Source organism: Pyxicephalus adspersus, chromosome 3 (assembly GCF_032062135.1).
Source record: "Pyxicephalus adspersus chromosome 3, UCB_Pads_2.0, whole genome shotgun sequence".
Taxonomy (NCBI): Eukaryota; Metazoa; Chordata; class Amphibia; order Anura; family Pyxicephalidae; genus Pyxicephalus; species Pyxicephalus adspersus.
Window position 1 is genome coordinate 154,038,116 of NC_092860.1, and position 58,126 is coordinate 154,096,241.

A 58,126-nucleotide genomic window follows, 5' to 3' on the forward strand; every position below is an offset into this window, starting at 1 on the left:
TTTGGAGGCTGTAGAAGCTCTACACAGTGCTGAAAACAACCCGAATTTTTCCTCCAATTGACTTTAATGGTGTTCGACTTTGACAGTCGACCACCCGAATTTTTTGCTCTATTCGAGCGAATAGCTGGCGAATCGAATAGTGAGCTATTCAACCAACACTACACACAGCAGATGCAGAGGCAGGCAAGGAGAAAGAGCAGCAAAGTGGTTGCACGCACCTCTCCAGTGTGGTCTTTTTTCACGTTGAAAAACGATGACGGGTGCCTAGCAACCTGCAGCCTATGCCACAGGCACATCCACAGAGGACAGGCCCGATCACATTTGGGTACAACATCCCTGCTTTCCCACAAACCAAAGTGGTAGCAGTACTTGCGTTCTCTTGAAGGAGTGCAACCACATCATCCTCTTTTCTTCCACCTACACTACTTCTCCACCTCCAACTGTCATTGCTACTACGTCCAAGGAGGTTGGTGCCAGCCAAACCTCTAGCGGCAATGAAGTATCAGCTTATACCCGCAGGTTTTGTGGAGTCAGATGACATTTGTCACCACTATATGGGTATTCCAGTGACCCCTTCAGTTCCCCTAGCTCACAGTCCCTTCATCCCACTTTACCGGAGTTCTGTGCAAGGCATCAGGCTATGGGCCCAACTAACAAAAGAGTAATTGAGCTCAATTCACGTCTAGCCAAACTATTGGCCTTGCAGATACTGCCGTACAGCATGTGTGGACTTTGCTCCCTTCCGTGACCTGATGGCCTGTGCCGAGCGGAGGTGGAAAGAGGCATTACTTCTCCAGCATGGATGTACCCAGTTTACATGCACATGTAATGGGTACTCTCTCTTGGCCATTGGCATTCTTGGTGTCTAGCCAAATCCACGTCACCATGGACAGCTGGACAACTAGGCCTGGAGTGGGACGCTACCTCTCCTTCACCGCTCACTGGGTGGCCTTGTAAAGCTCAGTGGGCAGTATTCTGCAAGAGGCATTGCAGCCCCCAGTACCCCCACCAAGGGCTGTATTGGGAAAGAATGGGCCACCCCAGTCCACTTTCTCCTCCTCTTTCTTCATTCCTTCTACCACCAACCCCTCTTTTTTCGACACTCCTCCTGAAAGGCCAGCAGCAGAGGACACTGTGGTTAAGCAGGAATCCCACTACTGCACCCACAAGCACACTCCTTGCCCGGCAGTGCTGAAACTGGTGTCCTTGGGGGAGAAAAGTCACACAGCCAGAGAACTCTTGTCCACTTTGCACAGAGAGGTTAAGGTTTGGCTGACACCCTCCAGGCTCACAACAGGCAACAAAGTGTGCGACAAAGGGCCAACCTTGTGGCCATGCTGGGCATGGGCCATATAACACATGTGCCCTGCTTTGAGCATGTACTGAACCTGGTGGTGCAGAAGTTCTTCTGCACATACTCAGGACTGCAGGACTGAGACAGGCTCGCTCCATCTGCAGCCATGTAAGCCGATCCCCTACGGCCACTGCGGTGCTTAGCAAAATCCGGAGCCAACGGAGGCTGCCACCGTACAGACTCATTTGTGACACCATGACTGGATGGAACTTGGTCAGCGTGGTGCATGGAGACAGCTGTACCCTTGGTACAGCCATACAACTGAGCTATTTTATCAGTGACCAGTGGCTGCAGATTGAGATGCTGTGCAAGGTACTGGCCCCCTTTGAGCAGGCCACAAATGTTGTGAGTCAAAGCTGTCAGGCTGGAACGATGTCATACCCATCATCTTTCTGCTTGATAATACCCTGTGTGGCCTCATGGAAAGTGGTGATGGGAAAGGAGCAGAAGAAATGGAGGAGGAGGATGAGGGTGACATTATACTCCATAGGGCACAGCCAGCATCAGGAGGATCATGAAGGGACACTGGCCAGCATCAGGAGTTTCAAGAGGAGGAGGAGGAGGAGGAGGAGGAAGAGGATTATGATGATGATGGAGACCATGTTGGGGCTGCTGGACAGGATCGTCCATCCTGCATTTGTGCTGTCATGCCCCAGGCATTGTGTGGGAGATTGAACAACAGAAACTGCTGCAGCTTAAAGAGGAGGAGGTGGGTGATGAGGAGGAAGATGTTTTGGCGCCTACTGAGGGACAGAATGAGCCCAGGGAACCCTTCTTTCATATGTGTGTCCACATGCTCCGATGCCTACGAAGAGATCCCCGCATTTGCAGCATCAAAAACCAGGTTTCCACCCAACCCTGAGCAAGAGAAAGAAAAGGCTATGTGAGGAGTTCCATGCACTACAGACAACAAAGGGGGCTCAGGCGGACACTGCCTCCACTGTGTGCTCCTGTAGCAATGGCAGCAGCAGAAGTGGCAGCAGGCTTCAAAAAGGCCAAGGCCACACTTCTAGGCCAAGGCAGGGAGGTTTTTCTGGATGCGTGGCGAAACCTGATGCGGCCACCTCAAGCAAGTGAAGTGCAGGGGCATAACCATAGAGAACGGATGAAGCGCATGGTGCATGATTATGTTGGGTCTTTTCTGGCTGGGGGTGGTGGTGGTGTTGACGACAACAGATATAAGGAGGATGCCTGTCCTATCAGTAGTGACGCCATTAACTTTTGGGCCAACAGGCTTGAAATCTGCCCGCAGTTGGCACAGTATGCCATCAAGCTTCTTTCGTGATCAGCATCCAGTGTTCTGTCTGAAAGAACCTTCGGTGCCGATGGCGGAGTGGTCACGGACCACCGATCACGACAGCCACCAGAAAATGTCAATTGCCTCACCTTTTTGAAAATGAACGAAAGGTGGGTACTAACAACTATCATATCCCCACTGCAGATATCCCTGACTGACTGACACAAGTACTCACCGGCCAACCAAGATGCCTCTGTAAACCCATACTGCTCCTGTGCTGAGTCTGTGGCTGCCTATCACCAACACCCTGTCAGCTGAGCCTGCCTCGGTTGAATTTTTCCGCTAGTTATCGCAACATCCAGGGGTGGCGTTCATCACCAATGTCATGCTTGCTATTGTGCCAGGTAGCAATAAACTTTACATTTCTGCTGCTTCCGGGAAACTGGCAAACTGCAGATGAAAACCCCCAGTACTGCCACACTGATAGGTACAATTGCCTTTGCCTAATTTTTCAGCTAAGTATTGTAAGATTGAGGGTTGGCATTCATGTCATCCACTTCATGATGCAAACTAGCAATATCGTCTACCTCCCACCAGCTTCCGGCACTACAGACCACAGCAACAGTGCTGGCGCACAAAACATCAGTACGACAAGCAATCAAAACTACAAGCAATCAGGGGGTTGGAGCTAATTGCTTTAGCAGTTCTACACTGTCCCAAAAAAAACAAATTCCACCCCCCATAGACTTTAATAATGTTCGAATTCTGCCTTTGTTCACCCGAAAATTATCAGGCTATTCGATCAAATAGCTGCTGAATCGAACAATCAGCTGTTCCACCCACACTAGCTGCCGTCTGTCAGTACTCCATTCACAAAAATTGGACACTTCGAGATGGCATTGATGATGCACTACACCCAGCTCTCCATGACACTTCCAATGTGGTCTCCCTGGCGATAGCTGACCACCCGCTGCTACTGCTCTCGCTGACCCACGCTCGGTCTCTGGTCCTCTGGTCACCGCGCTACTTCTCCACAACCTTATGGGTGGCATTCCTAACACATTTTATCCAGGTCATAATGCCAGCTATCAATTATTAAAAATAAACAGGATTTATATAGCATAAACAAATTTGCAGCTATATAAATTAAATAGGGGTGCATACATTAAAACGCAATTCATTCTTCTGCCGTTTTGACTGCAGAGACTGTTGCTAGTGGGTTGAGTTCACCCTTTCTTAATATCCTAATGTTAATGCTGCTTTCTGTACCCTGTCCATCACGTAAAAATCCTATTTGCTTGCTGTCAATTTGCCTGCCATTTTCTGGAAAACCACAAGGTCTTTTGGATCTTTTGTATTTTTCCCTTGTTGCCACTGTTCTTCTTCACATACTAAGAAACTTTGGTGGTTCTAACATGTATAGAGGCTTTGCTATTATTGTTTAAAGTTGGCCCATTGACTTTAATGGAATTTGTGAAATCGGTACACCGAAATTTCGTGCACCCATTGGAAGTTCAAGGAAATGAAGACTGTCAGAGGCCTACTCTCTCATCCCTAATGGCCACATACATATCAGGTGTCCTGAAATGGATTGCCTAAGAAGTGTGCTCAGTTAACCTGGCCGCTGCACAGCTGCCATATCCTGATGGCACCATTGGCTGCACAATGACAGGAGCTCAGCAAGGTGAAGCATCTTGCTAGATTAGCTAAACAGAGTAGAGTTTTTTTAAGCTACAGGATTTGCTTTGAACAAATAGTAGTGTAAACCCACAATCAGAGGACAGCGAGTAGTTCCATAATGGTAGAGCAGCAAAGGCCATCCTTGTGTTTTTATCTCAGCTCAGCATACCAATCTCCTGATGATTATAAAGGTAAGAATGTGCCAACTTCATTACGTTTCTGCACAGGATCTTTTCATTGTTTTATTTAATCTCCAAATATGTTTAGTGTTCTGTTTTCATTCGGGGTTTATTACCCCTAAACTGTCATAACTTTTTGGATTACCCTCATTATAACATCACATGAGATAATAATATTCAGCTAAGGATAGTTCGGGTGAATACATATTAAATGTAAGTATAGACAAAGTTTTCACTACAAAGAGAGGAATTGTGTGTCGGAGCATCATTAGATAAACTCCACCAGTATAGTAGAAAATAAGACATTTCCAGGACAAATGGGACATGGTGCCCAAAAATCCCCATCTGTGCTGGAGCTGTCCAATGTTTTACCAATATCAAAGTGTATGTCGTACTGTCAGCCAATCACATAATGGAATTTGTAATTTTACTTTTACTTTCAGTTGCATGAAGGAGATATTAGAAGGATCTAAGATCCATCATGAATGCTGTAGCCAGACTCATCCATCCTACCCTCCGCTCCTCTTCCGTTGCATGTCTTTGTAGTTCTCTCCATTGGCTTCCATTTCACCTGAGAATCAAATTTAAGCTCCTGTGCTTTGCCTTCAAAGCCCTAACACAGTTATTGTCCCACTTACATTTCTGACTTGGGAACAAAATACTCCCCCTGCCGCTCTCCCTGCTCTTCCAATGACCTACTAATGACTTCCTCACTCATAACCTCATCACACGCACGGATACAAGCCTTCTCTAGAGCTGCCCCGACTCTCTGGAATGGTTATTTAAAAGAGGCTCATTTAAAAAAGCGCTCAAAACCCATTTTTTCAAACTTGCCTACCCGTCTTTTTCTGTCTTTTGAAACCACCAGTACTTCCCACCACTACATATCTCCCATCCTATTGTGTGTGAAATTCCCCCACCTACTAGATTGTAAGCTCTTCGTGGCAGGGTCCTCTCCTCCTGTATCACTTTCTGTATTAGTCTGTCATTTGCAATCCCTATTTAATGTACAGCGCTGTGTAATATGTTGGCGCTATATAAATCCTGTTTATTAATAATAATAATAATAATAATAAAAAGGATGCAGGCATTTCAACTATTCTGCTGTTTCTGTCACCCATCATCTCAATGTCATTTAAATTACAAGAAGGTAAGAGATTTTCCAAAAATTCTTAATGTTTATAGATCTGCAATCGTTAGAAAAGTTCTATTCCTATACCTGTACCCGATTAATGCATGTATTCATATATTTTATATTCACAATACAAATCATTTTTGTAAGGTTACAGTTATTTGTGCAGACCCAACTGATCATTCTATCACTGTTATACAACTGTCCCCGGGGTGGTTGGTGGTGCAATTACTGCTTGGCATCGGGAACAGGTGGATGACACAACACCATCTGTATTGGAGATGTTCACAGAAATCTGCTCAGAGTAGATTCTGATTTCTACTTTTCTGAACTTGAGCTGGAAAAAAATATAAAGGGGCATAGAGAATTTTCCAGCGTGCCAGTCTGCTACTGCAATTTAGAGAACTTGCTTTATAAAAAATCCAAAGGGATATAGGTATTCAGTGTCTTAATTCTGTAGATGGAACCAGGAATGGTGTGCTTGGTGGCAATAATGATGGTGCTGCTGTTTGTGCCCTGTTCCAGCCCCCAGATGCCCAACAGTAATTGCACCACCAACCACCTTAGTGCCACCAGTATAACTACCAACTGTACAATTAGTTAACTAATCATAAAATGGGTTCAGACCAGCCCCATACTGTCCCAGATTCCTGATATTATTTAATAACATAATAATAAACCATTCTTAGTAATTTTCCCCAAAAAATATTAATTTACAGTTTTTTTAACCTGTTTTTAAATATGAATTCCACTTTTAGTTTCAAGCATCTTTATTAGATAAATGCATCTTTATACTGATGAATGTTGTACTATCTAATAAGGGAACAGTCTTAGGGTTTACAACATCCTCTGCTAACTTGGATTTCAGTGCCCCCCATGCCTGGTGCCAACCACCTCCAATGGTTCAGATTGCCCATGTATAACGGTTGACTTCAGATGGAGGTGGATATGTTTCGGTGTAATCTGTCAGGTTTCAGCACAATTGGGATACAACGTAATTACAACACTGTCAAAGATTTGTGCGTTGTGTGGCCAAATTGCAGTAGGAGAAACTTAAAGTTAGGTCCATAAATATTTGAACAGAGACAACTTTTTTCTAATTTGGTTTCTGTACGTTACCACTCTTAATTTTAAATGAAACAACTCAGATGTAGTTGAACTGCAGACTTTCAGCTTTAATTCAGTGGGCTGAACAAAAAGATTGCATACAAATGTGAGGAACTAAGGCTTTTTTTTAACACAATCACTTCACTTGAGGAGTGGCAAAATCTACAGTTTGGTAAAAACACACAGAGACATTTTATGTCAGACAAAAAGACACAACAATTGTTTTGTGTATAATGTGTGTCACCCCAGCACTCCATCATTGGCCATGGAACACTATATATTTGTTTCATTTCATTTGTAAACTAAACTGGATGAGTGAAAGAAGAGATAAAAGAAAAAAGAAGAATTTCATTTACCTGATGACATTTCTTCCCGATAAGCAGATGGTGATCTGTATTTCTGTTTCCCAGAGGAATCCAGCATCATATAAAGCTGGAGAGAGGAGTATGGGAGAGTAACAAAACCTCGCTTGTTTACTATGCAAAGTGAAACGTTTTTCTCCATTATGGATGGAGTAGGAAAAGGTTAAACCTTTTTATGTTCCATTGGTGACGTATTTTTTATTTTCGGATGCACCAGGTTTGTTTAAGGTCACTGTCTGGAGAAGTATTGAAGCAATTTTAGAAGAATGATAAATCAAATCTTTGCAACCAAGGTGCCTGCACAAATCAGAGAATCACTTTAAGTGTTATTTCTATTCTCTGATCTCTCATCATCATCTCATCATTCTCTCATCCATTTGTACTACTACCCCCCACACCCAATACCGCTCCACATGTCCGTCACGTGATACCCCCCACATCCTGCTGCCAATACCCCCCACATCCTGTGCAGCCCACACTGGGGTTGCTTCTGAGAAAATATCCAGAGCAGAGCTGAGTGGAAGTGAGAAATGTAATATTGTGAAATGATGACAAATATTGCGTATTCCTATCCTTTCCTGGCCATCCAGGCTCCTTGAAGAAGCAAAGCATTTCTATGTATAATGAATACAATAACCAACATGTACCGCTCTACAGATCTGCAGACATATCATTGGAAGGATTGGTAATAATGTTATTTTCTTTACAACACAATAGATTGGGACTAAAACCTGCTGATCAAAGTACCGAGATGCCAATGAGCTAAATTCTGGTGTAAGTTATCCCAGTTTATCCCAGAAACTCTCCTATACTTACAATTCACTTTATGGAAGAACCCAGAATCCTCCCTGTCCCCCAACACAACAATTTTGGTGGCATTACTCTCTTCAGGGGCTTTGTAATTTGCTCAAAAGCCACATTTTCCCAAAAGTATAATCTTTCATAAAAAATATGATTTTCATCACCAAATTTACTTTCCAAACATCATCTGATCACCTCAACTGCAGAGAGGTTGGGTGGTAATTGAGTTACACTTTTCTAAATCATTATAAGGCTGATCCCAGCACCCTGACAACCATTTGGAACCAGTTTGGAAAGCAGATTTTCTATTACAATTATTATTAATACACTTTATTTATAAAGCACCAACATAGCACTCTACATGTAATGAGGGCTGCAAATGACAAATACAAACAATGACACCAGAGGAGGGGAGAGATAATACTTGAATAAGTACAAAGCCTGTACAGCCCAACCTGGACAACTCTCCCACTCACTTTACCTCTTTAACAAAACACTGACACATTCACTGGACTTAAAATGGAGGGCAAGCTGCCGTTTAATTAACAACTCTTTTAATACCAATAACATAACATTTCTGTAATCCTTTTGTTAACATATTTACCTACAATTAACCCCCCTGACAGTAATCCCGAGTGTGGCTCATTGTGAATTTCATGTACCAAAAGCGATAACCCCGAGCCACACTAAGGGTAACAAAAAAAAATCCTACCTGCTCCCCTCGATCCAATGGCGTCCACTAGCAAACCCTGGGCGCCTTCTGCAATACATCCTCGGCTTGATCAATGTGAAGCTTCGGTATGCTCGAGAGGCGTGGCCTGGTGGGAAAATTTAAAAGCAGATTACTTTGTAATCTGCTTTTAAAACGTTGATCACAGTGATAAAGTTATAAAAAATAAATCCAAATAATAAATAATAAATCCAAAAGTTTATCTACTATTGTACCCTTGTTTGGACAAATAAAAAAAAATTTATTTTTTAATAAAATTATTCAAATCTTTATTTTTTATAATTTATTATTTATAATTATTTATTATATTTTAATTTATGATTTGTGTTTCAAATTTATCATACCCGGTAACAGTTCCTAAAAATTAGAGGCCTAAAATATTAAACAACAAATTTCCATGCAAAACAATGCTTTTTGACATAAAAATACTGACATAATCAGACTGCCAGAAGGTTAAGTAGCATACTTCACATTTTCCCCAAAATATTCAACAGTACAACCATCCTGTCATGCTAGGGGAGACAGGGCAACTAGGGGGCGCTACGGCCTGCATGGAGGTGATGTGAGCCTTGGAAAGGGCCAAGGCGCAGAGTCTAAGCGGTAACCAAGTCATCTCCAAAGCCTCTGATAATGCTGATGGTGAGGATAATGCTTTGCTGGTTACTGCCAGGTTGCGGTCCTTGGGCACACCAAGGTGGGCAAAAAAAAACACGTTACCAAATCACAAAGCAGAAGGATAGTCGAGGAAGGCGGGGGTTGAGCCAGACAGCAAGCAAGAGAGGTCAGGTCACATGCCAGGGATCAATTACTAGGGATCCAGGAGACAGATACCAGTGATACAGGGGACAGTGGAAGCAATAGTAGGCACAGGTGACACAGGAATATCCACAGACAGACAGGAACACTGGAACAGCACAGGTATAGTAAGTTGGCTGGGAACCAACAGAATGGACAACGAGGGGTTAACACAGGAGCTTGTTAGAGGAAGCACTGAATTAAGCACCAGGTGTACAGGAACTAGCTCAACAGAACTAGGGCTCGGCACAATAGAGAAACGTTGCACGGATACTGAGTGCAGTTTGTGAGCTGATTAAATACCCAGGGATGGTTAAGAGGCTATTTTCTGATTGGCCAGTGGATAGGATGGAATTGATGAAGCCTGTAAACATTTGCAAGCCCAGAGTCAGAACTGCCAGCATGCGCAGGAGAGAGGCGTTTGTGCTTTAGGTAGGAGGAAGAGGTAAGTGTGACACATCCCTTGTTCTCCAAACATAACCTGTTCACAAGCCAACCACAAGGCTGCTGATCCCAGAAGCCACAAAACCAGATTTTCTACGCCAAGCCGGCACCTCAATGACCCCTAGCCACCCACCACCACCTCAGGGGTCTAGATTTTATAACTACCAAAAGTCACCACCAAAAATTAGTTCCCCCACTTCAAAAAATCACCACCAGGACCCTTGCTTTCCTAGGAACCCAACACGCCCGCTCGCCCCCAACAACACTTTTTCCTCCCTACCTTCCCTTAACTGGAAGGCTGGATGGGAACCTTTCAACCCAAAAATTGTTACTGAATCTTCGTGCCTAAACCTTATAACACCTGAGTTCAACCAATCCTGCACTGACCCTACCTTGACCCCTCCTTCTGCTTAACCCTTCCCCCTCCGGTCTCCTTGTTAGAAACAAATAACTTTATATGATATTATGCTCATGTACGTAACTAAATATTAAGGGCAGAATATATGTCATTTCTATCTTACTTACTTACTGACAGAGTTAATGCTATTTTGGAGTTTGAGACTGCCCAGAAGGCTGGAACAAATATTGTCGCTTTATCATGTGGTCTTTGTTATCTATTTCTGTATGTGTGACCATATGTGAATGTATGGAATGGTATATATTGCATTGTAACTATATTGTGAGATGTCACATCCATCAGGCTTCAACACACACACACGCACGGTTACACTCATGTATTCTTATTGAACTGCTGCTGTAACTTTTTATGAATAAATACACAAGCTTTTTATGGTACAGAAGAAGACAAACCTGTTATTAATGCACCAAAACAATAATTTATATTAATATTACTTTTTTTTACACTCCTCGGAGAACACTCTGTTTGTTTTCATGTGTGGGCAAATAAAAGTGGGTGGAATCCATAGAATGCAAGTTCAAATTTTTAGAGAAGTTTTTACTTTAAACTTTTTGACTACAGGTCAATGGGTTAATTTTCTACAAATTTTCTAAAGCTAATAGTTTTCTAGCAGGACATATGTGGACTACAAAGCTTCTGTATGCAAAATTTTACAATTATTATTTCTCCAACATGTTTTTTTGGGTGTTTAGCTCAGGATTTAGAAGCAAAATGTACAGTTTAGGAAAAAATATACAAAATAAAACCCCAGCACTAGAGGTCAGTATAGCGAATACCTCCACAGCCACCATGTATTTCCCTCTGGTACTCAGATAGGCCGGGATCATGGCAATCCACACACTGCAGAACACCAGCATGCTGAAGGTGATGTACTTGGCCTCATTAAAACTGTCCGGTAATGTCCTCACCATGAAAGCCAGAACAAAACTCACAGCTGCCAGGAACCCCATATAACCCAATGTGATATAAAAGGGCAATGTTGAACCCTCATTGCATTGTATGATGATCTTCCCAGGATAGGATTGCTTGTCATACTCCTGAAATGGTGGAGAGATGGACAACCAAAGAATTCCATTTATAACCTGAATGGATGAGCAGAACAACATGACTGTATTGGGAAGTTTGACTCCCACCCATTTCCTACAGGAGCTTCCAGGTTGGATGGCTTTAAAAGCAATGGAGACCATGATGGTTTTAGCTAGGATAGAGGACACAGAGATAGTGAAGACAATTCCAAAGGAGATTTGTTGCAGCATACAAGTGATATCCACAGGACGGCCAAGGAACAGGAACACAGAAAGGAAACTCAGAGTGAGCGAGCAGAGCAGAATGAAGCTGAGGTTCCGGTTATTGGCTTTGACCATGGGAGTGCTCCGAAACCAGAAAAATATTCCAAGAATAAAGATAGATATGGCAGCAAATAGGACGGAAGACACCGAAAAAATTATAATGAGAACATCCTTCTCATATGACAAATACTCAGTAACCTTGGAAACACAAAGATTTTTAGCATCATTTGGCCATTCATTTTCAGGACACATTTGGCAGATTTCACTGTCTGTAGAATGAAGAAACAAAATTTTAAGAATTATATTTGAAAATGAAAGTGCTTGATTAATCATTTTGTGTAATCAGAGGTGATGTACATACTGGGGTGAGTGAATGTACTGTAATGTACTTGAAGGGTATTAATCAGACATTGGCATATATACTGAGTGTATGTAATATGCTCCCACTTTGTACAACTCTGAGTTACTGTCATCAGGAAGTGTGGGTGCTACATAGGGTTGTCTGCATGTGATCAGATCCAACCTGGCAAAGTTTCTCAATTTTCACCTTTAAAGCTGACCTAAAACTCAAAAATGCAATCTAGACTTGTGTATATCATACTAATAAATATACATATAAAGTTATTTTCAAGAGGTGAAGTTTCACACCTTATTTGAACACATTTTTCTTCTGTCCCGGCCTCCAGTTTGCCACAACAGTTCTTTGGGGCCTATAGTGTTGCTGTGAGAATTTGCCATTGGTGGGCAGGGCTTTGAATTGCAGTAGATTGGTGGGCTTGAGTGTTATTTGAGAGTTTGTGTGCCATTCTTCTGGTGTATGTAATTTCCCTGATACAGATCATGAGCATGGCCCATCTTTACAATGCATGTCTGCACATATGACATCTCCATACAATGCAATCATAGCTTTAATCAGACTGGCAGTAAGTTACCACTATCCCACACCCCTGAACCCCTACATGTAGAATCTCACCTGAATCAGCCTAAAATTGAAAATTATAGGCAGCAGTAAGCAGTGGCAAGGTCACTGGACCCACGAACAAGATGGCCCTTCAAAACATATAATGAATGTTTTACTTTTCATTGATTGAAACTGACATAGCCAGTGCCAAGGGAGGGAGGGACATTCTAATGCAAGTAAGTGAGAATAGATATTGATTTTTAAGTCTGATGTTAGCGTTTAGGTCTGCTTTTAAAAAAGAAAAAAAATCTTGGCAACTATATGTAAGAAAAAAATGAACATACTGCAGCTCACCAGTCCTTAAACGGGGTGGCTGCATTAGTTCTCCTATTTTATACACCTGTTCAGCAAAGTACAGCACAAATTAGTTGATTTTGCCGGAAATGTTGTGTCCTTCTCACTTCCTTCGAGTTTAGGTTAATTTTGTCAACCACTAATCCTATTAGTCCCTATGCAGTGAATATGTGACGGGAAACCGAGCCTGGGTGGCAATCATTAATCCTTCCATAGATATAATGGAGGAGTTGGGCAGGAAGTGTGGTATTAGAATGATCACCACGTGAGAATGAAGAAGAAAAAAGCTGTAATATATGACATTTATAGTTTTCGGTCTAGGTATGCTTTAATCTTCACTTAATGTCTAACCTCTCAGTCCTCCTGAGTTTATGTGCATAAGAAAATAAAACTTACCAAGCTGGTTTGATATTTCCCCCTCTGAACACAGAACACAATCATAACAACATATATGATATCCTTCCCTTAGAGATTTTCTGAATCCTGGAAGACATTCTGATGAACATCGACCTTTTGGGGTCTATGGAAATAATATTAAAAACAATAAGAACACATAAAAACTATTGAAGATAGTTAAAATATAATTTAAGGCAAAACTTTTTTTATGATCTGGATGGAGTGCTGAGAGCATTGTAACCTCTGCCGGGTCACCAGAACTAGTCCAATATTAAGGGAAATACTTTTACTGGGGCATATTTAGCACAACCAGTGTGATATTTTAGGTACTCAAAGGCCCTCTTTATAGGTGTAGATACAAAAATAAAAGTGTGTGTACAAACTATTCAAAAAGACAAATGTAAATCAGTGACACCATTCCTTACAATATGGCTCCAAGGCCCAAGGTACCAACTCCATGTCAGTAAAAGGCAAGAGGAAAACACTTACTAATGCCTTACTCAGGATGGTGAGCGGTAGGCACATGAATCTGGAAAACAAATTCAACAAAATCAATGATAGCCATGCACCTACACGCCACACAACCCAACTGGAAATAGCATTTATGCATGTACATGATATATTTTCTGCTATATTCATACTATAAAGAGAAAGTTAGGATAAAATAACAACACTAAGGGGTGGATAATTATGCTGGAGAGGCTAGGAGTGGGCACATCCACTTAGGGGTTCCAGCAAGTGTTAGTCAGATGCATGTCCCCACTGCTTGCCATCTTGAACAAGGCTGTTTTTCATTATATCTTTCACTTATTTGGAGTTGGCTTTCTATAAATGTAGCACTGCAATACACACCATGATGGATGGCTAGGACACTATTTGCATAGAGTTTGCAAGTTCTCTTGTCTTTGCATGGGTTTCCTCTGAGTACTATGGTTTCCTCCCACATCCCAAAAAACATTCAGTTAGGTTAATTGGCTAGCCCTCAAAGTTGAACCTAGACTGTAATAACCTCCCTGGTGGTATTCCAGACCAGAAAGGGAGTGGATTTTCCATACCAAAAGCAGTAACCCTGAGCTACACTCAGGGTGGAATTTCCAGGGGGGTTAAAAGTCCTACCTTGTTTCCTCATTCCAGGTGTGTCCTCCAGCGTTGCCCGGTGTCTTCCTTCCCTTCCGATGCCTAGAGGGCATCTGTGCAAGCTGGCAATGCCTGACCTGTATCTGTGTCCCCAGCGTGTAAACATTGGGGAAGCGAGAGCAGGGGAAGCAGATGCCGGCCGGGCATCTGCTCGCGAGTGTGTGGCTGGAGGACGGAACTGTCATGCAGGTAAGCAGGACCGGGCAGGAAATTTAAAATAATGAGGATTTTTAAATGCATCGCCTTTGCATTTACAAATCCTCATCCTAATCTTACTGCCAGGAGGGATTAAAAGACATATGAATGAGGTAGGGAAATTAGATGAGCCCCTTTGAGTGTCAGCTAGTGATATGACTATGGACTTTGTACAGTGCTGCGTAATATGATGGCGCTATAGAAACACTTTTTGTCTTTTTGGTCAGAAGTTTGAAGCATCCCCAGTTTACCATAGCCATGCATATCATTATTTCAGCATCCCTGGTATATTCATTGAGGCTGTGCACAGCTGAGGGGAACTGTATGTGTTGCAACCAATGAACAGATCAGTTCCTGGCTACAATCCTGTCATGGGGCTACTAGTCCTTTTTTAGTTTTTTAGCCTCCAGGTACTGTTGGAGCGTTCAGCTTGGCTGACCTTCTAATAGTATGACTATCCACTGGATTACCTGTTGTTGACTCTGCCTATTTCCTTACTCCTGACTTCCCCTGATATCTTGTTTGGCAGAATGATACCTATGTAAGACAATTGGCTCTGTTTTCTACACTTGCCTCTGGACTCTCCTGTACTCCATTTCCATCTGTGGATCACCTGGTTATTGACACAGAACTGTCTGACTTCCCATTGCATCCCCAGTCAGTCCTTTTCTGGATTCCATCCTTTGCACACAGAAGTCCTTAACATTCTTTATTTGGTATATTAGAAAACCTTGCAATTATCCACCTTGACATGTCCTAGACACTTTGGTGGAATGGGATTGTCCAATATTTCTACATTACTCTATCTTGCCTTCCTCTCTATTCCAACCTTAAACACTTTTCTTTGTCAAAATGGGTTTCCCAACCCTAACTAGCCAATACCCAACTATACAAGCTTAAATTACTGGATTCTGTTAACTAAAATTTAATTATTCATCCCAAATTACATTTTTTGAACTTTTTATCCCCTCCCTAAATCTTTTCAAATGGTCAGCCAATGACATTTCTAAGGTTATGGATCTTGGAAGAAAAGCTATGGACTATTTTTTTGTTTGGAGCAAAGTATACTCCCCAACATGGGACAAAGTGGGATTTATAAGGTACTGATCAATTTAAATTCAAGCAAAAGTTTATTTATTAAATCATTTTAAAACCACAAAAAGGAAAAAGTTACAGATGCATAAAATCACATATATAACCAAATGTGTAATTAAACATGTTTTGCTACTACCATCAAAAAGAGTTTTGTTGGTCTCAACCACTAATTGGTTGTTATTGGTATATAGGCTTACATAGGCTTAGTACTACCACCCCAAAAGAGGAGGGGGGATTATAAATTCCCCAGCCTAGATACAAGTTCATGAGTATAGTACCATTAGAAATATGTAAATAACATAATAATATGTAACTGGTAGATAAGCAACTTACTACATAAATATAACTTAATGCAAACAAATCAAATTTTCCTAAATAGATCACAAATACTGCAACAAAAGAAAAAATGTATATTATTACGTAGCTCACATTAATCTAGGCTTACACCAAGGCAAGACACCCAATATAAAACGAATTTTTGGGAATACCTCAAAAGATGTTTACACATAAATCATCCAAATATTCTGTTCATTAAACTGTACAACAATAAACTGAAAACAAAGAGTAAATACTAAAATATTAATTCAATATTGTTGTTTTAAACTCCCTAAAAATCACTTCAACACTTCCATCCAGGAGAAAGCCAAGTGTCATCTATCTTTTAGATCATTGGACACTTCACAAATTCATCCACCTGACAGATGGACAATCCCCCTCATATTACTATCAACAGTGACTCGACCCAAAACTCACACCAACCCCCGTTCAAATGTTGTTCAAAATTGTCTAATCTAGCTTCTTTTAGGAACCTCACTCCAAGCAAGTCAAACCAATCCTATCAAAAAAGGTCCAATGAACCAATATCTGACTAAAATGACAGCAAACAACGCCAAATTAGATTTCATCAATTTTTTCGCACTATAAATTAACTGAAACTAAATTAGAAGTATTAAGATTAAGCCTTGATTTTTCTCTAATTTAGTAACTTGATAAATTCACCTTTATAAAGGACCTTCATCTATTTGTAAGGAAAATATTCTTCTAAACACTATATGATAAACCAAAACATGTACATCAAAATATCGAACTAGAAGAGTTTGAGGGCTATATCATAAGCAACGTCAGAGTCCTTTGTGACCTCATGCAATTGTTAAATAGGAATGAGAATTCAACAGACAAGACATCTCAGGGGGATGTACCTAGATGTGATATGGATTCTAGTCAGAAAATTGAAGGGAAATTACCTTTGCCATCAGTAATGTTTTCACATTCCTACACTCCTCTTAATTTGTAAATTCCAAAGGTAAAAAAGGTAAATCTACAAAATTTCCCAATCTATATACTAATCCATTGGGCTTATCTTTTGTAAATAATGTAACAAAAGATATTGGGAATCTTAACCTATAGCCGTCAAAGTATGGTCATTTACCTAAACATCTACAATCTGCTCTTACCTCTCTACAACAAAACACTTCCATTGTAATGGAACCAGCTGACAAGGGAGGAAATATAGTAGTAAAATGTATCTCATTATAAAAAGATGTGTGTAACAATTCTAGAGAATCGTGAATGGTATTGCTGTGTTACAAAAACCTTTATTGATCAATGTCAGTTGGCTAATAATTAAATTATTAGTGGGATCTTACACAGTGGTACTATTGACATTGAAACCTACTAATTTTTAAAAACCCCATTTTCAAGAATCCTTACCTTTTATGCGCTTCCAAGGATACAGAAGAATACTTTAGACTCACCAGGTAGACCCATCATCTCTGGCATAGATATTCTCACCAGTACTGCAAGCCATCTTGTAGATCTTATATTAAGACCACAAGTCTGTAGCCTTCCCTCCTTTTTGAGAGACACATTAGATTTACTGAAAACTATTGAAAGGCTATCAATACCAACTGATGCCTTGTTTGTGTGAAGGTATTGTACTCAAGCAACCCCTAAATTAGTAAAACATTTCTATTGGAAAAAGATATGGCTACATGGAAAATTTCATGGATTTAGTTTAGATTCATTGTTTTTCATTCTTTCAAAAAATTATTTTACTTTTGACGAATCAATCTTTCTACAGACCCATGGCGTAGCTAAGGGCGCTATGTGTGCCCCTACCTACCCCAACCTTTATTTGGGTGGCTGGAAAAGGGAAATCTTTAATGATGATTCTCTATCGTCAAATATGTTCCTTGTGCTGCTTTGGAAAAGATTCATTGACAACATATTTGTTATTTGGACGGATACCGTTGACAGTTTGAGAGAGTTTATCTCTCCATACTTCAGGAAAACTCTTTCAACCCGCGATTTACTATGCAATGTGATCTTGAGAGGATTTATAATTTCATGGATGTAGAAATCGTTAAACAATCGAACAACACTTTGGCATTGACACTATACCGCAAATCTACTGCAGGAAACAACATCTTGTATGCCACAAGTATGCCCCCTACTGCCCTTTAAACAGAATCCCGTATTCACAATATCTGCAGATTCTCAGAAATTGTTTCAATGATACAGAATATACTATACAGGCTAAAAAAATGCAAAATCCTATAAAGAGCCTACCAAAAAGCCAATGTCAAACAAAGACAAGAACTGCTGTTTCCCTTAACCAAAGCCCCAGTCTGAACAAAACATTGTCAGATTTATAACGGAATACAATAAAGAACATGGAGAAATTAGAGAAATCTGTCAAAAGAATGGGACTTTTTTAGACAAGTGATACACAAATCCATAAATTAGTTACTGACAGACCTCTCTATGGGAAAAATTGTTAAAAGCCAGTTTCCATTTTTCTACACCTACCTCAAAAATATTAAATAAATAAAATATTAAATAAAATTACTGTTCCCTGTAATGTGTGTCCACAATGCAAATACATTCTACCTTTGAATTACATTGCATACAGGTTCCATAACATTTTATTTCAAACCTAAGTGATTTAACAAATAATAAAAACATTATTAAATTTATATTTTAGTATTTACTCATTATTTAAATTGTTGTTGTACAAATTTAATGAAACAGAATATTTGGATGATTTATCAGTAAATACAGAAATATTTCTGTTTATTTTGATAGATTACAAGTGTTATCAGAATGAAACATCTGTATATTTTTTTACAGAAATACAGAAAATTGTATGGCTTTTTAAAAAGATAGCAAGTGGTTTCAGAATGAAATATCTGGATTTTTTTTACAGAAATACAGACATTTTTTTGGCTTTTTTGACAGCTAGCAAATAGTATCAAAATGAAATATCTGATTTTTTACAGACATACAGAAATGTTTCAGTTTTTTTATTGCAATTGGTATCAAAATTAAATATCTGTATTTTTTTTTACAGAAATACAGATTTTTTTCTGTTTATTTTGATAGATTGCAATTGGTTGTAGAATTAAAAATCTGTATTTTTTACAGAAATAAATTTTTCTTTTATTTTGATAGATTGCAAGTGGTATCAGAATTAAATATCTGTATTTTTTTTTTACAGAAATACAGAAAATTTTATGGCTTTTTAAAAAGATAGCCAGTGGTTTCAGAATGAAATATCAGTATTTTTTACAGAAATACAGACTTTTTTTGGCTCTTTGATAGCTAGCAAGTGGTATCAGAATTACATATCTGTATTTTCTTTACAGAAATACAGACATTTTTAAGTTTATTTTGATAGATTGCAAGTGGTGTCGGAATGAAATATCTGTATTTTTAAAAGAAATACAGAAATGTACCTGTTTATTTTGATAGATTGCAAGTAGTATCAGAATTTAATATTTGTATTTTTTTACAGAATGACAGAATGTTTTAGGGCTTTTGTGATAGCAAGTGGTATCAGAATCAAACACCTTTTTTTTTACAAAAAAAAACCCAGAAAGTATTAGGTCTTTTTTGATGGAAAACAAGTGGTATCAGAATTAAACATCTGTATTTTTTTTACAGAAATACAGAATTTTTCTGTTTATTTTGATAGATTGCAATTGGTATAAAAATTAAATATCTTTATTCTTTTACAGAAATACAGAAACATTTCTGTTTATTTTGAAAGATTGCAAGTGGAATCAAAATTAAATATCTGTATTTTTTTACAGAAATACAGACTTTTTTTCAGTTTATTTTGATAGATTGCTAATGATATCCGAATTAAATATCTGTATTTTTTAAAAGAAATACAGAAATGTTTCTGTTTATTTTGATATATTGCAAGTGGTATCAGAATTAAATATCTTTATTTTTTTTACAGAAATACAGAAACATTTCTGTTTTTTTTGAAAGATTGCAAGTGGTATCAAAAGTAAATATCTGTATTTTGTTTTACAGAAATACAGACATTTTAATGGCTCTTTGATAGCTAGCAAGTGGAATCAGAATTAAATATTTTTATATTATTTATTATGTATTTTTTTACAGAAATACAGATTTTTTCTGTTTATTTTGATATATTGCAATTGGTATCAAATGAAATATCTGTATTTTTATTTTACAGAAATACAGAAATGTTTGTTTATTTTGATAGATTGCAAGTAGTATCAGAATTTAATACCTGTATATTTTTACAGAAATACAGAATTTTTTATGGCTTTTGTGACAGCAAGTGGTATCAGAATCAAACACCATTTTCTTTACAGAAAAACAGAAACTATTAGGTCTTTTTTGATGGAAAGCAAGTGGTATCAGAATTAAACATCTGTATTTTTTTTACAGAAATACAGAATTTTTTATGTTTATTTTTAAAGATTGCAATTGGTTTTAGAATAAAATATCTGTATTTTTTTTACAGAAATACTGACATTTTTCTGTTTATTTTGACAGATTGCAAGAGGTATCAGAATTAAATATCTGTATTTTTTTTACAGAAATACAGACATTTTTCTGTTTATTTTGACAGATTGCAAGAGGTATCAGAATTAAATATCTGTATTTTTTTGCAGAAATACAGACATTTTTATGTTTATTTTGACAGATTGCAAGTGGTATCAGAATGAAATATCTGATTTTTTACAGAAATACAGAACTTTTTATGGCTTTTTTGATAAATAGCAAGTAGTATTAGAATTAAATAGCTGTATCTTTTTTTAAAGAAATACAGATTTTTCTATGGCTTTTTTGATAGCAAGTGGTATCAGAATGAAATATCTGTAGTTCTTTTTCAGAAATACAGAATTTTTTGATAGATTGCAAGTGGTATCAGAATGAAATATCTGTATTTTTTTACAACAATACAGAATTTTTTTCTGTTTATTGTGATAGATTGCAAATGGTATCAAAATGAGAATCTGTATTTTTTTTACTGAAATACGGACATTTTTTGATTAATTTGGTAGATTGCAAGTAGTATCAAAATTATATATCTATATTTTTTTACAGAAATAACATTTTTTTCTGTTTATTTTGATGGATTACAACTGGTTTTATAATTAAATATCTGTATTACAGAAATACAGACATTTTTCTATTTATTTTGATAGATTGCAATTGGTATCAGAATTAAATATCTGTATTTTTTTACAGAAATACAGAAACGTTTCGATTTATTTTGATAGATTGCAAGTGGTTTCAAAAGTAAATATTTTGTATTTTGTTTTACAGAAATATGGGCATTTTTTTCTGTTTATTTTTATAGATTGCAAGTAGTATCAGATTTAAATATCTGTATTTTTTTTACAGAAATTCAGAAACTTTTCTGTTTATTTTGATAGATTGCAAGTGGTATCAAAATTAAATATCTGTATTTTGTTTTACAGAAATACAGACATTTTATGGCTCTTTGATAGCTAGCAAGTGTTATCAGAATTAAACATCTGTATTTTTTTTTACAGAAATATAGAATTTTTTTTGTTTATTTTGATTGCAAGTGGTGTCAGAATTAAATAGCTGTATTTTGTTTGACAGAAATAGTGGAATTTTTCTGTTTATTTTGATAGATTGCAAGTGGTATCCAAATTAAATATCTGTAATTTTTTACAGAAATACTGAAATTTTATGGCTTTTATGGCAGAAAATGTTCTGTTTATTTTGATATATTGCAAGAGTTAGCATATCACTTAGTATGTATCCTAAAACCTATACAAATTTTTGTATTTCTCTCCAAAAAATATAGATATTTCATTCTGATCCCACTTTGCTATATATCTCCAAAGCCATAAAATTTCTAAATTTCTCTCCCAAAAAATCAAGATATTTATTTCTGATGGCACTTGGTATCCATACAAAAAAACCATAAAAAATTCTATATTTCTCTACAGAAAATATAGATCTTTAGCTCTGATACCACTTTGCTATATGTATATTAGAGATGAGCAACTTTCTCGAAAATTCGATTCGGCCGGTTCACTATATATTTGCGAATTTATTTGCGGTGAATCACTTTAGAAAAATGGCTATTTCCAGGCTGCAGAGACCCTTGATAGTGGTGTAGAACACTGTGCCTTGCAGTAACACGCATAGGGAGTCTGCTGTGGTAGAGAAATATTACAGTCAGTATGAAATGCAGATGACAGGCGTCCCTATTAGAATCACTGCACACTTCACTTATTTGGGCAGTCATGGGGCCAAAACTGACCAAATAACCTCCAGTATGAACTTACAGGTGCTTGTTAGCGTCAAGAAGAAGCGCACTCCTATTACACCCTCATCAGCTGATTCCACATAGATGTCTACAAAACCTGTTCTAATAACAGCTTATACAAATAGGGCCCCCCCCAACAGAGCGGAGAGGGCGACTGAGGTGGCGGCAGCAGCAGCATCAGGCGGGGGATACAGAGTGGCACAATGATAGAGTGTGGAGGTGGCAGCAGCATGAGGAAGCCACAGAGTGGCACAATGACAGAGTGTGGAGTTGGCGACAGCATCAGGAGGCTACAGAGTGCCACAATGACAGAGTCTGGAGGTGGCAGCAACAGCAACATCGGGAGGAGGCCACAGAGGTGGCTGCAGCAGCAACAGCAGGAGGAGACCACAGAGTGGCACAATGACAGAGTCTGGACTTGGCGACAGCATCGGGAGGCCACAGAGTTGCACAATTACATAGTGTGGAGGTGGCGACAGCATGAGGAGACCACAGAATTCGTTGATGGCCTTTCTCTGCTCGTATAGTCACTCCAACATATGGAGGGTGGAATTCCAACAGGTGGAAACGTCGCATATCAGCCTATTTTGGGGGATGCCGTTCTGCTGCTGTAGCTCAAGAAGGGTTTGCTTAGCGGTGTACGAGTGGCTAAAGTGCATACAAAGTTTCCTGACCATTTTTATGATGTACTGCAGATGGGTGGAAGACTTCAGGAACCGCTTGACAACCAGATTAAAGACGTGTGCCATGCAGGGCGCATGGCTCAGCCTTCCTTGACGCAGTGCCGACACCATGGTTCTGATTTTGAGGAGAAAGCCATGATTCGATTTCTTGATGAATCACACAGAGCAGTTCCTCCCCTGTGTGACTCCGTTCACCCAGGAGGATTAGGAGGTAGAGGCGGACGTTGTCACAGGACCAGCGGCATGCGAATGTGGAGGCGGTGTCACCTGGCCAAGTTGCTGGTGTGGCTGTGCAGGAATCACATTCACCCAGTGGGCCGTAAAGGACATGTACTGTCCCTGACCGTAGTTACAGCTCCACACATCGGTGCTGCCGTGCACTTTGGCAGACACCGACAGGCTCAAGGACTGGCCCACCTTTTGTTCTACATATTTATGCAGGGCTGGTACTGCCTTTTTCGCAAAGGAACGGCAGCTTGGGACTCTCCACCTTGGCTTGGCACAAGCCATCAGTTCTCTGAAAGGTGCAGAGTCCACCACTGCAGGGAGGGACTGCAGCACCAGCAACTTGGACAGGAGCACATTCAGCTTCTGCGCCGGATGAGTGCATGCATACTGCAGCATCTGGACCATCTGGAACAGCAGAAGATGGAAATGACATACAGCTACCTTCGGCTAAAGTGGTGGAGCCTTGACTGACTGAAAGCCGGTGCAGGCCACTGGATAATGCAACGCTTGTTGCAGCAGGCTGGACTACCACATCGGAGCCACAGTTCTCCTAGGCCACTTTATGATGATGCTGCATATGTTGACGCAGGGCCATGGTGCCAACATTGGCACCCTGGCCACGCTTCACCTTCTGCTCACATATTCTACATATGGCCATGTTATCTTCCTCCGGCGGCCTAACATAAAACTGCCACACAGCCGAGTAGGTGATTTTCCCCCAAACACTCTGCACTGACTGATTGCTACCGCCGCTACCTCGGTAAACCCCTGCACCACTACTTCACGGGCAGGTTGGCTACTGCAAAGCAGGTGGTCTACCCTGGGCACATTTGGCTCCCGCCCTCCCACTGCTGCCACCCTGCTGACTACCAGCCTTGCTACCAGCTTGCTGGCTCAACCACTGCCTCACGAGCAAGCTGCCACCCTCTTCTCCTGATGATGATGAAACCCCTTCTTCACCCGGCTCCCAAGTGTGATTGGCTCCATCATCATTGAGTAGTGTATGCACGTCACTGATGTCCTCCTCACCGGTCTCTGGGTCATGTCCGCTCGCAACACCACCTCCCACGCCACTCTCCTCATCACTACTTGCCCGCCTAGTGGAGGAAGCAGCGGATGTGTCCTCCAGATCTTGGCTAAGCAGTAGCTGCTGACTGTCCTCCAAAGCTTGTCCTCGCTGTATAGTGAGCTGAGCCCACAGCATACAATACTTCTGTGGCTAAGGGAACAGCAAAGGACAGTTGCTGTTCCCTTAGCCACAGAACTGCGTATATATTTTTCTTTGCGTACTCAAATACGTCACTAAACGCTTTCACCACAAATAACTGCAACAGTGAACTGTGTATGTATGTTTCTAGATATAAAAATTGCCGGAATGACAGGGCTGTATAATGGCAATTTGGATCCCCAAATAATTTTTTCCTGCACTTGTAAATCGCTTTTCTAGCACTGTTCCTAGCGCTTTCTGACATCTCTCCCAGCACTAAGATGCTGTAAAATAATTCCTCCCTATCCTTTCACTGCACCTATAAATCGTTTTTGAGGTTTTTTTCACAATTAGGTTTTTGCTATCACTCTTCCTAGCGCCTGCATATGTCTCTCCCTGCACTCAGAACGCATAAAATGTTTTAATCCAAGATGGCTGAGGCTGTTTATAGGGCTGTGATATCACAGGGCTGGCTGGCTGCTGATTGGCTGCATGCATGGCATTATGGGTCATTCCCAGAGTTTCTTGGCCCATGTCCTCACACGTGTAGCCGCCATTTTAGGAAAAATTGCGATTTGTTACCACGAATCGCGAGGAAATTCGGATACGTTGCAAGTCAAATTTTTCCTGAAATTTGGATCGAATTCCAAAAAATACAGATTTTTTATTCTGATAGCACTTGGTATGTATCCTAAAACCCATAAAAATGTATGTATTTTTGTGAACCAAAACAGATATTTACCTGTAATAGCACTTGCTGGATATCCAAAAATGATAAAAAAATTATGTATTGCCCAGCAGATTCCACCAAGCCCGTTTCGTTTTATGTGGTTTCACTAGATAGTAGGTATGGAAAGTGTGATTTTCGTTAATTTATTCATGTCTCAATTAGCTACAGTTTCTACACTGACCATAGAGGTGATGTCCTCAACCTCTAATGCCGTCCACGCTCCGTCACAGGGCCCACCGCCTCGTTCTCCTGCTGTTACTGCTGCCCCCTTCCCAGTATCCAACTCTAGATACTAATGCCATCCACACTATGTCTCAGAGCCCACCACCTCCTCCTACTACTGCTGTAAAAGATGCTGCCGCCTGCCCAGTACCAAACTCTGGATGCCAGATACTAATGTCATCAACACTCCATTTCAGAGCCCACCGCCTCCTCCTCCTACTGTAACTGATGCTGCCGCCTGCCCAGTACCTAGCTGTAGATGCCAGATAAAAATGCTGTGCACGCTCTGTCTCAGAGCCCACCGCCTCCTCCTTCTGCTGTAACTGATGCTGCCGCCTGCCCAGTACCAAACTCTGAATGCCAGATACTAATGCCGTCCACACGCCATCTCAGAGCTCAACGCCTCCTCCTCCTGCTGTAACTGATGCTGCCACCTGCCCAATACCTGTCTGCAGATGCCAGATACTAATGCTGTCCACCCTCCGTCTCAGAGCCCACCACCTCCTCCTCCTGCTGTAACTGATGCTGCCGCCTGTCCAGTGCCTACCTGTAGATGCCAGATAAAAATGCCCTCCACGTTCTGTCTCAGAGCCCACGGCCTCCTTCTGCTCTAACTGATGCTGCCGCCTGCCCAGTACCAAACTCTGAATGCCATATACTAATGCCGTCCACACTCCATCTCAGCTGCCTCCTCCTCATGCTGTTACAGCTGATGCCCAGTAGCCTACTCTAGATGACAGTTACTAATGCCATCCAAACTCTGTCTCAGAGCCCACCACCTCTTCATTCTGCTGTTACTGCTGCTGCCTGCCCAGTACCCAGCTGTAGATGCCAGTTAACAACGCTGTACATGCTGCATTTTAAAGATACAGCTAGCAGATGGGAAAAGGCAGTGCCCTACACAGCAATGTCTCCAGTAGATACAGCTTCTACACTGTCCATATAGGTGATGGCCTCAACCACTAATGCCGTCCTTGCTCTGTCCCAGGGCCCACCGCCTCCACCTCCCAGTACCCAGCTCTAGATGCCAGTTAACAATGCCATCCACACTTTTCAGGGCCCACTGCCTCATCCTCCTGCTGTAACTGATCCTGCCGCCTCCCCAGTACCCAACTCTAGATGCACTTAGCACCCATGATTCAGTCTTTCTGCCAGTAAAACATAATCTAGAGGACCTGCTCTCCTTACAATACTTCAGTAAATCATGTCAAAAAGACAGATGGCTCATACTGCTTGACAAAGGCTCTCAGAGCCATTAATGAGCTGATCACACCCTTAACACCGGTCATGTTAGATCTTAGTACCATCCTTACATCAGTACCGCCCGAGACCCAATTTTACAGTGTTATTGATTTGGCCAATGCATTTTTCTCAATACCATTGTCACCCGAGACTCAGCCCCTTGTGGCTTTTATTTTCAAGGGAAAACAATATACCTGGTGCCACTTGTCCCAGGGTTTTGATGACTTATCTGCAGTTTTCTCAATTGCCCTCCAGCAGGTCCTTGCCAACTGGCAGTCGCAGCATGGTTCCACTTTACTGTTATGTTTATTAGCCCCTCTTAGGAGGCATGTCTGAGGGACACGGTGTCATTGTTATGTTTTCTGGAAAAGGGAGACAAAGTCACAGAAAAGGTTCAGTTCTGTCTGCAACAGGTCACATTCCTGGGAATGCCTTTAACTCCAGGATCCCTGCTGCTAGCCCCCAGCCATGTACATGCCTTTGCCAGTCTGCCTTGCCAACAGACAAAGAAACAGCTGCTCAGTTTTCTTGGCATGATCAATTTTTGCAGACACTGGATCCCTGACTGCTTGTATTGGGACTCACAGCTTCGTCCCGGTGCCCCCCCCCCCCCCCCGCCCCAGTGCCCCTAACAACATTCAATGGTCTGATGAAATGACTAAAGCATATTTGATGTTAGAAGATTCCCTCACCTCTGCCCCTGCATTGGGAATGCCGAATTTGTACTGTTGTACTATTTGTATTGTATGCAAGAGAGAATTGTAAAACCATGGCTGCCTCGCTTGCTCAGATGCATGGGGTTAAATTGAGGCCCATGGTATATGTCTCTAAGACACTGCCTGTTACTATGCAAGGCATGCCAGCCCGTCTGCGTGTGCTGGAAGCGTACAAAATGGCTGTCGAAAGTGTCTCACTTGTAACTTTGGGTCACGAGAAGATACTTTACACATCCCATGCTGTACTATACTTGCTAAAAAATTTCACCACTCAACACATAGCAGCCCAAAGGTTGTCTGGTTATAAAGTTATCCCAGCACCCACTGAAACCAACACATTTCTAACACAATTACAGTCCTTCGCCACCCCACAGCACATTAAATTCTGGGAAAAGGAAGGATTGATCTTAGAGCCCTTTGGAATCTGGTCAAAAGGAAGGATAGCAGGGCTGCCCCAAATAGCAGTACCCCTCATTGTTTTCAAATCTATAGCATAGAACATAAGCGCATTAAGACCACAACAAAAGAAATAAACAAGCAATTTTGTGCCCAAAATTTAAAGGAACACACACAAGCCATACTTCCCGTTATTTAACATGTGTCAGAATTAATGTGCAAGGGAAGAAAACAGGACAACATGAACATTTGTTACCTCCACAGGGTCCATTTTAAGGGTTCCAATGGATGTCAGATAATGTTAGTGATTACAGATAGATTAAGCAGACGGGTGGAGCTTTTGTAGTCATGAAAGAAAATGCAAGGACAGTAGCTAAAATACTATGCAAGGAGACATCCCCAGATTTGGATGCCCAGTAAGAATTATTTCAGACAATGGCACTCCATTAACTTCTAAAGTCACACAGGAGATTTCAAAAATGATGAACATAGAATGGAAGTTCCACATCCCATATCACCCCCAGAGTGCTGGAGTAGCAGAAAGGATGAATAGGACACTGAAAGCAACTGGAGAGACATTCCATAAGTGGGACCAATACCTACCAGCTGTACTAGCTGAAATAAGAAAGACACATAACCTAGTTAATAAGCTTGAAATTTTTAAGGGAAGACATTTTCCCACCCCCTGGGCTAAAGACCCCTTTATTTTATTACCCAAAGATCTCCAACAAAGACCAATAAGTAGCTAAACTTATTGAAAAATTGAACAGCAACTACGGGGATATCTCTCTTTATTTTCCTCTCCCTACAGATTGACCAACGCACCTATTGAAGCCGGTAGACGTAATGTTGGTTAAAGCATTACGTAGGTAGGGACAGATTAGAATCGTGTTCATCCATTCAAGTCTCTAATAGCTACAGCTTCTACACTGTCCATATAGGTGATGGCCTCAACCTCTAATGCCGTCCTTGCTTCTTTTCAGGGCCCACCATCTCCTCCTCATGCTGTTACTGCTGCCGCCTGCCCAGTACCCAGCTCTGGATCCCATTTACCAATGCTGTCCATGATCCGTCCCAGGGCCCACTGCCTCCTCCTCCTGCTGTTGCCACCTGTCAGTACTCCATTCCTAAATATGGCATTACAGCCATCTAGGTGGCATTGATGATGCACTACACCCAGCTCTAGATGCCAGTTACCAATGCGGTCTCTGCTCCGTCTCAGTGCCCCCTGCCTCCTCCTCCTGCCACCTGTCACTTGTAACTTAAACAGAGCTGTGTAGCTGGCTAATTTTTTGACTGAAAGACCCCCCTCAGCGACCTCTGCCTGTGTATGGCTTGTAACGGAGCAGTGAATCCTGGTGTCTAATTTTAGGTCCAGAGGACCCCCTCGTGGCCCTCTCTGCCTCTACTCGGAGACCCATATAAAATCATTAGAAAGGCTTCCCTTTTTTTTTTTTACTTGCAGTGTTGTGCAGAGCTGGGGGAGTCTTGACATGTCTTTTTAAATGTATTTATAGGCTGTGGAAGCTCTACACAGTCTTGAAAAACAACCCAAATTTTTCCCCTATTGACTTTATACTGATATTCGTTCACCCGAATAATTATGCAATATTCGACCAAATAGCGGTCAAATCGCATAGTGAGCGATTTGACCAACACTACTCCTGAGGAAGCAGACCAGATCTGTAAAACACATTGAGTTGTACATTTCATCAACTAGGCTGGGAAAGCTATAGTCCCCCCTCCTCTTTTGGGGGGATAGTAAAAAACTTAATGTACCTTTACCGATTAGTGGTTGAGGCCAACAAAACTCTCTTTGATCGTAGTATAAACACTTGTTTAGTGACCCATTTGGTTAATATGTGATTTTATGTATCTGTTTGTAATTTTTTCCTTTTTGTGGTTTAAAAATAAGTTGCTTTTTTCAAATTGTTCATTACGTTAAAATTCCTACCTTTTTGTCCCATGTTTGGGAGTTTATTTTGCGCCAAACAACAATATACTATGGCCATATCTTTTCTTCCAATATGCTAATTAGTGATGTGGTACTCAATTGGTAGGGTATTGCAAATTCATCTGATCCTTTTGAAATCAAGTCTTTATTCTGATCTCTGATAATATTCCCATTCACATAACCACTACCCTAGAATAGGGATGAGCGAGCAATATTATTAAGTTTGACGTGGCGGCGAATCTGGCCGTTCTCGCTTACCAAACATTTGGGCAAGAATGGCCTTGTGATTCAGGGGAAATCAGGGGAAGGTCCACTATTTCCAGCGGGAATGGCGCGCCTGGGAGCGATTCATTTTCTCCCAGGATGCACAGCGTGGCCCAGCAGCACCAATCAGCAGAGATCTTAGAAAAGAGATATAAACAAGGAATGAAGGAAGGGTTAGTCACTCCATCTTGTGTTCTGAGTCAGAGAAAGAAGCGAGGAGAGAATTGAGAAGGGACAGGTTAGAAGCCTTTTGTTTAACTAAAACTATGCAGTTTGTTCAGTTTTTCTTGCTACCTCTTGCTATTTCTCCATAAAGGCAAAAAAATTTCTGTGCTACTCTACAAAAAGAGATATTTCAGTCTGATACCTCTTGCAATCTATCACATATCTATCAAAAAAGCCATTGTGCATGGTCACCGGGCAGGATAGGAGCCTTCTGTACATCTTGAAATATACAGATTGTGCAGTTAAAGTTGCTACCTCTTGCTATTTTTCCAAAAAGGCAGAAACATTTCTGTCCTACTGTACAAAAAACACATATTTTAGTCTGATATCAAGCTATATACAATCTATCCAAAAAGCCATAAAAATTTCTGTATTTCTTTAAAAAAATACAGATATTTAATCGTAATAGCACTTGCTATTTATCTACAAAGCAAGAAAAATGTCTGTATTTCTTTCAAAAAAATACAGATATTTAATTGTGATAGTAGTTGCTATAAATCCACAAAACCAGAAAAAAATGTCTGTATTTTTCTAAAAAAAAAAAATACAGATATTTCATTGCTTGATACCTTTTGCTATTTACCAAAAAAGACCATTTGGCACAGGTTCATTTTTGCACGAATAATTTAAAGATAAGTGGTAGACACAGGGAAAGGTGTGGCGTTGGGTGACCTGCCGCATCTGGCAGGTGGCATACTTCCCATGAGTAAAATTACTGTAGGACAGCAGCAGCAAACTGTGGGAGGCAACAGCACTTGTCAAACAGCTCTAAGATGTGTGCGTACGCTAGTAGATTTATTGAGAGGGTGGACTACAATCATACAGCCACGTCATGTGGAGAGTATTGTGGACTGGGTCCCAGGGGCCTCAAGTGCAACAGGTTCTTCTTCTGCAGCACCAGCAGCAGCCAGTAGAGCCATGACAGGCGCAAAGACAGGAGTTAGCGTGACTAATGTGCCTGTACATCCCGATGACTCCCCCTTGTTGTTTAACGAGCAGCCTGAGGATCTGTCATTGCGCATTTCAGAGCGGGAGGCAGGCTTTGAAACACTTGGAGAGTGTAGTCAGTAGTTGCTAGGCAAAGGTTCTGCATTAGTGAATGCATTAGGAGATGTTGGCTTAGATAAAAATGAGGATGATGATGACCATGATGTAACCTGGGAACCACCGGTGCATGTAAGGGCTAGCAGTAGTTCCGAAACAGACGTACAGAAAAGGCAGCAGACTTATGGGTGTCCCAAAGAACACACAGATGAGTGGGCACAAGCAGAGGAACAGTCAGAGATGATGTGACCGTGGGGGAGATGGAGCAGGAGCAGATGCAGGGCACCCAGCAGAGGCAGAGGCAGGCAAAGAAAAAGAGCAGCAGAGTGGTTGCACGCACCTCTCCAGTTTGGTTCTTTTTCACGCTGAAAGACGATGACAGGTGCATAGCAATCTTCATCCTGTGCCACAAGCAGATTCACAGAGGACGGGCCAGATCACATTTGGGTACAACATCCCTGCTTTCCCACATGCACAAGAACCACAAACTAAAGTGGGAGCAGTACTTGCGTTCTCTTGAAGGAGGTGCAGCCACGTCATCGTATCTTCTTCCACCTCCATTGACTCCTTCTACACCTCCTGTCATTGCTACTACATCTCAGGAGGTAGGTACAGTCAGACTTCAAGCTGCGAGGAAGTATCAGCTTCTGCCCACAGGTTTTGTGGCCTCAGACAACGTTTGTCGCCGAAAGATGGGTACTCTAGTGACCCCTTAAGCTCCTCTAGCTCCCAGTCTCTTCAGCCCACTCTACCGGAGTTCTACACAAGGCATCAGGCTATGGGGCAAACCAACAAAAGAGTCATTGAACTCAATTCACGTCTATCCAAACTTTTGGCCTTGCAGCTACTGCTGTAGAGTATTGTGGACTCTGCTCCTTTACGTGACCTGATGGCCTGTGCCGCGCACCAGTGGAATAAACCAAACAGGCATTACTTCTGCCGCAGGGTTGTTCCCTGTATACATGCATGACCACCCAGTACATATAATAGGTAACCTCTCCCAGGCATTGGCATTCTCAGTGTCTAGTCAAATCCACGTCACCATGGAGAGCTGGACAACTAGGCACGGAGTGTGACGCTACCTTCACCGCTTACTGGGTGGTCTTGCATACCTCAGTGAGCGGTAGCCTGCAAGAGGCATTGCAATACCTGTTACCCCCGCAGAGGGGTGTGGTGGGAAAGCATGGGCTACCCCAGTCTTCCCCCTCCTCCTCCCCTCCTTCTACCTTTATTCCTTCTTCATTCCTTCACTATGGCTCCCTCAAGCACAGGCGTTGTCAGGCAGTGCAGAAACTGGTGTCCTTGGGGGAGAAAAGTCACACAGCCAGAGAACTCTTGTCTGCTTTGCACAGAGAGGTTGAGGCTTGGCTGATGCTCCCCCCGCCTCACAACAGGCAATTTAGTGTGCGACAACAGGGCCAACTTTGTGGGTGCTGCGCATGGGCTTCATAACACAAGTGCCCTGCTTTTGCACTTTGCTTTGTTGTACTGAACCTGGTGGTGCAGAAGTTCCTCCGCACGTACCCAGGACTTACTGAGCAAAAGCTAGCCATCCACCACTATTTGGTCAGCAGGGTGTATGGGGGCAGTGGGGCCCTTAGTACAGCCACACAACTGAACTATTTTACCAGAGACCAGTGGCTGCAGATGGAGACGCTGTGCAAGGTACTGGCTCCCTTTGACCAGGCCACAAACCGTGTCGGAGTTGGGAGTGGCCAGGCTGGATCGATGTCATTCCCATCATATTTCTGCTTGATAATAGTCTGTGTGGCCTGATGGTAAGTGGCGATGGGAGAGGCGGGAATGAAATGGGGGAGGAGGATGAGGGTGACATTACACTCCATAGTGCACAGCCAGCATCAGGAGGAGCAAGAAGAGAACTTGGCCAGTATCAGGAGGTTCAAGAGGAGGAGGAGGAAGATGATTATGATGATAATGATTTTGGGTCAACAGGCTTGAAATCTGCAGCAGTTGGCACAGTATGCCATCAAGCTTCATTCGTGCCCGACATCCAGTGTTCTGTCTGAAAGAACCTTCAGTGCTGCTGGTGGAGTGGTAAAAGACCAGATCACGACTGTCGCCAGAAAATGTCAATCGCCTCACCTTTTTGAAAATGAACAAAAGGTGGGTTACTAACAACTATCATATCCCCCTGCAGTTGTCACTGACTGACACAAGGACTCACTAGGCCAACCAAGATGCCTCTGTGAACCCACACTGCTTCTGTGCTGGGTCTGTGGCTGCATATCACCAAACATCTTGTCAGCTGAGCCTGTCTCGGTTGAATTTTTCCGCTAGTTATTGCAAAGTCCAGGAGTCGCATTCTTCGCTAGTATCATGCTTGCCCTTGTGTCAGCTAGCAATTTCATTTAATCTCCTCACTACTTAGTTAATATAAATTCTGAAAGTTCAACATTTACCTAAAGCTTCCCCAACCATTAGGATATCAATACCTTTAAGATTTTGGAAGCCTACTGATCCAATGGGAGCGACGGGAGGAACATGCTGCTTTTTAACCTGTTCTAAAATAAAAATAAATGCAACAGACCTGCCATTTTTTGTAAAAAGATCTAAATGTTTTATTTAATTGTTGTATTTTTGTTCAGTCCAATAAAACTATAAGCTGTAAATAGTAGGCCTCTAAATGCATAACACATTGGATATACTCCAAAATTATACGTCTCTGATGCTACCAAACATTGTACAGATTGGTCTAAATTCCTTCCTAACTTCTCGGTCTAGCGTTGTAATACTATGGGTCCCACCTTCTGGGTGACACTAGATTACCTAAGGTAGAAAACCTAAATGGCTCCTAGTCTTCATTAGAGCACCCTGCAATGAATGATAGGGCAGTGACCCCAGTAGCAATTAGACTACGTTGCTTCAAGGAGGTCACTAAGTTGCAGACCCCAGGTTCTCCCCAATAAGAGTTACAGAGATCTAGTGGCTTCAGTGTAGGAACAGCTGGTAGGAAAGAAACACAGGGAGTCAAGGTGGAGTAGTAGGGTAGGCTGTAGTCAGGGCAGGGGGCAATCAAGGCAGGATCATGTAACAGGCTTAGGTCAATGTAGGTGGCAATCACATGCAAAGTCAAGGTTAAGCCAAGGTCAAAATCCAGAATTGAGAGCACTCTGGGCAGAATAGTGGATAACACACTGAGGATCCAGCAACTAGGGCCTACAACTAGAGATACTTTAATATGACCAGCACACAATAGTAATATCATACTACTTCCATCTTCTAGGGGTGCAGAGATTGACTAAATGAGTTTGACTAAAGGAAAGCTGTGGCTGAGAAACAGAAGATTTGCAAACAAACCACTATTCTATCCTGTATGAGAACTAATCTTTGACCATGTGGCTGGGCTGGGATGACGTAACTACTTTTGACAGCTGAAGAGAGTGGTCAGGTAGGTGAAGGAAGTAAACATCTCTAATACAATCCCTGCCTTTTAGTTTTACTTTGACTATTTGTTATCCACTTGTTCTCCATAAAAATGTAATAAACCTGTGCTTAAAAAAAAAAAAAAAAAGTTATGCTGGCACCCTGGCCAGCAGTACAAGGACCTCCCTGCTTCTGCACACTCATACTGACCATACAGTTTAGAATTTTAGAATTAGCTTATTAGCCTTGGTTTACTGTTTTTTGTTTTCCCCTGTAACTTACCTTGTCACGTTTCCATGATATCAGCTGTGGGTTAAGAATAAATTGCTGATTTTCTGGAAGAGACCAATCAAAGTGGCCCACATATGTCCAATATGTGCCATTTATGTCTGCAACGTGTGTTTTCCAATTTACAATGTCCAGAGGGCTGGGCAGGTTTACATTTTCTTTAAAATATATTTCCTTGTTATTTGAATCCTTGAAGTATATTGTTTTACAAAAATGGGATACCTTAAAATAAATAAAAATAATTACAAGCAAAAAAACATAAGCATTAATATAAAATGTAGATAAAGAGAGTGGTAATCTCCTTGGCGATGCATTGCAAGTGTTACTATACACTTGGTCTGGACTGTGGCAGGAACGTCTAACATCACAGCTGTAGCACATCATAGCTTCTTTGACGTTTATTCAAAACCTATCATCATCTGGCACCTGTTGGTTAGTTCATACCCTTGGCAAGAGATACCATTGAAAGAGCTAATACATTTCTGATATTGGACCTGAATCAATGTTCTAATCCTAGTTTTGTATTTCCAACGTGTGGGAATTATTCACAGGTTACCACATTGGCATGTTTTCCTTGGTCTTCTATAAAGGGTTGACATTATTGCATCCCTCTATACAAAATGTAGCAAAGCAGCACCAGTTGCTGTGCTTGTGACAGATTACAGAGTTTCAATAGCTTTTTATGGAGAGATAATAAAAAAATATAATATATAAAATATAAAAAGTATACTTGCATGTAACCAATAGAGTCAGTACAAAAAGATTTATTAAGGAAGTTTTAGAAAGAGACAATACAAAAAAAACAAAAACAAAATTAAACCTAAGCAAAAAAAAAAAACAAAAACAGGTAAATCCATTTAATATGTTGGCCTAAAATAATTGAAAACTGAAAATCACAAAAAGAAAACATGGTACAATTCACAAAAAAGCAAAATTACAAAAACAAAATTAAGCTTTATAAAGGTATAAAAAGGAAGAACCAAAAAATAAAACCAGGAACAAGCAAGAAAAAAAAAAGAAGAGAAAAAAGTGAAGGAAAGAAAGAAGATGGACATATACTATATCTAGATAGAAACCATAAAATACATTTACAAAAAAGGAAGATATGTAAGGAATCAGATAACCAAGGTTGACAGACAGATAACATTTTTTATGATTATCGTTAAGAACAGCTGCAAGTATTTCATTAATCATTGTACCTTGCACTCTTTGTTTTACTTCTAAGAAGTTTAGAGAAGGAGTCCTTCAAGCGTGGGCTATGGTATGTTTGTTGTTTATTAAAATATAACAACTGTTGACAATCTACCTACATTAGGTATAGGTGATAGATATTTAGGAGTGATAGATATTTAGGATCTCCAGGTATATTCAATCCTAAAATTGTATAAATCATGTTATACACTCTAATCCACAATTTAGAAATTTGAGGTACAACCACCAAATGTGACACACAGTACCACGAGTAAAACAACACCAAAAACAATTTGGAGAATAAGAGACTTTGTGAGCTATGTGTACTGAAGTCAAATACAGTCTCATATGGCCCTATTTGAGTTCTCAAGCACAATTTCATTTAAGGTATTGAAAAATCTGCACCCAAAGTCTCAGTTTGAATTGAGGATAATTTTAAGAGCTTCAAATGGACCTAAACTCAAATTTTGACGTCACCTAAAAGAGTATACAACCATTTATATAAGGAAAAAATATTATTCCTTTTTTTTTTTTTTTTTAACTGCAACAACTTTTTTTTGAAAAAAGAAAAAAACAGCAAGGGGTAAAGCATCTCCCCTTTCTATTTTAATTGTTGTGGTGATTACGACTGAATGGGAGAGCAGAGTCTCCAGGGATATATATGTCACACATCCCAGAAAACTATAGGCTGTTCGGCTGCTCGTTTGGGCTTACGCAGAAGATGTATTTTCCTTCACTGAGGGGAAAGAGTTGCGGATCTCACACAAGCGCAGTGAGATTGGCACTGTTTTCATCACAGGGACCTACATCAGCTTCAACTCGTGCCAGCCCAGTGCAAGATTGGGTGACGTACCCAAAAGAGAAAAGAAGATGCTGGCACCCAGAACTTTTCCCGGACCGGGATGGAGAAGAAGTCAAAGACAGGACCTGATCGAGAAAAGCTCTAGAGTGATGGATCCACGATATTAAAAGTAAGTGTGTAAGTATTTTCCAGTACATTACGCTTTAAGTTCTGAAAGAAAAGAATGGATTTGTTCAGGGGAAGGATCAGGTAATGCGTGATACAGTTTAGAAATGTGATGATTAAACTCCTCTAAAATCTTGGGAGTTTTGGAAGTAGTAAGCTGATCCCTGATGCTCAGGTATATTGCTGGTTTATGCCTAGGAATATTCTTCAGTTTGTTGGCCAATAAAGTACCTATTTTAGTACCATTAACATAATATTTGTGCTGTGTCCAATGAAAATTACGTTCAGGAAATATTTTCCTAAAACTATCACCTAAATTGTAACTCTCTGACCAGCACAGCAGCACAAAGTGGAGACTTATGCTGCTGAGTCCCATCTTTTATATAGGACTGCAGTGGTGCCAGCTCCTTGTATAAAACTGATGAAAATGAGCCAAAAGGTCCACCTGTGATGGGCAGATGTTTGCCACACATGTGGGGAAACTGAGACTCCGGTTAGAACTCAAAACACAGTTCAAAAATCCAGACTGGTTTTGTCTTTGAAAAGATTAAAATAAACACCTTTAGAAGTATTGTTAAAAACCTCACTTGCAAACTTATTGCAAAACATTTTGTAGTTTATTACAGAATCAGTGACAATTCTATACACCATTCGGAGATAATACTAAATGCTACATTTCTCAAAATAATAACTTCCATCATCATCCTGTGGTCTTCAGATTCTGGATTGATATAGTTACTGTATCTACTGTGTATTTATATGTTTCAATACACTCACCTTATTCTTTATTCTGCGTACATTTATTTCAGATTCTGGTTCCATAATCTTTAGATAGGAGTATATATCATGCAATGCCCGAGCCAGTATGTTAACTGCAGTAAACACTCTGTAAGGTATCATATCATTACGATATGCTTGCAAGTTGATGTTGGTCAATTCACAAACTTTAAGAGTATACTGTAGATGGATCGGTATGAGAAAGTTCTTCATTGGGTTCCCCGAAAAGCATTGATGGTGAGAAATAATTATATCCTCCAAAAATGGGTCATTTGTGTTGCTGGTAAACCTAATACTACGGAAATATTTCTGCATCTCCGGTATAGATGTGTTGGGAAATGTGAACACCAAACTGCAGTTACCAAAAGCCAAATGTTCTGTATCATGTGACCAAGAATATGGAAGAATAAATGTTTTATTTACATGATAAGGGACAGTTCTGGCCAGATATGCACCATAAGTCACGCTAATAGTGCCACAGATAATTACAACTTCAGTGGTTGAGGTTTGCAGCTCTTGCGGAATTTTATCAAAATTCTTTACAGACACCAGAATCTTGAATTCAATACAAATTCCATGATTAGTTAAATGTTTGCTGAGTTGTCGGATCTCTCGTTCTCCATATTCATCATCGGATGTAATGATCCCAACCCAATTCCACTTCAACCTTCCCAGTAATTTCACTATGGCCACATATTGCATTTCATTATCTGGAACTGTCATGAAAACATTGGGATACATCTTTCTGTCACTTAGTAAACTATCTCCAGCTCCATAACTGATCTATAAGGAAAGAGGACAGAAGTCATGCTTCATGTTAGCAGTAACTGGCTGCTTGTGCTGCTTCTCTCTCTGTGTTTGTGCTCTGCTGTACAGAGACTACAAGGAACATGAGAGAAGGTGTTCAAGCACAGTGAAGCCACAATATTGGTCCCATAGTTAGTGATCACACTGCTTATTAGGAGGTACCAGAGGGAAAGACACCTCCTGACCATTCCTCAATAATAGTTCCCACTGTGTGGATTTATTAGTGCCACAAAGTATATTCACCCATACCATGTAATGCCCCTGCCAATAGCCACATCTCTAGGTGTCTGCCTTCATATGGACCGGGCTAAACACTGAACTTTACAGGTGACATGTTTGTAGACTGCAGGGACTGATCATGACATTGCCAAAGGCTTTTCCAGTCATAATATGAAAACTGGTAGGAACTTTATTAGCAACCATGGGAGAAAATTGCCTTTGTGTTACTGAAAATAATTTTACTTATTTTTTAACTTACTTTGCATTATTAGTAGAAGAAAAATCAGCCTGTGCAAATATTGTGTACTGCTTTACGTAAGTCAGACCCTCTGAAACTATCATATCTTTTCAGGCCGCAAGCCTCGCGTGAGATCCAAGATGGCGCCGTGTCTCCTCAGCCATCTTCTCCCGCGTTCAGACGGACAGAGGGATCTCCTCAAAACAACAACCCTGGACAATCTGGAGAGTCCCCTGCCTGTCCGGGTGAGTCCTCTTCTTCTTTTTTTGAGTTGCAATCCTCTCCCCAGCCACAGAAAAGCCCTAATGGCAATATATCCGGATCTCCAGAAATTCCGTCTGGGGATGAGAAGCAGCAAGCTAGGCTTTTAGAGATATGAGCTTTGGAGCTCTTCCCTACTGATGAAGCCACTATTTCTTTTTCAACCCATAAGGAGATGCTCCTCTCCCTTCAGCACTCTTTGCACCAGGACATAGTGTCCATGATGGATAAAGTTCAGTCCAATATTTCAAGTCACGCTTCAAGATTACATCATGGAGGATGCTTACCAAGATAAATGCAATGATATCGATTGGCTTAAAACCAAGTTGGCTGATTTGGAGGACCACTCACGTAGAAATAACATAAAATTTAGGGGCATACCTGAATCTATATCACAATCCTCCTTACCTACATTTTTACGCTTCATGTGTCAAGCCTTACTACCGTCTGCATCTGAAATGGATCTACTTATCGATCGAGCTCACAGGATCCCTAAGCCATCCTTTTTTCCTAAAGAAACATTTCTTCCACATGAAGAAGAAATTGATGGTAGCGGCAAAGAAAGTTACAATTATTTGAGGAACCTTTTCAAAGCATACAGCTGTTTGCGGATTTATCTTCTCTTACCATACAGAATTGCAAAAAAATGTTACCTATCACTAAGCTCCTGAGAGAAGGCAATGTCCTCTATAAATGGGGTTCTCCTACTAAAGTACTAGTCCTGCTTAATGGAAAAATGCATGCAATTGCATCTGTGAAAGAGGGTATGCAACTTCTGCAAGCAAACCATCTTCATCCTTCAACTGATGAGATCACGTGCGGTTCTCCGAGATCGCCTAAAAAGTTGGATACCGATTGGAAATGGGCTACTTGATTTTGCACACTTTTGATTGTACCACTTGGCATGGTGCCACCACAGTTTTGAATTCTCTTTATCATCTTGAGAATCGCTGTTCAGTTTGTGATGCCCAAGTGTCTGGAATGTATTCCATTGCTTTTCCTTTATTTAATGATTATGTTTTTGTATCTTTTTTCTTGTTCCTTCCTTTTTTAGTTTTTTTGTTTTTCCTTACAAGTATCCATACCTACTTACTAATTGAGTTCTCCAACAGTATGATGCTTCATCTTACCCTTCACCCTATGTATCTTGGCATAGATTGTGAATGTTGGATGGCTGTATTCATCTTGGTTAATAGGCCGGGTGGCCATGCTAATGTTCTTGTGTCTTCTAATCCAGAAACATGGGAATACACATAATGTCTTTGAATGTCCGAGGTTTAAACAGCCCTTTCAAGTGCTCTTTGGTGCAACGTAAAGTTCAAGTGTGGTGGTGAGATTATATTTCTTCAAGAAACTAATTTCCACTCACTGAAAATGCCGAAATGGACTTTTAAGCCCTTTACGCATCAGTATTCCTCTGCGGTACCAAGGAAATCTTGTGGCGTTATGATAGCGATTAAGGATTCTCTTTGATTTCAGTACAAAGATCATATATCTGATTAAGATGGTCGTTATGTAATTTTGATTTGCAAATTGGACTTTACACACTAGTAAACCTGTATGCACCGAATCCAAAACAATATGTTTTTTTACGTCAACTTATCAAGCAAATCAGGCAAATACAACAAGGCTCTCTACTTATTGGTGGGGACTTTAATAGTATACCGGATTTTCTATTGGATACTATATCTTTGGCGAAACGTACACCGAGAGATCTGAAAAATTTTTTGATTGACCAAGAACTTTATGACGTCCGGAGATGTCAATATGGTTCCGAACGGGACTTTACCTCATCATCATCACACCTCACTTATTCAAGGATTGATTTTTTTCTTACAGGTTTTCACCTTTCACTGAATATATCCTTTTCTAAGGTTGTTACGATAACATGGTCTGATCATGCACCGATTATTATCGATATAGATAACCAAATGTAAACCCCCTGAGAGAATTTGGCGGCTTAACACCTTTCTCCTCAATAACTCGAATTTGCAGAAACCAAATGTTCAGGCATTGGAATTATATTTTTCTATGAATAACACTGAAGGTGTTAGTCCATTTAGCTTATGGAATGTCCATAAAGCTTATATGTGAGGAGTCTTTATTAAATTGGGAGCCTTTGAAAAAAACAAAAGATGAGACAACTTAATGAAGTACTCTGTTCGGGAAAATAGGAGGGCCCCCTCCTCCCAAGTCATGGAACAACTATGGAAGGATAGACTGCTCTTGCGGTCTCTTCTTCTGTATAAGTTTGATTTTCAGATTAAAAAATTGACAGGTGAGCACTATGTTTTGGGTAATAGAGCAGGTGCTGTTTTAGCACAGAAATTGAAATCTCCACCCATATCTCATATTGTAGATCCTACCACTGGTAAAATTTGCTATAGCCCCCGTGATATTACAGAAGCTTTCCACAACTACTATCACATTTTAACAATTTACAAATGGATGGTAATACGCCACAACCTACACCTCAACTGCTATCTGCTTTGTTAGATTCTGTTTCATTACCAGTGTTTAAAGAAACATTTACCTATATACATTTCATTATCTCAAACAGGCCACTCCCCTAACATTCATAGGAAAAGATATGCGATGAAAGACATCAATTTAAGGCGGTACTTTTAAAGCCAGTACCATCAATATATTACAAAAATAACATTTTTTTTTTAATAATAAACATTAAAAACAAACATAATTTCAAATACATAAAACACGATAAAATCGTGGGTGTATATAATGACCTCTCCTTACAGAATGCCCCCAAAGGGTTTGAATTCTGAATTACTTCTCAACACGGTTCGCGGAAAAAATCCACTTCTTGAGGAGGAAGGAGAGAAGTCTAATGTTTGTACTTCCAGCAGCCCTCCTATTTAAAATTGTTGCAAGGAAGGAGGTGGTTATGGAGGCAATGGTATATTCAAATCCCAGTTAGCTAATTATTGAGTAATCTCTTTCAATTTTCAATATAAATCACAGTGATCTTATGTTTCGTTACTGTTTCATGTTATCGGGTGACTAATTAGAATCTGAGCTCCTTTTTCGGTATCCGAAAATATTAATGTTATTAAGTTTCTTCCTAACCACATATAGCCAGGTATAGATGGATATTCCAATGGGTACTATAAAGTGTTCATACATTGTATTTCTCCTTTTTTGGTGACTGTGTTCAACGCAGCTGTTTCAATTGCTACGTTCCCTAATGAAATGTTACAGGCATTGATTGTTACTCTGCCAAAACAAAGTAAAGATCCTACTCAAACCAATCAATATAGGCCCATTTCATTATTGAACACAGACATCAAAATTTATGCCAAACTAATTGTGCTTAGACTTGCCAAAATTCTTCTCTTCTAATTAATCCTGATCAGGTAGGCTTTGTGAAGACACCTAATTAATATCATCAAAAATGTGGAACTCTAGAAACAACCTTCTCTGCTGTTCTCTTTGGACGCAGAGAAGGCATTTGACAGAGTGCACTGGAGTTACCTAGCTGCAATACTGGAGAAATTTGGAGTTGTCGGTTGGATAAGCAAGGCCATAATGGCTTTATATACATCTCCATGTACCAAGGTTTTTACAAGAGGGGCTTTATTCTTTTTCTTCTCAATCACAAACGGAACTCGTCAGGGGTGCCCCCTATCGCCCATAATATTTACCCTATTAGTAGAACCCCTGGCAAAACTTATCTGTTCAGACCCGAATATTCATGACATTTCCGTTTTTAATACTGTAAATAAAATTAGCCTGTTTGCAGATGATATCATAATCATGTTAACAAACCCAAAAAGATCTTTAACGACTGTACAAAATGTACTTTTACAATTTCTGGGGATTTTGTTACCAAGATCAACATCAGCTCTCTATGATCTTAACTATAGACCATTTTTGCAATCTCTTCCAGAAGAATTGAGTAAACTGAAAAAAGGAGAACTCTCTGTATCAGGCAGAATTGCTGAATTCAAAATGCTAGTACTTCCCAAGTTCTTATATAAGTTTAGGACAGTTTCTACTCCTATTCCCACAAAATTTTAAATCGCAGTACAAAAGTTTATTTCAGCGTATATTTGGTGTTCCCCTTCAATGCAAGGCATTAAAAACACCTTTGTAAAACTTAACTCCATGTACCTTTGTACTTAAGTAGGGGGGGGGGGGGGGCCTTTGGGCAACCCTTAACAGAAGGCTTCCATATTTGAAATGATTTTACCATCCGCAGTCCCCAACAACACAGGGGTCACATTGTGGGGATAAGGCCCCCTCCCCTTAAACAAGGTCCTTGCCACTGTTGGTTACAAACGAAGGTATAGAAGCTGCATACTTTCTGCCTTCTTTCTTCTTTTTGTAAATTCAAGAGGAACTGTAAGGCCCCCACTCAGCCTCGGGGGACTGGTTGCATCTCCCAGCACTCAGTTGTCCCCAGGACTTGGTGTGCAAGGGATGATGTCTAAAAATAGGCCAGCAGTTGACCCGAAGCCCACAGTACAGAGTACAAAATTTCAGGAAATCCAAAAACAAATTTGATCAGTCCCCTAAGCAAAGTACAAAGAAAAAGGCAAAAAACAGAATTGCGGTTACAAGCAGAGGTCGGTCCAGGCCGAGTTCAACGGATAGTCAGGAACAGGCACAGGTTAGTAACAGAGAAATACTCAAAAAATCAATCCAACACAGGTAAGCCCAACAGATGCTATAACAGGTACATCTGACAGGGAGCAGAGAGGCTATAAAGCCCCAGCAGCCAATGACAGAATGGGATTAATTAGGAACCCTCAGAGCACTGATCTGGAAACTCCAGTGCTACTGCGAACGCATCAGCCTGGGAGAATAGGCTGTATGCACCTTCCTGAGGTCAGGCATTACCTGGGATTGTAAGCCCAAAGAGCGCCTCCTAACAGGAAGATCTAGGAATAGGAGAGGGGGCACACATGCCTGCTGATCTATTTATTACCCACAAATGTCCCCATCCCATGAAAAGGCCTGATTTTAATAATTGGGGGCGGACACACTGTTTTTTTTGTATATTTTATTTTACCTAAACATAAAAAAATAAACACTAAAAAGGTAATACCTCTTACAGCCATGTTATACATTTTACCATTATTTACAATAAATTCTTTTATACTGCAACCAGCCCATTGCATTACAAGGAGGCATGCAAAATTTACAAAAATTCTGATTTAGGTAGAAATCTTATATTATATCTGAACGCATTGGGATGCTAATGGGGGACATTCAAATGCTAAATAACCACTTGGTTGAATTATAAACATGTTTTGTCCACTAAACTTACTTTAAAAAAATAAAAACAATTGGGAATCTCCTCTAGGTCCCTCTGGCTTCTCCAGCAAATGTTTGACTTTGTAAATAATGTAAAAAATTGGCTAGCAATAGCCCACTTTAAAAAATAACAGCTATTACTACCTACACCTTGCTATTATTTTTTAACAAAAATGCTTAGTTTTGTTTTCTGTTTATTCATGGTCTCCCAGACAAACACAGCAATTTTGGGGAAAATGTTACCCCACACTGTACTTTCTTATTTACTGGCCATGTAAAAAGTTTGCAGAACTCTAAATTAAGTCAAATCGTCTAACAGAAAGAAGGAATTAATTTGATGCAATGTGATGTATTTTTTCCTATTTCTCCCTATAAAATACTTAAATATATAACCTCTGTAACTAGAACAGCAACACAAAATGACTCCTTGTACAACTGTGCTTGTCAAGCTTGGCAGGACAGGGCCTCTAGGGGGCCTACACAGAAATGGTGTAAGACCTGAGAAAGGCCAAGGCCCTTCTCCAGAGTCTTTAGTGGTGGGGATGTTGCGCTGGTGGTTACTGCCAGGTTGCTGCCTTGGGCACACCAGGATGGGCAGGATGATGCACGGTACCAAATAACTATCTTAATTTTCCTTGGCTATTTAGATTAAATCTGTAAGAGCAGGCGCACCCAGGCTCAGAACTGCCACATGCGCAGGAGAGAGGTGCCTGCGCTTTAGCAAGAAAGAGGTAGGTGCTCTTTTATAGTTAGTTTAAGTTATGTCAGCCCTCTGTAGAAGACGAGGAAGGCCTGCCAGTTCAGTTGCCTGAGAATGGTCGAAGTTTGCCACACATGTGCAGAAGACGTCTAGGGCTCAGGTAAGATCTTGAATTAGTAAAATAGATAAAAGTTTCAATGTGAGATCAGAAAATGAGAAATGTTGGTCAGAATTGACCCTGACTGGATTTCTCTGACCATCTGTAGCTTTATACAGGTATGACTGCTTTGCCTCTACTTGGGTACTGTATCAAGGAAAGTATCAGAATATACATAGTGGTGATAGGTTGGTATTCGGGGTCTCTTACCTGGGTGTAACCATACAGATTCAACAGCTGAGCCATTTGGAGAGTAGTATCTGATCGGAGGTCTCCAATGAAACCAGCCACGTTATCCCGCTCCATACAGGAATAATTTGGAGCTTCCTTTGTATGTCCAGACAAGATTTGTAGAACATCTTTTGTAGCTTTCTTCACGTCTCCACAAGAATCATACACTTGATATCCCAGAGTCACATTAGGCAGAATATCTGGATTGGAGTTTATCTCATTAATAGCGAATATAAATGCCAAGACATGGGCATATTCTCTATCAGTGACACTGTGAAAATAAAAATGGGATTTCTTACTGTCTACAGTACATCGGGAAATAAAAAAATCTAGACATTACCTTTGTGCTGGCCATTATCCTCACCTTGGGTGTCCTGACTTTTTCTTTTGTTCCTTGCTTTTCTATGAAGTATTTTATGTAGCAGTAGCAGTGCTCTCAGATGGAGCCTAATAACGAATTGATAGAACATTTCACTTTAGCTCATATACTGTTAGCAACTGTCTCTATGGTGCGTTTCTCTCTTCTCTATGTGTTGGTTTACATAAATGTAACCTGTTTTCCCTGTCCAATATTTTATTAAATAAATATTTTATTGCTATTTAGTTAGTTTTGTAGTTCAAGCATGCCTAAAATGTTTTTTTTTTGTTTTGTTTACTTTATTATTGCAGACAAGGGTATGAAAAACAGTATACAAAGGGGTGACAAGCCCTCTTTACGGGCAGATAAGGAGTACAATACACATCATTAGTTAACTAGGAGAATAGAAGCTATGGGTGATGTTACTTTGGAGAATAGTCAAGGAAGGCCAAGGCAGGCAGCAGGCAAGCGAAGTGAGGGGTCAAGAACCAGAAATCCAGAGCATTGGCTCCAGTGACATAGGGACAACTGAAGACACAGGGAAACACATGAGACACAGGAAGTGTCATGAGGCACGGGGGACACAGGGGTCACCACAGACACGGGGGTACTCTGGGAGAGCACAAAGACACAGACAGAGAAATAGACTCGGAGACAAAGGGTTAACAGGTGGACTGGGAAAAGGTGGACTGGGAAAGCAGAGTATTAGCAAACAAGTGCATAGAAAATGCTCAGCAGTAGTGGAGACATGTTGCACAAAAGTTGGGCGCTTGTCGAAGCCAGCTAAATAGCTAAGGACAAATAAGAGGCTCTCCTGATTGGCCGTCGGGAAGATAAATACTGACATAATATGGAAGAGCAGCACTCCCAGGCTTGGAACTGCCTGCATGCAAAGGAGAGAATTTTTGTTTTTAGGTTTAATAAAACTTTATATTAGTCTTGGTCCATTTGGAAGACTTGTTGAGCCAGATTTTCACATGAGGGGTTTCTCAGCAGCAAGGGGTATGATGGATGAGGACTTGCTGTGGATACAGAATATGGAATCTAATTCCCTCTGCCTGGCTCTCCTCTTGTGGTGCTGGAACATATTTCCTGGCTATCAAGTTTATAATCTTTCAAACAATTCGATCTGGTGACTTTACTATACTACAATTGGTGTTCCTCCTCAGGAAGCTGCACTAGCGAAACCTTAAGAGAAACACAAAACATGAGAAAGCAAACCGCTGATTGAAGGACACTGATTAACTATGATCTATTCAGTATTGTATGAAGGCTTTATTGTTTTAATTTCCATTGATGTTGTATTATTAGTAAAGTAAAAATAATATATTTTGTTAGAGGATTTTTTTTTCCTCCACCCACTTCTGAGCACACCTCATGTGATGAGATGGAGAGGCCACTATTCAGGGTTATTTGTCATACTGCATACAGTTTTTCTGTCTATTTGTTATAGAACCAGTTTGTCCTATTGCTAATATAATAATCTGGAAGTTCTAATGCTAGTTGAATTGGTCAATATTTTGCTTTTTCCTATGTTTCTCCCCAGTCTATCCTTTGTCATGTTTTTCTTCTCAAAACGCAAATATAATTGTACTTTTAAACATAAATTATCCGTTAAACCTCCCCACCGGTCACCAAGTCAGCCCTTGTCTCTAATAGCATAACGGAGCAATATATTTGTATGGTGATTTTTTCTAATAAAATAAAATTATGAAAATAGATAACTGAACAGATATAAAAATAAATAGCAGTTTTACCTGAGGTGGCCATATTATGCAACTATACTACCAATGGCTCAGTAATGTGTTCTAAGAAAAATCAGCCAACAGTTCCAACACCTATATTTCTATCCTCACAGGCTCCACATAAAGTGACAATGTCATAAGCACAGGGGCCGCCATCACTGGCTATCTTTTTACAAAGTCTAGTAACTCTTTTATATTTTTTTTTAAAAACTAGAAGAGATCTCAAAATGCTTTCTGTATATGAAGGTCAGAAAAGAGTCAGAAATCTTTACTCCTATACTTGTTCTGTAGACTCAGAAAGCATCAATACTGAAACATCATGACAAACCAGCAACCAATATTCTGAAAGGGGAGCTCAGCAATTCGATCCTCACACTTCTCACAGGACAGAATCTCTTCAAGACATCAAGTGGTGCTGCAATCATAACATAATCCCAATGTGTAATACATTTCATAAAGCTTTGCATTTTATAGCTGACTTACGCTGAACACATGAAATTGTAGAATAAGCTTCCCTCCCAACGCCACCACAACACTACAGAATGCACAGTGAATATTCCTCCTATAGTGATGTCTCCTTCCTGAGAATACTTATACTCAAATGTATAATTCCTCATAGTCATATCACATTGATGAGCAGAGTTCCCTGTGTCAGATAAGTCGGGGGGCACACACAAAGCAAACAGACAGAATACTCCTAGTAAATAGTTATAGACAACATGGCAGAATCCCTGATAGACTTGATTGAATTCTTCCATTTCATTTCTTTTAAGAATCTCCTTGCTGACAACATACAGAATCCTGACACTGACACTGATTTCAAGACTCAGGTAAAGTACAGAGACAGTGTCAGGTTTATAAAGGATGAATCTGTTATTTTTTACTGATACAATGAAATATAAATAATACAGAACCTTGAAAAAGAAAACATAAAATAGGCAAAGCCCACAAGGACTTTTTCTTTGAAATTTTAGAACCAACTTACACCAATGTAGATTTTAAACACTTAGTACTTATATCATATTGATGGAAACTTCAGCTGATGCATACATGGAAAAAACATGTAGGGGTGATAAGAAAATGATAACATTGGGTTAAATCATAGATGGGGACTTTCAATGTGCAACCAAACACAACCAAAAAGAATCAGCATGAGTTTCCCAAAGGCCAACCTCTCAGAATACAGACACTGCAATCATTAATGGCTTTTGGATTCCACAATTCAACACCGCTCTTTCCAGCAATCTCAGCCACCCAGTTTGCCTGCCAGTTAAAACTTGTTAGAATCTAATATCTCTAATATCAGAACATGATGATTCAAATCACATTCCACTCCACTAAAACCCCTTTAGTATTCAGGCCAAGCAATTCCTTGCCTGTAGAAGGTGTACTTAATAGAAACCAAGGAAAAAGCCTTCTCCCCCACTGTTACTTACAGCACTACTGAATCCCTATAACATTTGTCTTACCTTACAGGTGTTAGGAGGGTGGACAGACTGGATGATGCCCTACGGAAGGTACCATGTAGATTCCCAGTGCAATTCACAGTTTTTGTTGTCAAAGGTTTACTGACCATAATCTACAGGTTACCCACTCCAGTTTGTATAATACCAGAAGTGTCTGGTTTGGGAAACTGAGTTTGAAGCTAAGGCGCTATAAGGCTATTTGAAGTTATTGGAATAATATTACCAAGAAGCCAATAAGACAGCTTGAGCTGGAATCAGCAGCCCTGGTCATACGAAATATATTGGATAAATATTGTTTCTGATCCCTGAGAAATTCAGGTTTAAGCATGAAGCCAACATAAGTTACCAAGATACAGGCCAATAAATTGCTGGGTGAAAGGAAGGGGTTGATTAAGGGATGCCATAAAAGAATGATTTACAGACAACTAGTCCTGAAGATCCTTGTTTTCTGTTTCATATTCCAGGTCCTACATCCACTGTACAGCTATCAATAAATATATCCCAGTTGCTGGTTGCTTAGAGTTTACCCAATGATTACAGTTTATTGTCGGGCACTAATGATGATTTTATCATCAGTGGTAACTTTGGTCATTGGATTTTCTAAACCAGAAGTTATCTCACATCTTACAATAGGGGGAATTGCTTCAAGGTCACCATCAAAAGTAGGACTAGTCATCACCAATAGGACACCATAGGGTTCTTAGTGTTACATGGTGCATTCATGAAGGGCATAGATGGAAATAATCTGCAGTTGCTTCTCAAACCATAGTTGTGATTTGTTCAATGTTACACTGAAAGTCAAAAGAAAAAAAGTTTATGTTTGATGTGTATATATATTTTAAGGCTCATCCTATGGTGAACAAATGAAGCATGCTCCAGTCCAGGCACAGTGCAACCAGCTGGAGTAACAGGGCATTGCATAACAGGGCATCGGATATTGTTACTCATCAACCACACCACTCTGGGGAAAAATGGAACATTGTTGTCATTTTTGGTTTATTAAGTTTTTATTGTTTTTTTTTTATATAAAAAACATATAAAACAGTAAACAAATAAAAAAAAAACAGTAATATTCAAATGTTGTGTACAGAACATATAGACACAAAAAAACATAGAAAAGCAGCATACATACATATATCAGGACCATTTTGCATTCACTAGTGTATGCTCAGAACTATAGGACCGAAGCCTTAAATCCCCTTGTAAATGATACACAAACACTAATCCTTAAAGGCAGTATACCGTCTATAAACACAAAACACCAACACAGGACACCGACAACATGAAGACAAGGGGACAAGAGAATATTGGAGGGGAAGGCAAGTCACTCAGGTAACTAATTTCTGGAATAGTACTTCATTCACACACCTAAAGTTATAAAGACTGTATTGATTAGTCCCAGCCTAAAGGCATATAATATCTTCTAGTATTTGGGTACGGAATAAGCTAGTAAAGCTCTCATCTTCTCATTCACTAAAAACCAGGACATTTTATTCTTCACTGCTAAAGTGGGGGCAGCAGACCACCAGGCCTTGGCTAGTACCATTTTAGCTGAAGTAAACAGGTTAGTCAACAATTTAAACTGGTTATTTGTACAAAGTGAGGACTTCAAAATTTATAAAGGGCCTCCCCAGGGCAAAATAGCATCCCACAATAGTATAGGCCATTTTATTTACACGTGTCCAAAATCTCTTCACCTTGGGACACTCCTACCAAATATGGTATAGTATACCCGCTGTTCTACATCCCCTAAAGCAATCACCAGAGCAGGTAGGTTTAAATTTAGCCAAACAAGATGGCACCATGTACCATCACATCATTAATTTGTAATTGGCTTATACTGCTGACGCATTTATGCTGCAATGTGCCGCCGTATTTCAGATTTGTTCCTATTCATCCTGCTCTTAAGACATCCACAAGTCGGTTTCCCAGAGGGACAATTAGGAGGGGGTGAAGGTAAGTTTCTGTACTAGGTTACTATATATGACCAGGAGGACTCCCTTCACATAAGGATCTTGTACACACAACCTCTCAACCAGGTCATGATAAATGGGCCAGAAGACCTCCCCAACCTGGTCTGGGAGTGTTTTATTTTGTAAATAATGAAAGTTTCTGATAATGGAGATTCACACAGGCGCGGCTGCTCCAGCCCCCATGGACACCCATTGAGGGGGGTGCTCTCGAACATAATAAGCTAAGAGAAGCACCACCTGTGAAGCGTTGTAATATGAACTTAAGTGAGCTACAGAGAGGGCCCCCCTACTTTGTGGCCGGAAAAGATTATGTTTAGGAAACCTTTGACACCTGGAGCCCCAAACAAACTCCAACATCTTACGTTGTAATAATTGCATAACCTGTGCAGGAATATCAACTGGCAAAACCTGCAAAGGGAAAAATATTTAGGTAACTACAACATTTTTATGGATGCTATGCACCCCAGCAATGAGATTTGGTACCGTTTCCAGGACTCCAACAGTCCAAGAAGATGCCGTACCAGATCTGGGATGTTGGCGGAGTACAGGGTGTCATATGATGGTGAAATAAAGATTCCCAGATAAGAGTAATTTCCCATTGGAAGGGTAAAGACCACTTTATGGCTGCTACAGTTTCTTGCGACTGTAGAATCGTGAGATTAAGTTCTCTTGCATTTAGAAATAAATAAAATGAAAAAAGGCAGAGGTTTTTGGCTGATTATTTACATATAATTCACATATATTTTAGTACAACATATAAAGGAGTGTCATGGTAATTACAAATTTAGTGCCACACAGCACAGAAAATAATTTATCCTAAGTGAAGCCACACAGGATTCCGTTTGGTTCGCTATACAACAGCCACCTAGGTATTTACAACAATTAGGGTTATTTTCTCAAAGTTGACGCTTTTCGTCCTTAGGCTTCCTCAGGGGATGTGCAGAGACTTTTAGAGCAGCTGTATATTAGAGCATACCAAAACATGGAAAAGTCTGAATAATCTATTACACGTATAATTACAATGTCTCCATTCATAAAAAAATATATATTAAATCAACATTTCTTGTTAAGACATCACATAACTTGTTGAGGTTCAAGATAAATAGAACTAATATAGTATTCATTAATTAAAACTAGTTAGTTTTTTGATACAGTACTGGGTATTATGTAGTTACATTGAAAATTCTAAAAAGGATAAACACTATATCATTAGCCTCACTGAACCGTTCAGTAGTTCATAGCCATTTCCCTAAAACAATCATCACTTGAGGTTGCTATATCTTAAAGGTCAGTAAGAACTAAATAGTGTAAATATAAAACAGTCATTATATAGAAAAATCAGGAAGACACTTACTTCAGGGCTGTAGGTTATATCTTGTGATATACATGCACTCCTTAAATTTAAAAAGCCATTCCAATGGCATGTCTAGGAAGGTATATTTATTGTATTAGAAGTACATTAATCAAAGAGCTACATTAGAGGACAGTGACTGGCTTACCAGAAAGATGAAGACTGGCAGCTTTACTGATGCATTGGAGCATTGAGCAGACCTTGACTGAATGGAAAGGAAGCTCCCTAAGAACTTGTAGGACCTATGCTGAAAAGAATGACTTTACTGAAGGCTTCAATTTCACAAATGCTTTGAAGAACTGCCACCGCAATAGACATTTCACCCACTTGGTTGTGGGGGCTCACACTTGGACAACCCCGCGTTCCTCGTCCACAGCAGAATTCTGAAAATTCTGGAACCTGTGCTGGTGATGGGTTAACCAATTACAAATTGGGTAACCCATCGTCAGAAGCTGCCTGTCACCACAGCTATGCCTTAACAACTGCGACCGCCACCACGAGCACGAGCTCCAGAGCACCTTTCAGCCCAGTTAGATGTTCGCCCGTGTGGGCATTTTTTAATGTCCATAGTGATGACAACACTATGGTCATGTAAGGAACTTACCTGTCCTGCGAGCCCACGGCGTCCCTGGGGATCTCAGCCCCAGAGGGAGACGCCCCTATTGTTCGGCCGGGCGGCATCCCTTGCATCTCTATGGACGTGGTTGCAGAGACTCCTGTTCTCAGCACTCCTTTGGATGTGCAAAGTAGTGCACGTCCTAGGGGTGCTGTTGGAAGAGGTGCGCGCACTACCATGCCTGCCTATTGTACCCCCCGAGGGCGTGGCACTCAGGTGCCTCGCCGCGGGGCGGGACATAATTAGTTTGAATTCCCTGTTGCCAATCAGCTGCAGGGGATTCAGTTACTGTCCAATCAAATGGTGCCAGGTGGCGCAAGGTCATTGCTCACTCTGGCCATTTAAGGAGAGCCTGTCCTGTACACCATTGCCCGCTATAAGCCTCTGTGAACACAGTGTGCTTGGGTGCGTCCTTGTATTGGTTTATGCTTATCTCCTTTGTCATTTCCATAGCGACCTGGTCTGAACCTGACTCTGCCTGAACTCCGCCTGCCCTGACCTCGGATTGTTAATGACCGTTCTGCCTGCTGCCTGCCCTGACCTCGGATTGTTCTTGACCTGCCTTTGCCTTACCCTCCTGTACTTTGCTTATTTGGACTTAACCCTTGTCGTGTTTTATGACATTAATAAAACGTGATTGAAGGATATCTGGAGTTGGTTGTGGTTTGTGTGCCCAGGTGCATTACAGGTCATCTGCAAACTGTGTGCTCAACACACGAGGCAAAAACCCAAACAAACTTGGAACAAGTTGCATGAGCACACATTTAAAAAACAACCAGCCGGTAACCTGGCGGCAACACCTGGTCAAAGCACAGAGCTCTGTGCGACCACTTCCGCCCAAGAAGCAAGCTCAAACCGATCGATCTTCCGCCGATGTCTTTCCTCCTACCCGTGCTGGTGCCAGCAATTTGAGTGGGGCATGTAGCCGAGCATTACCTTTTCCAGGCTCCACCAGTGGTGAGCAGGAGCTCCAACGCAGATCATACCGGATTTTACATGGTCTCTGAGTACAGCCAGAGAGGGACATGAGGGGGTTCCTCTGGTCCAAAAACTAGCCACCAGGTTTCACTGCTCCGTTACAAGCCATACACAGGCTTCAGAGTACAGGCAGAGGTCTCTGAGGGCGGTCTTTCAGTCCAAAAATTAGCCAGCTACACAGCTCTGATATACGTTACAAGTGACAGGTGGCAGCAGCAGCAGCAGTAGGAGGAGGTGGTGGGCACTGAGACGGAGCGAGGACCGCATTGTGGTTTCACATTGTGTAACTGGCTTTTTCTGCATCGGTCGAGAGCAGTAACGAAGATTTGTCAGAAGAAGCCGCCACGTGAATCCATGAAATGGCTCTTAAAGTATTATCTCGGGCTTCCCTAGAAGGCATAAACCCTACTTGATCTACGTGGATAAGAGCACGAATGTGCCTTTGCAGTCTGTTGGCTAGAATTTTTGGTAAACAGTTTAGGATCTTGGTTCAGAAGCGAAATAGGCCTGTAGCTGCTACAAACCGAAGGGTCCTTATCTGCTTTGGGGATTAGTGACTATAGCTCTTAAGGAATACAGCGGTAGAGAGCTCCCATCCGTCAAGGAATTAAAATTAGCTACAAAGTGAGGGGCCACGTCCTTAGCAAACTTCCTGTAGTAAGGGAGTGAAAAGCCATCCGGTCCTGGCGCCTTCCCCGCCTTAGTTTGCTTTATAGCTGCCTGGAATTCTGCAACACTTATCGGGGCTTCCATATCCTGACGTGCCAAATCAGACAGGCATGGTAAATCAACCCTCTCTAAATAGCGCTGTATTTTCCCCAAATGGGAGTTGCGTGCTGTACTCGACTGATCGGGTGGTTTGAAATTGTATAGGGAGGCGTAATAATCTCTGAATTTTTCGGCTATCTCTTTCACCAGGTACACCTTTCCCCCAGAATCAGTAGCTAGAAAATATACATGTGTGAGGGCCCTTAGGCCTCCCAGGGCTCTTGCCAGCAGTCGCCCACATTTTTCCCTATGTTCATAATAGGTTCTCCGGCATTTAACCAGGGCTGCCCGCGCTTTACCAAGACAGAGCGAGGCTAATTTCTGGCATAGAAGACCCAACTCTGAGCCCACCCGTTTGTCTAAGGAGCGCTTATGAAGGAGCTCCAACTCCTGCAAGCGTTTTATAGTGGAGGCAATTTCCGCTTGTGTTTCCCTTTTCAATCTAGCCCAGTGTTTTATAAGAATTCCCCTAATCACAGCCTTTTGCGCTTCCCAGATCACAGTGGGAGAGCACTCAGGAGCAACATTCAAGGTAAAGTTACTCCTCATTTCGGATGTCAGCTCCACAACAACCACTGGGTCAGCCAATAGCGATTCATTTAGTTTCCAGTACCAGGACTTGGGGGAAGTGTAGGCTAAATGATCTGAGAATGCAATGTTTCCAATCCTGCAATCCACAGCCTGCATCAGTCCCCTTGCTTAAGCCAAAAATGATCAATGCGTGAATACATCTGGTGCGGGTGAGAATAGAATGTGTAATCCCTACCAGTTGGATTCAAAATCCGCCACACGTCAACCAGTTGATGTTGATGTAAAAAGTGTTCCAATTAGCTAGCAGGTCCCGCCGCACCGGATGTATCCAGGCTGCTGCTGCTGCTGCTGCTGCTGCTAGCTGGAAAGGCTGAGCACAAGTCCCTTACAAGCACTTCTTGGTAGTGCTGCATTTTAGGTCCCCTGTATTGGGGCAAGATGAGTTGTTGTATCTCAGGCTTGTAACGTGGATCCAGTAATGTAGCAATCCAATAGTCGTCAGTCTTTGTTTTTATGTGTTTTATGCGTGGATCTTTGGCTAGGCACTCCTCCATGAAGGATGTCATGTGGCTCAAGCTACCCACAGCTGAGGTAATTCTGGACCCACACTCCTGTGGGTCGAACAGCAGCACAGGGTCATCCTCCTCCTCCTTCTCCGCCTGGTCTTGCCATCCACGGAACATGCCGCCTTGTGTTTGGGTGGATGGATGCCATGTACCCTCAATATCCTCCTCTGCCCCTTCCTCCCCTTCTCCCATGCCTGCAATGTCCTCCTCATCCTCTTCCACCTCCTCCTCTTTCTGGATTGGTGGTGCATACTAGGCACGCATGTCTGAGATGAGATTTGTCGTGATTGTCGTGTCCGAGATCCACCATCATCTGTTCCAGCAGGCATATGATGGGGATGGTGTCAGTGACACAGGCCTGATCTCTGCTGATCATCCTGGTCGCCTCTTCAAAACGTGACAATACAGTTCACAAGTCCTCAATTTGCAGCCACTCCGCAGGGCTGAAAAAAGGTAATATGGGTATGCATCTCAAACGAACAGACTCTGACACGTAATTAACCACCGCTTTCTGTTGTTCAGCCAGCTGCTGCAGCATGCAAAATCTGGAGTTCCAACGTGTGGCCACATCACAAAATAACCGGTGCACTGGCAGGTTCAGATTTCGCTGTAACTCCACCAATTTGGCACTGGCTGTGTACGACCGGCGGAAATGCGCTGACAACTTTCTGGCCTTCAGTAACAGGGGCTGGAGGCCTGGGTAATTCCGAATCAAGCGCTGTACTATCAGGTTCATGACGTGAGCCAGGCAAGGTACGTGTGTGAGTTTCCCACAACGCAGGGCTGCCAGCAGATTGGCCCCATTGTCACACACGACCTTGCCTGGCTGAAGTCTGTTGGGAGTTAGTCATTTCTCCTCCTGCTCCCTCAAGGCACTTAGAATGGCTGCGCCCGTGTGGCTGAGGGAACCCAGGCTTCACAACTTCAGGACTGCGTGGCAACATCGGAATTGTGAACCGAAATAGCAAACTGCAGGTTGGTGCTGGCGCTGAACAGATGCTGCTGAATGGGAGGTGCTGGTGCTGGGTCTCCAAGACAAAGTTTCCCTGGAGGAAGAGGTTGAGGCACATGATTCAATGGAGGAGATGGAAGTGGAGGTTGAGGAGGAAATTACATGGCGATGTACTCTGGGTGGAGGTAGGTATGCAGGCCATGCTGCAGCTGCATCTTCCCCTGCTGCCACCAAAGTTACCCAGTGAGCTGTAAAGGAAATATATCTTCCCACTCCATGCTTGCTCGACCAACTGCAGGGCCATGGACACATTGCTCTGCACGTGTTCATGCAAAGCAGGAACACATTTTTGTGCAAAGTACTGTCACTTAGACATAACGTACTGTGGGTTTGCGCAGAGGAATGCGTATTGGAACGCATAGGAGTCGGTAAGGGAGGAGCTCTAACGCAATCAGCTGTGCAATTGCGGCATTGATCAGCTTTGTTTTGGGGTCATTTTGGCCATATTTCCTCTTGCGCTCCAGCATCTGGGGAATGGAAGGTTGGATGCTGCTAATGCTAACCACAGAAACATTGGACGATGGGGTAAATGTTGTGGGGGATGGAAATGATGGCTGGTCCTGACTGCTAGCAATGCCACAAACAGCAGCCGATCTGCATTGGAGCTCCTGCTCACCGCTGGTGAAGCCTGAAAAAGATAATGATCGGCTACATGCCACACTCAAATTGCTGGCAGCAGCATAGGAAACTGTAGTGGCAGAAGGAGGAAAGGCAGCGGAGGAGGATGGAGCAGTTGGAGCTTGCTTCTTGGGCGGAGGTGGTCGCATAGAGCTCTGTGCTTTCACCAGGTGTTCACGCCAGGTTACTGGGTGGTGGCTTTTTAAATGGGTGCTCATGCAATTTGTTCCAAGTTTGTTTGGGTTTTTGCCTCGTTTCAAGTATTGAGCACACAGTTTACAGATGAGCATAGTGTTGTCTTCATATAATATCATATTGGACATATAAAAAATGCCCACACTGGCGAACATTTAACTGGGCCGAAAGGTGCTCTGGAGTTGGTGCTCGTGGTGGCGGTCCGCGGTTGTTGAGGCATAGCTGTGGGGACAGCTTCCGACGATTTCAGTCTATGACTTGCCTGGTAATTAAAGTATGCAGAGTGTGGGCAGCTTTTACCCTCTTCCTCCCTCTCCCCCTTTGAGAGTGCTCTGCAACCTCCTCCTCCTTTTCTTCTTCTTCCTCCTCC

General features: G+C 41.2%; 1 protein-coding gene across 1 annotated transcript; it reads right to left on the reverse strand.

The window, feature by feature from the left end:
- Positions 1 to 10,753: 10,753 nt before the first annotated feature.
- Positions 10,754 to 37,737, reverse strand: LOC140327561 (vomeronasal type-2 receptor 26-like). The gene is made up of 4 exons (XM_072406950.1): positions 37,693 to 37,737; positions 34,752 to 34,946; positions 13,180 to 13,303; positions 10,754 to 11,797 (listed from the first exon to the last, which is right to left on the reverse strand). Exons 1-4 carry the CDS (start codon positions 37,735 to 37,737, stop codon positions 10,899 to 10,901), a joined length of 1,263 nt encoding a protein of 420 aa, XP_072263051.1. The 3' UTR covers positions 10,754 to 10,898.
- Between the last annotated feature and the right edge of the window lie 20,389 nt (positions 37,738 to 58,126).

Coding starts and splice junctions, on each gene's coding strand:
- LOC140327561 (XM_072406950.1), bottom strand. CDS start 37,737: ATGGAACCAGAATCTGAAATAAATGTACGCAGAATAAAGAATAAG. Junction 13,304..34,751: donor TATCATGGAAACGTGACAAG/GTAAGTTACAGG, acceptor TTATTTCCATAG/ACCCCAAAAGGTCGATGTTC. Junction 11,798..13,179: donor GGAAATATCAAACCAGCTTG/GTAAGTTTTATT, acceptor TTCATTCTACAG/ACAGTGAAATCTGCCAAATG.